Below are 72,089 nucleotides of genomic sequence, written 5' to 3'. Positions count from 1 at the left end.
ATAAAAAAAAATGACAAAAAACATTTTTTTAATACATTTGCCAAAGTGGTTTGAAACCAAAAACATGTATAAATGTATGTGGAAAGAGAGAAAAAAAAAGTCGCCAAAAAGAGGCTTTATGAACAAATAATAAAAAATAAACAAAAACTTCGGACGAGAGTACGAGACGACACAAAATACTATAAGAGAGAGAATAGGAGATGGCGTATTTGGTGTAACGAGAAATAGCAAGTTCTGTGGGCCACTGGTCACTTTTACACATTAATCGCACGTAAAAACGTAAAAAAAAAATGGATGCCATCACGAACATCGTCAACTAGCCGTTGTTAGACGACGCAGCAGCGGATCTAATAATATGCGAAACGATCGACCATATAATAACAACTATTGAAGAAGCTGAAAAAACCGAAACCGCCGAGATTCAAAGCGTAGTCGAGGACGTGATGGACCATCTTTTGTTGTTGGTGTGCGAATCACCGTCGCCCGCTGGCGGAGGAGACGCGCTTGATGACGAATGTGCAGTCGTCATCGGCGACGAACGGAATTGCGACGGCGGTGATCTCGTAGTACACACCACCTCGCCGGCCAAGGGAGCGGAAGTCAGGAACAGCTTGGGCGATCTGGTCGGATGGCTAGATCCGGGCGCAACAACACAACATTCCCCGGAAAACGCGTCGGAAGCTCCGCCACGCTAGTTGGAATCGTCTTCGTCGTGGACGGGGAGCGCGTTCTTCTTGTAATGTGTAATGTGGCCGGCGAGGTGGTGTGTACTACGAGATCACCGCCGTCGCAATTCCGTTCGTCGCCGATGACGACTCGTCAGCCGGGCCTTCAGAAACTCGACGTTTCAGGGTTTGGCGCCTCGTGACTTCATCACAGGTGACCTTTGAGTGAATACGGTGCCGGCGAGATGCCACAAGGGGCGAATCTGCGGAGAGCATTGCAGCACTGCGACGCGTTGTGCCTCCGTCCACTAACGACGCTCTCTTTTTCGTCTTGCGGAAATCCCGCCGACCGAGTCTATTATTATTCGCTCGTTCCGTGTTTCATTTTTTCGCTTTCCTTCGCCAAAATCGTCGTTTACACACCGTCAAAGCGCAAAACATCGCACACTAGCACCATCGCCGTCGACCGTTGGACCCGCGGCCCAAGAAGTCGAGCCTCACCTTCGGTCGTGACGGTCGGACGCGTCGCGTGTCCTGGTAAACGCATCCGCGACACTCGTTCGCCCGCAGGACCGATCGTGAAAATGTGTAAAAGTGACCAGTGGCCCACAGAACTTGCTATTTCTCGTTACACCAAATACGCCATCTCCTATTCTCTCTCTTATAGTATTTTGTGTCGTCTCGTACTCTCGTCCGAAGTTTTTGTTTATTTTTTATTATTTGTTCATAAAGCCTCTTTTTGGCGACTTTTTTTTTCTCTTTCACATACATTTTATACATGTTTTTGGTTTCAAACCACTTTGGCAAATGTATTAAAAAATGTTTTTTGTCATTTTTTTTTATTTATTTAATATTGTATCACATTGAACTTTTCATGTTACCTAGTTAAAAATGCTAATAAAATTTATTTGTACAAAAAATTATTATTTATTTATTTTTTATATTATCAAGGACATAACAACAAAATTTACATTCATTAATTAACAAAATAATGACTAATAAAATCGCTAATATATAATATTTATATTTAATAGAAGATTCGTTTGTATATTATAGAGTACAGATATTTACCGTAGTAATAAGAAACGTTTTTAAATATTATTTGAAATAATATTTATTAACAACAAATAATAGTAAATATCTATATAAAAAAAAAATATTTTACTAAATTATTGTGTTGTTTTATAACTTAAAAAATTATTTCGGTTTATGTGAAAATGTTTAAAAAGTTTATGATGTACATAAGTTTATTAATGTGTTTATGGTAAAATAAATCATATGTTATGTTCTAAAATGTGCACTCTTTACATGAGATTTAATAAGAAATTGTAACTTATAATTGTTGAATCAACACTCAATTATAAATTTATAACTCTTTATCATATAAGTTTAAAACGTTTTAATGATTTCATTAAAATGTATGTGATACAATACTTCACGTCACTTGAAAAAAATATACCATTAAACCTTAACAATGAGATTGGAAATTGTAATGTGTTATATAATTAACTAGCTGACCCCGTGCACTTTGTTGCTCCTTAAAAATACCAACTCTATAATTTATGATTCAAACTTTGTTCAATTTTTTATTTAATATTAGGTTTTATGGTGTTGAAAACTTAAATATTTTCATTGACCATTTTGAATCTAAAAAATATTGTGCAAGCTCCACTTTAAAATATGAATTTTATAAAATGTTTTCTTATTGCATACTGACTTTGTGGTACGAATGTACCGTGTAAATTGCAAGCCTCGTAAATCATTGTTCAGTCTCTACGTTCATTAATCAGTGAGTTAGTCAGGTTTTATAATAGCTATTCCACTTGGTGTTGCCCATGAGACTCTTATGATTAAGCGAGCAGTATATTATCAGGTAGAAAATCCTCAAAAAAAAAAAAAAAATGTGTTTTTCACACTGTTTATACATGTATATTAATATACATAGATAATAATATAGGTATATGTAGGTACAATGTGAGCTATATTATTGATTATTAATAATATATTATTCATATAATATAAATATATAGATATTATATACAGACATACAGTATACATATATTTATAATCAACGATTAAACAAATAGTTACTAGTCGAAAGTAATATTCGTACACCATTGACTAGGTCACTGTAATGTCTCAGTTGCATTATCCCCCACCCCAAAATTAGTTCCGTTATCAAAAGAAAAAAATAGGTCACTCTTACGAATGTGTTAAATTTAAATTCAATGATAATATTTGTTTACGTAAGACAATGAAAAACAATACTGAGCAGACAGAGCTGTATGTCTACAAAATAATTCACAATTTTTTAAGGCTTTATCAACATTTTAAATTCGAACCCTTTTTAAAAAAAAATGATATGACTTTATGCGTGAAATATTTTTATTGATGTACTTAAAACTTATGGCAAGTATTTTACTACGTCATCTTAACTTTAAGTATAAAACCTGCAGAATAAATTACGAATTTTCGCAATTTTGAAAATTTTCATCAAAATTTGCACTTAAAATTGGTTGTGAAAATCTTGTTAGGAACCTTAGTTATAATTTTTAAATATGTTTACTTACAAAAAATATGTTGTCATACATAACTCAATTAAAATTTATTAAAAGTAAAATATTTTAAATAACTATACAAATAGCTTTAAAAAAGTCAAACTGTATTTTTGAATTATTTCATATTTAGTAAATATTAAAATAAAATAAAATTCAAATTATATTGTAAATATTTGATAAAAATGCCAAGTATTATTATGGTTATTGGTTTTTAATTACATCAATAAAACAAAATTTCATGTGTACCTAATATACACCATGTTTCTACCAACAAGTAGATAATTATATTACTTGTCAGCATAATTTTAATTAATTAATTTATGACTAAGACTTGAACAAATAGGGATAGAGCACATATATTCTCCTAATTCAACCTACTTACTAGTAGTCTTCAAAAAATAGTCACAAGCACAACTTCTCACAAATAAGTCAAAACTCATTGTTTTAGACTGACTGGTAGTAAGGATTAGTATCGTAAACACCTACAAAATTATAAAATTTATCTACTACACTTGATAAAGTGTTAACACCTAGACGTGATAGCGTTAACTCCAACATGCATAAATATGGTTAAGAATCTAAAAGGGATGCTAGAAATATCAATTAACAAAGTATTATCATGATTTCCTATATTGACGAGGTTGAGTTACAAAATATTTGAAAGAGGACTAAACCTTCTCCTTAAATAAACGGATATGATCATTATATAAGATTTTATAGAAAAGAAGTTAGAAAAAAAATAATTTCTATAAGACAATTTTATTATTTTTATAAAAATATCGATCTTATAATATTCTGATCAAAAATCAAATTAGTTCTATATACAAAAAAATAAGCAATAATAACTCATTATTTATGCAACGCTATGTTTTATGACCAATTCGTACTGTATGAATAAAAAATTTATATTTATTGACTATAAAAAACCAAAAATATGTGAACAGATGTGCTATCAGACTCTGACGATAACTGACTACACTATCGGGTGCCGACAATCCAGCCAATATTAATTATGATCGATCGTAGGTTTTTATTATTGAGACCAAAGAAGAAGAAGAAGAGAGATCTTAACGTATGTTCTAAAATTGTCCACACCATCATCGTATTTTTATACAAGGCACATGTAAGAATTTCTTATAGATAATTTATTTCGCAGTACGCTACATAACTGAGGCGTATTCACATGGAGGAGGCTAGGCTATAGAGGTTAAGCACTTTAAAAAAAAAAAAAAAATTATAATATGAGGTACTTTACTTTGTCACAAACATAATAATGATAAATTATGTTTTTGGAAAAAAAAATATTAATAACAATGATTAGGAATAATTGTTTAATTCTGTTTTTAATTGTATTATTTAAAATATAATAATTATTAATTAATTATACTTATACTAAGATTATACTAATATTGAAGAAAAAAATTTAAACTATATAAGTATAAAGTGAATATCATATTTGTGTTGTACTAACATTTTATTTATTCTTTTTTAAGCTAATGCCTAAACAGTAATCACAGAGCCGATAAAAATAAGTTTTATACTATTAAACCCTAAACGGATTACGGAAATAAATTAATCGGTGGATTTTCGTGTGCATTTAAAATGCATATAATACTGTATATATTATACATATATATAGTCGTTGTCGAAACGCAGTGTAAAAAAAGTCTTTTGCCCCTCGTATTTGAACGAACGAACGTCAATTCGAAAAGAGATTATTTTAATTAATGTTGTCCATAAACTATTTACGCGTATACGTGTATACGAACCGTCAATGTAAAGAATAATTTAATTTAAAAGCGAAAAAATCTTTATGCATTAATAGCAGTTTATAATATGTATTACATATAGTGTATAGTGTACATAATATTATTATCTCTGTCATATTTATAGGTATATTACTTTATAAATTAACTCATAATTAGGTACTGTAAACACGATTGCGTAAGTATAATTATTATATTAACTAGTATTAACTCTGGGGTCTGAATTGAATAAAATATTCATAGTTTGGGCGATGACAGCGATCAAAAAAAAAAAAAACGAAAAATCTATATCGATGACTAATGTCGAACGCACACACGCATACGGGAAAAATCGCAAAAATCGTCTTATTATTGCCGAGCAATAATAACACATATTATAATATATATATAATATATAAATGGTCGATGAGCGGTGTCGGCGGCCCGTTTGGACCGTTAAACGCACCCGGCGGACGCAGTGATAACTCAATTCGACCGCGACAAAGACGTATATTATATATTGTAAAAAGTCGGTATACGTTCGAAAAGACGACCGGGTCCGCAAACACGTGTCATCTATACACACATAATAAAATGTACAACACACAGTGCAATATACATTATGTGGGCCGAAAACGTACGACGTCGTTATACCGATGCAGAATACATGTACAGCGCACGATTATGGCCAATATATATAGTATATATATCGTATAATACGCGTATATAGATATGTGTATAATACGACTAGCGCGTGCAGCTGAGTTATATTGCCTCGGCGAAGTATAGTGTGCGCTAAGTATTTTTCATTCATAGACGGCCGTAGAAATATAATAATACTGTTCGCGCACATACACGCAGTAATAACAATATATTTCGTCCTGCCGACGACGATATTGCCGAATCGGCAAACTTCCGCATCCTCCTTCCGTCCGTCCCGCGTCCTATACCGTTCGCCGTTTCCTCGTCGTCGCGGTATAATATATATATACGCAGCACATATTATTATAAATACACAAGTCAGTATACAGTCACAGCTTTTGCGTGTAATTAATTTACGGGTCCATTGCGCACCCCGTTTCCGAACATGCATAATATATGTTATGCGTGTGTGTAGTATGCACGCGCGCGTGGGCGTACATATTATAATAATATAACAAGCGACGAACACACATATTTCAATCAACCGCACCGGAAACTGCAACAACCCGGCGCATACCGGTTTGAAATTTTGGACCGAAATATATTATTATAATATCATGTTATGTCGAAAATTATAATATTATTTTAATTAAAATTATATTGCACACAGCTTAGTCTTAAAAACACGTAATGTCGGTGGAAGAACACGTTTCCCAGAATATTAAATTTGTTGAGCATTTTTTCATTTTTCTTGATTTGATTATGCAGTTGAATTTTTATTTTCCCGAATTTCTACCATTGTTCAAAAATAAATTATTTTATTCGGCTATATATCATAGATAAGGTCTTGATTTCAAAAAAAAACGATTTAATCATTTTAGGTACCACTTTTGTTAACCAAATTTTAGTTTCTAAGTCTTATTAAAATATTTGTTTTCCCTATATATGATCATTACATAAATAAATCACATATACATACGTAATACATAATTTATACCGATATAAACAATACACATATAAAATAATAATATAATATAATTAAATAATTAATTATTATCAATTTAATATTAGTTTCACATTAACGAAAAAATTTAAAGTAATAAATTCTAAACTTTTTTGTATAACATTGCACAATTATAATGAAATATATTTCGTAATTATATAAGTATTTCTACCTTACTATCTCATCACATATAGTACTCATCTTTATACTGCTATTTGGGAAATTTCAAATTAAATTTATAAGGATTCTTAACGCCCTCTTAAGTCCTAACGCCCGTTGTTCTTATTTCTTCTGTTCGTCCACCTATCCTCAATAACCAGGTTACCATTGAACTCGTCGACATATTTACCATTCATTTTGTTTCTTCATTTAATTGTTGTTAATTAAGCAATATTTTTGAATAAAGATTTTAATTTTTATTAAAATTCATTAATATTCATAAATTCTATACCAATAGTATAATAATATAACTTATCCATTTATTTATAATTAAATGGTCGAATGAAAATCAAAAATTAGTAATAGATATAATAGGTATATAAATAATAAATATAAAACTATAATACTTAATACATACTTATAAAGTTAAAAGTATGTATTACTATTATTAATACGAAAATGCAATGCAAAATTTTATATTGTATCTTACTATTACATTAAAATTTTAATTGAAAATAGGATAAAAAGAAAAGTTAATTTGTATTAACATATTATCTATATAATAGATTTATTTCATTATTAGTGGGGGTATCCTGCATAAGGCATGCAAAAACATTTATTAAAGGGACCCAAAATTTAATGTAAAGGGCTGGTATTTTACCTATAAGTAAAAATTATTTTACGAATGTTATTTGGTTAATTATCTATAATAGTCTATATATATATATATATAATATATGAGAAAATAATAATAAAAGAAAAATAATACTATTATAATAAAAAATAATATTTTATTTACTACACCATATTTAAAAAATTAGATGAATCATATATTATAATCCAATAGCCAACTTACATTTTATAAATATTTTTTAAATATTATTACAATCAAAAATACGAGGAAAAATGTATATAAAATAAATTCGTTATAAAAATATACGTAGGTAATATTTTATAAATTTATATAAAATATATTTTTCTATCCTAAAAGATACTATTTTATCGTACAACTTATCGGAAAATATGATCAAAATACGTTACACATATATATTTAGTACATACTCGTAGAATAACAGTATAGCGAAATAAGGGTTATTTCAACTTTTAATACGGTAAAACAAACATAATGCCAACAAACACGCGATAAAAAATTGAATGCAATGACAAAGCTCTCCTTTCTGTGCTTTTAATTAAACCTCGTACAAAGACTGCTCAATGCCCGCGGTTAAAGAAGCACTGAAATAATAAAAAAAAAAATGAAAAACAATCAAATTAACCTCCCCTTCCATTTTCAACACGCCCATCAGTGCACCAGATCCGACACCCATTGTCCCTGCGTTTAAATAATGATAACTCGTGATGATGTCCCGACCTCATTATAATTAAATACTATCTTCATTCCACCTTTCGGGTAATTATAAACAATTTATGGCACCTCGAGTGCCGATAACATAGGGTTTTTTTTTATTCCACTGGGTTTTGTAATATAGTCCTTAAGTAAATCCATGTTTAAGTACCCACCGTGACGGTGTAGTGTGAAATGCAAGCTGTAATATACCTGTTATCCGTCAATTTCGTCAAATAATGCATATCATTATATACTGATTGGTTGATCATACAAACGTGAGTGAAAAAATTAACGAGAAACCTTTGAATTTTGTTGTATGCTTTATATCAAACATCATGTTATAAGGACTGCGAGTTTCCAAAATCCTACATCCTTACTACGAATAAGGAATTGTCTAGATTAGTTCTAATTATGTTGTTAAAACCGTTTTTCTAAATATGTTGTTACATTTGTTGTTAAACTTCTCTATCTGTCTCTCATTATTAATCGGTATAAATGCGCTGTAATTTTCTAACATTTTACTCTCTCCAGACCTCTCTTCTGTTATCAGCCTGGAACTTAATATTTTCATGGTTATCAGTTTTAATTTTCACGAATGCACTTGTGGACGTCACCGCATTTCTATAAAACCGTTTTATCCTTATTATCATCATCATCATCATCACCATCATCATCATCATGGTTATATCCTTATAACAATATTAATATGTTGAGCGAACATAACAATAATATTAGTGAATACGATCGTCGTCTACGAAATGCGGTCGTAAACGGTTTTTGGCCGACTTTTACTATCAGACCGAGTTAATTTCGAGCGTATTTATATACGTGTAGTTATTATATTGTGTATTAACGAGTGGCCGTCGTCGATTAAGAGGCGATATAGTTCCGTATTATGCGGTATATATACAGCTATATAATTATACTCAGGCAGTGTGGGGCCTCGTGACATTAAAATGTTTTAGTAGTTTTACACACCGTTTATTGTATGTGTACGATGCGTGTACTAAACCGCGTAAAAACTCGGGTACCGAACCTCCAGCGCGACTATATACAGTATTATACGTATATAAGTCACACGTTCGCACTCGTATAAAGCTATTACAAAATATCGCGCGAATTTATATTATTATTATTATGTGTTTAACGTATATATATGTTTGTGTGTGTGTATGAACGAGATATGCGAAGAATAATAATAACGGTATTATATTATTATATTATCACAGAATTTGTGTGTGTGTGTGTGTGTGTGTGTACCGTTTATGAGTACGACTCACGCGGAGACGCGGCCGCAGTTTAACGACTCAACTTTTTAAGCCCATCGTACATTATTTTCAAAACGGATTTTCACCGCCACCGCCGCCATCGACTACACCACATAACGATATAATGTACGACGACGTAAATTTCGGAAAAATTGAACTTTCCCCTACAGCGTACACCACGCACCCCACCGCCGACCGAATATACGCGCTTATAATATTATTATATTGTGCGCAATATAACGTCGCGGGCGTATACGTATAGCGCGCAAGCCGCACCGAAACGCGCAGCGACGGACAATTAATAGGAATTTATCGGCTACATTTGCATAATTGGATATACTGCTGCAGCTCGGGTATATTATCGTGTTTATATATATTATAACGGCCGTTTGCAGAAATTGGTTTGTCCCTCCGCCCAGGCCATCACGAGGGTGATCGATGTTAATGTGATGCTACTGCCACGGCCGCCGAAGATATCTTCGAAAGTTTCCAATACGAGTCTATTATAATATATACGCTTATATATTGTGTACACGCAGAACGGGCCGCATGATCGGTAATAAAGGGGAAACCGGTGAATTTAAAAACGGAAACAAAAAAAAAAAACACGGTTCCCCGCGTTACTTACAGGCCGGCAATGAGGCGTTCATATAATATATATGTGTGATACAGGGTGATTCACCAAACGTGCTCTGTGCCTCCAACGTAATATTTTAAGATTTTTAAGTTTACTGACGACGCTTTCGAATTCTTGAGATTTCAATATTCAATTAAAGAAATGGCCTGTGGCAACGCAAACTTCTACCTTTCAAAATTCAAATTTTTAATAGTTTTCGAATTGTTCCAAACATATCAAATAATATTAGATCAGCGTGATATTTTGTACTTTTTTTAAAACCATTTTTCAGGACTATTATCCTTAATATAAATATTTTTATAACTGAGATACCACTCAATACCTAAAAGTTGTAAAATTGGCAGTATTAAATAGGTACATCAAATGTATTAAAAAAAGATATATCCATTAAATAATATCACAATAAAGAATGTAAATTCTCGTTGAAAAACAGAAATTTTAATCTCCTTAAATAGCACAAAAAATCAGAAGAGTTTGAAAATATGGTCTCTAAGAATATTTAAAAATTCCAAAAACTAAAATTTGAATAAACCCATTATTAAAAAAAAAAAAAAACAATAGGGGTGGACGAGCTTAGGGATTCACCCTGTACATACGTAATATTTATTTCCTTTCGTTCATCCTTTATATTATACATATATATATATAGCACCACCAAAGTAGAAATTATTCGAAGAGGATTTGTGTCATGCGTACGCGGTGATGGTGTAAATATCGCTTTTTTTTACTCCTCTTCTTGTTTCTCCGGAAATCTCGTTTAAAATCGAACAACGCGCCCATCTCGTTAAACACCGCGGGATTATTATTATTGCAGTCTAATAAAATCTCGCGCCAACGCCGCGCTCGTCTAACCATAATTTATTACTCGTTCTTAGGTTTATTACGACATAATTCTTTCGAGAAAAAACAAACATATTCGATTCGGAAAACAAATAGATTTAAAAACCCATAGCGAGATATACGTCAAGAGAAGTTGTCGAATAAATTGATCCTTGAATCACTTAGACATTTTATTATTGATGATAGTCACACCATACGATACAGGCACGTTTAGTGTAAAATAATATCTTCAGACTTCAATCATAACACTAAAGAAGTATGGGAGATTAATCGTTTGCGATTCTCGAAAGTGTCGGGATAATATTATAGTGATCAAACGATGATTATATATGCCCAAATACCATGGTCACGATGACCTATATAATATCACATTACTTCTGATAAAATTAATAGTATTAAAGAACTAATCTGAATTAGCCGTACAAATATGTTTATAATATAAATACGCGTTTAACACGTCATGATACGTATAAGTAAATAACTTCTCTCGATAATTTATTTTTTTTATTATTAATTATATTTAAACTGCGCTGATTACAATAACTAGCAATAAAAAAGATTGTAATTGATAAAGGTTGAATTTCACAAACGTTTGTGCAATTTATAAACTTATTATCTATGCAAAATATAATATTATAATACAGCCATATAATTACTATTATCATAGATTAAATATACTATGTTTATTTTATGCTAATATTTAATTACGCGTATTATACTATTATTTAATTCGATATAAATTTCACTCGTAATCAGTAACTTTATTCATTTTTCTGAAAAATACGTCGATGAAATTCCAAAAATATGACGTTTTAAAAAATGATTAAGCTTTCTACTACAAATTATATTATAATTATTAAAAGTGTAATTATTATATTTTACCATTAAAAAAAAATAAACGTTTAAAACATACATCGACCAACGTATAATTGTTTTTAAGACTGATTAGAAAATATTAAAATTAAAAATATAATTATTTACTACAACGAGTTAAAATAAGTCAGTATTGGTAAATTATTATCGAAACATAATATTATGAAGGTTATCATTCCTACGTTATATACATATAGAATATTATATTATACAGAATATTTTCAAAATGTAATTTGCCAATTTTACTGAGAAGAATAATACTTCATTTATACTAATTAATTAACGAAATGAAATCCTTTAATTTAAGGGTCTTGCCAAAAGATTATTATATATATGCCTCGTTTAAATCAAAATTTCTAAGAATCAAAACTTTTATTGTAATAAGTAATAAATACTATTATGTGTGGTATTATACGATGTATGACTTGGCATTTTGAAGGCTAATTAAATTATAAATTTGCCATCATAAAACATGTCTCGTTGGAAAATATACCCTGGGGGGTCGATCTCCATAATTACGGCACTGAGTCAGCATATAGCACACGCGCAATTCTTACGATTACTCAAATACACGTAAATATATTTAAATATTTAGTGCATGGCTTGCTGTGTGCCATACTCGTGTGCAAGCATTACGCATTGACCATATTATTATATTCTGTTCAAATGTTGTAAATAAAGAGTAATCCGAAAGGAAAAAATGCCAAGATATACGTATCTATGAGATATATTCTTAAATATACTTTTTTTACAATGAGTATAATTAATTGTACAATACTATATCGTCCAAACAACGATTACGCTACCATCAAATATGTACAATGAATGGTCTAAGTATAGATAATTCATATGCATACATGCAGTAATATGTTATTTTAATGTTATAAAACACAAATAAAAATGAATAATTTTAATAATACTACGAACTGAAAGACATTTATTGCTTTTCTCTCCGTAAGTACTATATTATTATAATTCATTATGAATTATTATTTTAATGATTTAAATCCTTTTACACTTTACTATATCGACATGTATGCGTATTAAAATATAGCTTAATAAGTGTATTCGTTTTTCTTCATTTTTAATATCATAGGCATTTGTCTAAAATAACCATTTCAAGATGTTATACTTTAAGCACAAAGTATTATACTTGAATAACTCACGTAAATATATATATAATATAGTAAATATAACTATATAAACATTTCATAGCCTTGATTTTACAATAAACTTATTTATTAAATAATTCATTTAATAAAAGTACTTTTATAAAGTCGATTATTTTTATTTGTGTATAACATCGTTTTAAAATAAATAATATACATTTATAATTCATAACAAACGATTTTTTTAATTTTTACAGGTTATTATAAAAAAATTACTTTTATGAAGTTTTATGTTTTACAGTTCACATTGTTTGTACTATCAATGTTTGGTCATAGTTTTATTTTTTTTATAATAATGCTGAATTTTTACAAACATTAGTAGAAAATACCTTTATAATTTAAATCAAATTATTAAACTCCAAAGAAGTTATGGTTGTAATTACACATTAGAAATCCTATAACTCAGTAAGCCGATACATTTCTTATCCAATAATAGTCTACTTACTATTTTTTTCATAATAAAATAAAAATATAAAAGTATACACTTATATTATGCTTATATAATGTATAATGTATAATATATATGTTGTTAAAAATAAAACATTATTTGAGATACATTTTAGATAATATAATTTAGAAAAGACAGCCAATAATTTAATAAAATGTAAATTATTTTAGGTTTTTTAGATTCAATTAACTTTGATAAAGATGAAGAATCTGATCCAAAAATGTAACTTCCCTTATAGATGTGTTTTTAGTAGGAAAATCAATTCAATTAGATATACGCCCAAAGCATATAATACAATTTATAGGTAAATACAAGTATATTATTAAATTTTTATGTTTTAGTTTAATTTATTTATTTCAAAAGTTTAGGTAAGGGTAACCTAACCCATGATTTTTTTTTACTTCAATGTTTAACACTAACTTTCACATATTTTATGACAGTATGTAATTTGCGTATTTATGTATAATATACAAAATAATGTACAATTACACACACATTTATAAGTAATAAATACCTCAAAACAATATTATCGGCGCGTGGACGTCAAAAAAATGTTTGTCGTCAGGACGCTTATACGTTTTTTTACATTGATAACTCGCTTGATCCATGTGGGCACGTGGCCGTAAAAAGTTTTATCCCCGGTGGTAGATTTCTGTAAACTATAATATATAATATAATATGAGTATGTCATATTATATGACATAAACGCCACAGGAAAAATGAAAAAAAAAATTGTTAAAAAATGAAACGCTTTCACTATATATAGGTAAAAATATAAAAAATTGTATTTCTGGTGGGTCGTTTTATGCAATATCATACTATTATTATATTTATACACAAGCCGATGCGGGTGCATGTTTTAGACGTGCAACGACGTCACCACTGCAACAATATGTAACATATATAATATATAGGTAGTTTATATTATTATATCATAGAATCATTGTGTGCATACATATAAAAATATATTTAACTGGCCGAACAACTCGTTTACGGTGCACTAGTCTTAAACATGTGCAATATTATTTATTTTGCACACCGTCGAAAGAGAAAGAATTTTTTTATACTTTAATGTCAACTGCAGGTAATCATTATATTTTTTGAAATATTTACTGTGTATAGAGTGTTCTATTTAATATGAGACACAATTATTCTAAACCAAAAAATATTTTTAGGTAGGTATATTTATCGTAATTCATTTAAATGACAACGTGTCAACGTGCATTTTTAATTCCTTATTCGAAAACAAAATAACTTTTGGAATACTTTAACTTATAACATTTTTGACCAGTAAATATGACTTTTTGAGTTATAACTTAAAAGTATATTAAAAGTTTAAATGAGCTTAGTGAAATAGAACAGGGGTGTTCTATTGATTGATTCACTACTCAGGTTATCTGATCTTTAAATACTAATAAGTTATAACTATAATAAACTAGTTAGGTACTTATCAAAAATTGTAATTTTATAAATCAAAATACTCTGGAATACTATTTGTTTCGGAATATGAAATTAAAAATATATCAAGCTACTCAAAAGTATACAATACTTTTAGAAAAATAATAACGATAAAAGTAATAAAAATAGTAAACAATTATACTTTTTTCTAAAAATGTTGTTTTTCTACTACATAAAATTATATTTAAAATATACTAAAACAACTAGTGTTTCTGAAATAATGAATCGTTTATGTTAAATTGATGATCCCGCATGTGTGTATGCATAGTTCTATATTTTTAACAAGACTTTCCGTAAATCCAATGTAGCAATATTGACTTGTAGTATGAGAATTTTAAATTTAATACTTAATTAGAATAAAGTTAAGACTAAGGAGACGTCAGTAATTCTAGAAGCGCCACAAAAGAACCAGAATAAAGTGAAATTATTATGTATACAAATATAATATAGAATATAGAATACCGAGTACTACTTGTCTTGTACTAAACAATGTTTTAGATTGAACAGTGCCTGATTATGATAATGAAACTGTCGACAATTCGATGATAAACTTTAATAATTACATAAGGCGTATTGATTCGGAGACGTCTCTCACGCTAATAATCCGTTATTACGCTCGCAAAATCCACAATCCAAAGATATAGAATATTAAATTGTACGATTTCAATAGCCTTAACGATATTCACTGATTGACGGGGACAATTGGATTCTCAGAACCAACCACCTGATGGCTCTTGTAAGACTCAACACCAAACTAAATCAAAATCGCCAAGGGTCGTGCAGACCACCGCAATACACGTTAACACTTTAACAGTAATAGGGTAAACGTGTCTTTTCGTCATTGGTCAATACAATTGGAGCTTCAAAGAGAAAGCTGAAGCTTTAAGCGTTAATATTGTTACTATTGCTGTGCATAGTATTAATCATTATTAAAATGTTGCACATGAAATATTATAGTTGATTTATATAGTCCATGGTAATAATATTTTCTTTTAGTATAAATCATTAAACCGCACGTGAAACGTAATAACTTTTTTTTTAAATACTTAATAGTATATTTATAGTAAATTATCAGAAAAAACTTAATAATCAAAAATATTGTATAGATGCTGGTGTATTATAATTTGTCTTAAATAAGAATAAACATAAGTGACGAGAGATTATCTGTTCTGTCAGATCACATCACTCTATTATAAATCGGTTTTTATCGTCAACTTTCATTTCTAATAATCGGAGTGGCTGAAAATTACTTTAAAGTGTTTAAAGTGCTATCAGCTATATAGTCTTAGACCGAGACATTTTTTTAGATAAACTAATTTCAATATGAAAAGTTTCGATATATTAAAAAAAAGTATATTTACTATTACATAAAAAAAGAATTGTGAACTGATATCAGAAGCTTACGACAAGATTTTATATTTTAAGAATTTTAATAACACGGCGTATTGAATATGCAATTTAGGTACACTAAATTATATATAAATTATAATGTTGCCATTCTTATTCCCATGTCAATAAATATTTTAATTTAATGTTGTTAATAATATTATAATTTACGGGTAAAAATAATAAATATATTTAAACCAGTAAAATAAAAATAGATAAAAAAAAACATAATATTGGTTAATAAACTAATTATTATTTATAATAATATGGTATAATTTTTTACCTTTGATAAGATATATTATCTACTAAATCGAAATTACACCAAAATTTATTATACTACTAAAAATATTATTCCTATAATATAAAACATATTATGGTTACAGCCACATAAATAAAATTTGATTACTACTATTTTAATGCAATACCAAATGTTGCATTTTAATAATAACAATACAAACAAATTGAAGTATAATCCGTTAAATTGAAGAAAAAAAAATGTTTTGGATAAATGAATTCTTACCGTGCATAGAATAGTAACATAACATCAGATTTCATTTGTGATGACTTTAACGAACGATAGTCACAGACTGATGGATGGTCAACTTCTTAGGTTTGGTCACCAGATTTGACGAAGTGGCTCTCGTTAATGTAAATATATAGAATTAACAGCTGAAAGAGAAAACTGATGGGTTACAAATGAAATTATCGATTTTTTTGTCAAAACACTGTATATAAATAATTAAATATTATAATATTGTTTATTCATGGATAATATTTTTATAGCCTTTTAATAATATAGAAACATACTATTATATTAGCACAAAACCAACTATATACCTAATAATATAATATTAAAGATTAACTTCATTAATATACATATTTTTTTTTCTATTGAAAAGTTTTTTGTAAAAAAAAATAGGAAATATATTTAGTAATTAAATTATTTATTTATTCGTATGGAGAGTAAATAATAATATGTTATAATTCTAAAAATTTCACTAACCAATCATAAAACGTATTTTAAATGAATTGCATGAATAACCAGTTAAAGAATACCACTCAAGAGTTTTTTTTTTAACCCGTGGTCGTCACCATTAACCATCATATTAATAAATCATAGTTATTGGAATACCGATGCCTATTTTATGAAAACCAACAAAATTGTATTATATTCGAGCTGCACTTAAAAACCTAAAAAAATGTATTATTTATTCACAAATAGTTTATAAAATTGAATTTTATTTATTAAATATAATATACTCACAACTAATATGTAGTTCTTTGTTTCTAAAAATAAAGTTTTTTTACCATTTTAAATGAAAAACGTAACTAACATTTACGAATTCTTTCGTTTAGTCTATATCTAAATAATTGTTTTACTATTATTGTTCAATAATTAATATTTAATAATAATCTTATTATTTATATAACTTAAAAAAGTACTTTTATGCATCAACACTTTTAAAATGTCTACACAGTGGGTAAGGTACATTCCTAATTAAGTTTATGAAGCTTAAAATAATTTTTTAAAGCGTATAGTTAAAAAATCGCTCACGACTTACCTTAAAATTTGTATATAGAATCGACGATGAACCAATATTCTTGTTGTCGACGTATATGAGATGTAACAGCGGCTCGATGTTTTGAACGGTCCTGCGAGGTTGAAGATCACTGCTGTATTCCAACTACGACTGACGAACTTAATCTTGAGACTCGAGAAGTTGATATAGATTAAAAAACATCCAATAATAATAATAACCAATAGAAAAGTAGTATAGTAAGTCAGTAGCGCGCTGATTGGCTGTATGATGCGAAACCCCACAGAATGCTCAATGTTGCTGTTTAATAATCATTATTATTGTTATTCATTTTTTTTTTTATTACCTAATATGTTTTATTTTTAACCACGTATTTTTATATTTTTTAAATTAAATTAATAAAAAAAAATCTCTAATTAAGAGATTAAAAAAAATGAATTGTATTATTCAAAAATCATTTAGAATCGTATTTTAATTTAACACGTTAACGTACATACATTGTATTTTTAAATTTTTTTTAATACATATTTTTTTGTATATTATACTACATATTTTGGTCGTTTTAATTACATATATATATATATATATATATGACATTTGTATATATTTTTGGTTTTTTATTACATATAAATTCCAGCTTACTTGTTACCATTACTCGAATATTAAGTTCTCAGCGCTATAAACATCGTTAAGATGATTTTGTTTTCAAGTGCCTATTATTATACTATAAATAAATCAATATATTAGATTAAACCAAGGTTCGATGAAAGCTAATGAGAAAATTCGAGGTGTACACAAGCGAAAAGGTTTAAGTGCAGACAATGCTGGTCAAGCAGTTGGAATTATTTAACGCTAAATTTAACCTCAAAGAAAACGTTTATGGCCGAATGGTTGGAAAAAAACAGAATACCCTCTCAATTTCTTAGCGCACGCATATCAACATGGAAAAAGTGGACATATGGCTAAATTAATGAGAAAATTTCTAAGTTGCCGCGAATAATTGATCGGCGGTTTTTAATTCGCCTAATTTCCAAAACAAAATCAGTTCCTATCACCCATTGTACGCGGTAAACTACAACCCATGTTACATACTTATAGTGCAGTTTACGGGAATCAACCCTGTACACGACTACTGATGTCTGATTGATTATAGTGAATACGGAATAGTGGTTGGATTTTATTCATATAAATAAAATCATAAAAACTATGAATTTGAAGAATTGATGAGATTTTAAATTATTGAAAAAATATAAGCACAGCACTCAAGTACCTATACTTTTTTTTGAAATTTTCCTCTTTGATTCTCATGGCTACAACCTAAGGATAATGTTCTAATAAAATGTGTATAATGATTTATTTTGTTTCTATAAAAATTTTTTTTAGCAATATTTTAATCTATTCATCTATATGTACAGGTTATCTTTAGCCTTCGTTAATCGTCTGAAACCTCTCTCCCTCCCCTGAACAAAAATCCTATGCTGGTACTTATGATTTGTTTCTAATAAACCATAAAATGATTTTTAATACTACTTGTGTAAAAAAAAAAAAACGATTAAGTTATGGTTTTAATTTTGGTGAATAAATTATTTTGCCAGCTCTCTCCCTTTTTTACACAGTTACTGCACCACTGTTTTATCGTATATACATTCTCTTCGACGACGTGTCGTTGGTGTAATAATTTTAAAACTCGTGAAAAAAGGCCCAAAATAAACGTGACATTTCAAACGCCGTTTTCCGATAGCGCATTCCGGGTCGGGCGTGGTATAATTAATAATATGATAGTATGATGTAAAAACACGTATTTTATTTTTTTGGAAAATTCAAAAATACGCTGCAATGTGATAAAAAAACAACGACTGATATATACTGCGGGTTATATATATACATAATATATGTATACAAATACTTCAAGCGCATTTCGTGTATAATTTCGACTCGACTTGGGGGAGGAAATTTATGGATTTCCCGGCGCCCACCGATAAATTAAAACTGACGTAGACGGTCCAGGAGACTGGAGAGAAACTATGGTATGGGGTCTGACGTTTAATTTTTCCGGGTGGCAAGAAATCAGCCGTGAAAACGGTCGTCGTGTTATTTCCGTCGATGCGTTCCTCTTATTCGTAAATTATCAAACAAATGACTTTTTTTGAACATTTTGATGCAACAAAATCGAAATTCATATATTATAATATTAGAAATATCCGTAGAATATAGTTTCTGAATTATTAGACTTTGACAATTAAAAGGATAGTACAACGCAAAGCTCTAATAAATTATTACTAACAACCTACATCAAACATAAAATACATATAAATACCTACTTATTACACATATTATAGGTAAACTTGCACTCATGATGGTTATGTTTCCTAATTAAATTACCTATACGGCTAGTGGCAATACACACCTATTTGTAGTGAATATATTTTAAATTACTACATAGTACACGATTTAAAATATCACCACGTGAACTCATATATACCTACCATACAACTACTATAAAGACTTAATGAAATTCGGTGGTTTTTTTTACGTTTTTTTCGGGTTCAATCTTCTTATCTTAAAACAATTGAATAATATTTATTTTGCTCATAGATGTAATTACGATTAATACGTATAATTATTATTAACGTTATGGTATTAAATACATATTATGTATATTAATCATATTAGGCTTATTAACAATAAAAAAATTCACTGTGTTCTATAACTGCAGTATAAGTAGGTATAGTTTTAGCCCACGAGCAAGAATCGGGTGTACCAATAGTTATTGAGTACCTATATTTTACTAAAATATATTGCTATAAATATAATAATATGCTGGTATTTTTAATGTGATAAAAAATCAAAAAATATGTAAATATACGTCCAAAATGTCCAAGATATTTAATTAAGAATATAAATATATAATACAAAACTTAAAATTTGTTTTACAATAATTGTTTTAATACATTACTTACCGTAAAATTGAGTGACTTCGAACACATGGATACAAAGTAAACAATGGCAAACCAATAAACCATACTAGTGTTTTCAATATTTAAAAATAAGATTGCCTTGACGATGACTTGACAGTAACAAATATTTACTAAATTTACGTTCTACGCATTCTCTCACATAAGATTTTATGGGACGATGCATACTTCATGGATGTAACCTATATAATATGAATAATATGATTATTGATGACAATCGAGCTCCGTCGTGTCTTCATTCTTATTACCACAAAATATAATGTTACCCACTTATAGATTTTGCCTTCAGTCTCGAATTTTCGTTTATGTTATCCAAGATAAATTTGTTAAATATCAATAAACACTAAATTTACGAAATATAATGTATATTGTATAACAAAAGCGGACATTTTACAAACACATAGAAATACCTAAGTATACGTATTTGTGACGAATAATATGAAAATATGTAAATAAAATATACCTTAGTTTATTGTCTATCACGTAAAGTGGATTTATCATGTATTAGTAAAAATAATAATATGGTTTTACAACCAAATCTCATTCCCTAAGCACAGTAAGATAATATTTTGAGATTTACTTTTAAAAATAATAAACAATAATGTCCGGTTCATCGAACCAAGCGTATCCTTCAAATAAACGACCAACATTATCGATGGAAAAGGACACACCGATTATCATTATTATTCGGTCGAGTAATCACTTTTTATGGTTTCATGTGGTCACACAATGACACATGTGTTGCTGCAGCCTGTCCTCTCTTCTCAAAAGACGGTAGTTGTGAAGGGCGGGGGGATGAATCGTAGCCGAAGAAAAAGATAGTCCTTGGAATCGCAAATCCCTTCAATTACGTAACCCGTAGTCCTTTGGCCAAGTAGACAGTATCATCTTTTTGTCAGTGCGTGCTGCGTTAATACCCTATAATACTAGTAACCATAAGTACCAGATCCTACGAACAGTAAGTATCGTGTATTTTCGTCTTGCGACCATTCCTATATCATTATCAAGGCACACGGTTCAATCGATGAGTTAAAGTATCCAGTAATACTACAGGTAAGGTTTTTATATTTTTTACGAAAATGATTAAGTATATGATGTAGGAATTTGTTCGATTTTCGATTACATGACCTCAGTCCGAAAGAACACCTAACATCCAAAGAAAAGTATAATAAAGTTGAGTAATATTTCATCAGATTAAACTCTCTATAGCACTCATCCTATAACTAGCCTTCAATTTTTCATTTATGAATTATAGTTTAAAAAATAAATAAATATTATCGAAAGACAAAAGTTTTGCGTACCTATACGTAACTAGATATTCGTTTTTCTTATCTTTTTCCACGATTATTTTGAAAAGTACTGACAAATGTTAACTTTTGTATTTTTAATTTTACACATTATTAGGTACTATAATAAAAATAATATTGTTTAAAAATATTTGAATTGACATAATAACTCAACTATTATACACATGACCAATAAATCATTCAATAAAAAAACTATAAATATTTTACTTGAATTTAAGTATTAAACGTATTATTTAAATTATTTAGGATTTAAGTAGGTACATTATATTGCAGTTTAGTCGGACGATGTTCAAGTGAAAAAAACAATGGTAAATAAAACAAACAAAAACAATTTTTTCATATACATGTTCAAATAATATAATATATTATATTTTTAATATAACAACTAATATAATATATATATATATTTATATATAAATATTAAATATAATATAATATGTACATGTGTACATGCGATTTACATTGTAATAATAATTCTTTTTACAGGTACGAATAGGTACAATAGTTATCATATTTAATGTTATAGGCCTATAGGTATGTCAAAAAACAAAAACTGCATATAAAATATATACATAAGAATAATAATTATTCACATATAATATAAACGCGTTACCTATCCGTAGTACAACAACGATCGTCAAAAATAGTACCTACACCTTACACAAAATATAAATCGTTGACAAAATGTATTTGACACGATTCGTTTGATTAGCACGTACATATATAATAATAAATAATAAATAATATTATGAATTGGGGATGACAGTTAAAAACAATTATATTTAATTCTTGGAATTAAATAATAATAAAATGCATCTCGTCCTGACGTAGGTATATATTTATAAAATATATGTAAACATATTTGAGCTTCGTCGATTGTACTGACGATCTATCCTCTTCGATCGGGACACGAAGTATACGACATACATGTGAAATAGATACACTTTAATACGCCCAACAACACACTATATTTATAATATATAACGTACAGACAATATAAGTATTTCCTTTGCAACAATAATAATGTAAATAAATTTTTGATTCTCATCGTATTAGAAAATATTAAGACCGCATTATTTACCTACGTCTAGTGCAAACGATAAAAATTATTTATTGGGTTGAGGGAGGGATGATGGTAAAATTTTTATAGGACATAAGGGTGGTCTTTTTCCACGGCCGCGGTCAATAACGACCCTGGAAGGGATGATTTTACGAAGTAGGACGTCTTTGGATTTTTTTATTTTGGATAGTTGAGCAGACTCTTTAAACACCATATTGAGATCATTTTATTAGAGTAGGTGCACATGATTGCTGACGCAGTGAACGAATGAATAATCTATACACATATTATTTATGAAAACATACGGATACGATTATTACCTATTGTGTATATACAAACAGCGTATTAAATCGCAAAGGCGCAGAAATGTACGCTAAAGCGATTTAAATAACATCGCCATTCATGTATGGGAGTACGAAAATGTGAATCGGGACTCAACCTAGATATTTATCGCGGCAATTTTTTTTTTTTTTTGTGGGGGGGAGAGAATTGATTTCAACCGATTTATTATCGTATAGCAGTAGTTTAAAACCTGAGTTTTCAAAAATAATAAACAAACCAACAGTATTTCACATATTGGTCTCACGTTTTTACAAATATTTGAAAATTTATTATAATTATCTATGAAATATTATAGGTATATTATTCAACTTAAAAACAGAAGTATAACGTAGATACAGTACATAGAATTTAAAAAATATATTCATATTTAATAATTCACTTTTTGAACAGGTTACGTTCTACCTAAAAATAAGAAAAATAGCCGCGATTACGATTCATAAAAAGTTGAAAACCACTGCTCTACTAATATACTACAGACATAATCCTTCGATCTTGCCGTAGTCAACAATTAAAAAACTTAACGGTATTGTCAAATAGTGTGGTGCCATTTGTGATATCAAATCACTGAGGCGGACAGTGAATGTACTCGATAAAAAAAAATAGCTAATGTAAACACATAAAAATAATAATAATAATAATAATAATATACTAGTAGGTATACACAATTCAAGAAAAAACGAAAATATTACAACGCTAATCAATATTATTTTTAACAGTTTAACACAATTTTAATCAAAATAAATTATTTGGATAATTAAAAATTTAAGGCAATAATAATATATAGTAATTATTGTTGTTGAATATTCTTTGTACAGAAAATAATGGTTAGAAACAAAGGTTAAAATGTAATTAAAATTTAAAAAAAAAAATGAAGAATAAAACTATATAAACACATAATCTTTATTTCAGATTTTAATCGTTTGTTCATTTAAGAAGCTGAAACATGTGAACTTTAATAATTGACGGCTTAACAAATGGCACAGGGTGAACACATTTTCTTTTAAACAATTGTGAATACCGAAGCCTAACAATAATTTTTAAAATTATAAAATAATATCAATTTTAGTTTTAAATTTAAAATTAAACACTCATTTCATTTTCAAAGAGCCAAGTTAAGCATTATTTGTTTCTATTCGTTCACATATTTAAATCACCAAATTAAAGAATAATACATTTTTTATTATGTTAACACTAAACAAAACAAATAAACTAGTATATAAGTCAGAACTATAAGGAAATATAAATATATATGTATGTATAAATTTATATATACACAATACACATATATGATTATGTATAGTATATACAAAGGCATGCGTAGATTTTTACCAACAAATTCAATGACAAACATCAATACTTGAAGTAATATTAAACAGGCCGATTTTTTACAAAATATACACAACTCTATGTCCAAAGTATAACTAGGAAATTATCCTTAAATAAATAAATTCAGGAGCTTGGATTTAATTCATTGGAAAGTACTACCTCCTCAGTAACAGATTCTGATATAAAATCATTTACCGTCATATCTAAGTCTACATACATTTTGGATTTTTTTTGTTGATTACAGTCACCATTGCGGCCATCCACATCATCGGGTTTGAATCCAAAGTGGTCGAGGCCAACATGAGAATTGGAATTTTCTGCTCCTGTGCACATGAGGACATTGGACAGTATCATTTTCTCATTGTCGTTTTGATCATTTGAGAAAACCTCTTCACTACTGTGCATCTGATAGTCACCGTCTTCAGCAGAAAATTCAATAGTATTATTCATCATTGCTTCTAGAACACTCATATCTTCTTCTGCAACATCATCTAATTTCATAGTATTGCTTGTTTTTAATGAATCGTTTTTATTACTAATACTAGAAGAACCCATCATATCCATTTGTACACTGTCTTCTCCAACAACAACGTATTCTACATCAGTATCTACAGTACCAACAGACTGTGTACATACATTATTCATTTGTTGTAACAAATCAGTATCAGTATTGGTGCTATTTAATTTGAATGTCCCTCTTTTTCTAAGAGGTAATTTGCCTAATAGAGCCTCTGAAAACCTTTCATTACCACAGTCTACAATTTTAGTGATCAGCGGTAATGATTTATTTTCAATCGGCACATTTATTTCGGAAACACTTAATCGTGGTGAATCTTTTTTCCTTTCAGGATTTGAATCCATGGACTCTTTGAATGCTTTTATGTCTTCTGTGGTCAACACATATTTTTCTATGTTTCCATTGTCAGCTACTTTATACAGAACAACATCGTCTGGATTGTCTGGTGGCATGTGACTTTTAATATTCCTCAATATTGGATCTTCTATATTGGTGTCTATTATTGGTACATTAGACTGCGCTACTTCTTGCACATTACTAACCATTTCTTCTGGTTGCTTAAGATTAGCAAGGTTCATATTATCAGTTAGCTGGAAATGAAGAGCGTCTTCTTTGGCTAATATGTCGTACACATTCTCAGTTAATGTGATGTAATTACCATCGCCATTCTCAATTAATATTGGAATATCCGTTGGGAGACCGGCTCTTTTTAATGCATTTGTGTATCTTTCAGAATTCTGAGTTTGTGTTTCTTGAGGTTTTTGTACTTTAAGTTTATCATCAGATTTATCATTTTTGGTTAGTAAACTAGCTAATAATGGTGACCGATTGACATCTTCATCTGTTTTGGTATCATTAGGCATTGACTTTTTTACATCATATCTATTTTCATCAACCGAATCTGCAGGTCTTTTTCTACTACGCTTATACTTTAGATCTATGTCATCACTGAACTTGGGATTGTTATTATCTAGACCATTACTCATAGGCGATTCTTGATGATTTACTGTCGCTATACTACTATCATTGGTTCTGTGTTTTGAAGGCGATATGTATGATTGATTAGATCCTGCAAGTGATAGTAGTATTTGGGCGGACTCTGTCTGTGGTGGAGTTATAGGAGCCGGTTTGCTTACCAATGGTTCACAACATGGGCTCTGAAGATGAGCTTTAGGCCGACCCCTGCCAGCACAAGGCCGCCTTTCATTGGTATTATTATTTTGGCCAAGCCGCGCAATAACAGCTAAAAAATTATTACAGATAAATTATCTAATTTCTTCAATTTGTTATATTTCATAAATACTTACAAACGGACGAAGGATAATTTCCGTTTTCTGTAACTTTAGTTGCAATAGATGTAACTGGAATTGGTGAAGATGAAACTTGACAGATTCTAGTTTGGGCTGTTGTAGTACAAACAAGGGAAGGTGGTTTTATAGACTTAGAATCTTGTAAGCTTTCATGAGCTAGTGATGATAAGCCTTTAACCTGAAAAAAAGTTAATTTTTAAATCAAGAACTTAAACTTTATATCATAAAAAAGGATATCAGCATACTTTTGCTTCCTCCCTCTAAATTACAAAACATGGTAAATTTAAGATAAGCAAACCAAAACTTGTGTTGTTAGCATTAGTATGATAACTATTAAGTAGAATGACTAAATTTATAAAAAAAAAAAAAAAAAATAGGAAAAAACACTTATAGCTCAATTCTAAAATTCTAAACCTTCAAATACTTAAACTTATAATACAGAAAACAAATAATATTCCCCGATATCTTCTTAAAAAATCTTAAAATACAATAAAAGATTTTTAATAAAACTTAAATCATATAACAATTATCAATCAATTTTTTACTTATTTCAAAAATGAATAAATATTAACTCAAATTAAAAATAATTACTATTTAACATTTTATTAAAATATTGACAAAATTATATTTTTTATTAATAAATAAAAAACAAAAAAAAACCTTATATTTTAAAAAATTTTATTTACTTATTATCTTTTTTAATTGTTTCTACTCATACACTAAAAATTGTACGCCCTAAGAGAAAACTTATCATATATATATATAATATACTAATAAAAACAATAAACTGTTTATCTCATAAATAATAAATAACCTTATAACCAGCTTAATTGTAACCGATGTCTACAAATTGTACTACGAAACAATATCACTTTAAAAAATCAACTTAAGTTAGCAAAATAATAAAACCGTATTAATACCAAGTTGAATGAACAATAATTAAATATTTAATGAATCAATAGTGCACCTAACCTAACATAATCCCTAAAACATGATATTGCTCGTGATTAATCCAATAAATGTTATTGAACAATTAATCAATTTTTCATGCAACCCAGCATAAATGTATACATATTTTATTCATCAAATATTACATAATAGTTACTGAATAACTAATTCAATAAATTAATAAAGATATGATAGTAAAATAAAATGTAAGTTTTCTATTCTATTGGGACTAAAATATTGTTTGATTTCAATTAACTTAGCGTTTCTTTTTCTTTTTTAAAAAAAATTGTTTACATTATGCATTTATAACATTTTTCTTGCTATAACACAACAAGAACAAAAAATTACAGTTATAATTAAATAAAACATTTTACACTTCCAAGCCAAAAGTGTAAGTGATATTATGATGTATGATTTTAACATTTTTATTTTCAAAATGTAGTAATGTCTTGATATTATAATCCTTGATAGCTTAAAATTCTCAACATTTAGATAAAAAAAAAACCTTTCTAAACTTCTACTTTTCATTATCTTGAAATTAATAATTATTCATACTTCAAACTGTTTTCATTTCCTTTTAACTTTTGAGTTCCCAATATCAACTGTATAAATATCAAAGTATTTATTATAAATACAACATTAATAATTGCATTTCTTTATAACTAATTTATTTTAATTAATATTTTCTTTGTAAATACTTTATACTTCTGAAATTATTCATCATAACATTATTTTATGAGATTGTGTTTAATATTTAAATTTTAAATTGATTTAAATTTATATCACTATCAATTATAATTATACATTTTACAACTAATTTTATAATATAAATTCAACTAATAGATGGAAATATGAACAAATATAACAAAAACATCAATTTTCCATTATGTATAAAAATATGCAGTTTATACATACAAATATTTTGTGCCAAACAAAGATATAACATACAGGAATAGGTTAGGTTAACACTAGCATAATAATAAGTTTAATATGAATTATTAATAACTATTATAAATTATAACTCGCACAGTAATTTGTATAATGGTAGTATCTTAATAGTTAACAACAATAATATAACAAACTACAAAGTGGATTCTATAATTAACAGATGATTTATGCTTACAAGGATTATATCTAAAATTTAAAACAAATATATAGTAGAGGTCGCTTATTAGATCCACTTTAGGAACAAAGTGGGACCAAAACATTTGAGACCCATTAATCTAATGAGTCAAGAGACAAAATTTCCAAGAATAAAAAATAAACATACACATTTTAATAAAATAAAAAATGTAATTTGCTATATACTAATAAATACTCATTATTATTATATATTAGATATTATGTACCTAATCATTCATAAAGGTAAAAAAATAAAACAATTGAAAACGTATCAGCTTATCATATTTTTTTTTCAACACTGAAAGTATATGACTCATTATATTATATATTAAAATACTTCCCTAAACAAAAAAAAAGTTTGTGTATTTGGAAATTATTATAATTTATTTCAAACAATAATTAAAATTTTTATCTATTAGAATGAATGTAATTAATAATAATTAATAGATGTCACATTGCTTGAACATGCACAATTTCAAATACTGTCCTGGACGTGCCATTTGTAAAAGAAATTATGGATTATTTTTATATTTCACTTTTAAAAAAGAAAATACAATTAAATATATTATACAATATTGGTAAGAGCTGCGTATTTTATCATTTTATAATGACAAAGTCATTACAGAATAACAATAATATGGTAATATTTATTTAATTATAAATTAATATTATTTTTCCAGAGGACAAGTGCTCAGTCTTACCCACCCTCCCACACATACACATACTAATGGGTGCCAATGGATATTATTATAAAATATCAGAAATACATTCAGAAAATAAGTTTTGTTGGACAATAAAAAAAAGTAAAATATATATTATCAGAACATGAAGTAGGTACAAACCTTACATTACTTTGTCAATATAATTTCTACCATTATTTAGACTTAAAAACTGTTACTTCATCATAAAAAAATGTGGGGGGAATTATCAACTTGTTTATCCATTTTTATTAAATACCACATGGCATACATGATACTCATTGATTTTAAAATGGTTTAGCACTTTCTCAACAAGTCAAAAAAATAATTGTCTGTGAACCCATATTTTATCTCATATTTTATTAGTTTTTAATGCCAATCAAAACTTACTTTCTAGACATATCTCATTGATAAAATAAAAATATAGTGATATCCATTTATTTTAAACAAATCAAGCAAAGGTTTTTTCCAGATTAAACAAAATTAAACAAAATGAATTTAACAATTATGTTTGATTCAGGCCTAAGAATTTTATCTCTAATACACAGTAACATTAAGCGAAGGAAATAAATTAAATTATACAATTTATTATCAAATAAAAAAAATTACAGATAAAAATAAAATTAGGTATAAATGGTATTTAATACAAAATTTGTTAAAATGAGTTCCTGATAAAAATACTATAATTAAACAAACTTCTTTTTTTTTTAATAATTATTTATTAAGCGTTACACTCCTGTGAAATCCATGTAAATATTATACAATTAGATACTTTTTTTAAAAAAAAATTATGAGTACCTATATAATTTTAGAAAAAGGAAAATACTAAATATTTTGATTAAGAATTTCTTACTTAATTTCTTATTTATTATAACTTAAAATGATCAGAATAACTAATGTAAAATAATAAATAAAAAGTAATAATTTTTTTTTCAGTTATAAAACTAAAAACTCCCTAAAACATTTTACATTTCAACCGTTAATTTTTATTACTGTCCGACTACCTTATCGTATGCGTTTTACTCCAGATTGCGGTCTACCAACAATTATGGGATGCTTGTCGTAAGCGCTCTACTACCCAATTCTGACTTAATTGTAAGTATAGTGACTCCCTTCGCCTACCAACTCTGGTCTCAAAACTCGAGGTCTAGAGAAGTTAAATGAGGGGCTTTGACCCCAAACCCTCCGGAGCTAAATTAGCCAACCTGTGGTGGAGGTTTGGTCTCAATCCGTGCTATTTTTGAAACTCGGAACACTACTGGAATTAGGTAAGGTATGATAACTCACCAGACTCGTTAGTCAGTTAAAGTAACATAAGTATATTATAGTGGCCTTCTTCGCCTATGTACCAGCTCTGATTGCCAAACTTGAGGTTTTCCATATGACTTTAAAGTAGTGTTCCGTGCATATGTAAAAACATTAAAATCGTAAAATTTGGAAAAATATAATGATTTGAGCAATTTTTTTTTTTTTTGGCACCATGGTTCTTAACTTGTTTAAATCCATATTCACGTGGTAGCATCTATACCTTAATTTTTTATAATTATTTTTATATAATGAGACAAAGACGAAAGGTGATTTGATAATGTTAAATAATTATTTTAAATGACTTATTTATAAGGATTGTTGTTTTGTCCACTTGTTATGAGAATATAATATTATATGATATTGAATTATTGTTATTATAGTTACAGAGTGGTAAAAACGGTAGGATGTAATCAAATGGTAGAGCGCATACTACAATCGTAATGTTGCCGGTAGAGTGCATACAACAAAATAGCCTACTGTCCAATAAATTATTTTTAAAGACAAATTTTATCTATATTTTTAATGGTCACCATTTTGAAATTGTCTTGTGTATTATTTGTTACACCTATCATCAATCAACATTGCAGTAATAATTCCAAACCACTACACAAGACAGTACAAGAGTAACCTACCTATCTATTGGTATTCGATATACTAAATGATGTATAACGATACAATATCAGGTTTGGATTATAAAAAATAATTTTCCAACGCTTCAACTGGCATCAAAAATTTAAACTTTCAGTGTAGGCGTGAAAAAAAATACATAATATTTTATATAAAGTTTCTTCTAAAATCACTACCTATAATCTATGTATTGAAAATAAATATTGCGCAATAATATAATTTAATATATAATGACTGATGTATAATACTGATAAGTAACTTTTAATACATAATTTTTATACTTTATATTTAAAATTTATAAAATAAAATAAAAAGTTGTACATGAGAAATTAATAGAATTAAAATAGCATGCATGTAAAACCTATAGAACGGGAGTGGCCAACTTGTGGCTCGTGTGCCGCATGTGGCTCTCGTCAGTCAGATATGGCTTGTGTCTTATTTATAAAATCAAAATTTACTTATTTTTGTTATGAATTTAAATTTTTTTGGTAAACATTTATAAAAATTTATCAAATTATATAAAATGTATTTATAAACATTTTGGCTCTTAGCATAATTGTATTTTTCCATGTGGCTCACAAACATGTTCATGTTGGCCATCCCAGCTATAGAAGCATTTATACAAATATATTATTAAGAAAAATAATTATAAATAACATGAAATAGTTATCGGTTGAATATATTTACCTTAATTCTAATCATGATTGATAATTCATACTAATCATTGTTTAAACATTTTCTAAATCTAGGTAGTGTAAAATAATTTATTGAATTAAGATATATATACTATAATAATGTTAAATACCTACTAAAACTATTTATATTGAATATATTTTAGGTTCTATCTTTTTAAGCATATTAAAATTCAACCCTAAATTTAATATAAAACTGTTTTCATTATAGATGTTCATTTCAAATATATTTTAAATAGGAAGTGGAATATATTTATTAACTATTTATAAATTAATAAATAAATTACCTCAAAAAATTTGGCTGCTTCCACAAGAGCATGTAAATTATCTTCTGTGACATTTGTTTCGCCACAATACATGAACTCAATTAACGATTTGAGTACACTAAATTTCATATCTTTGAGAACAATCATGGGATGATTACCTAATTCACGCTGAAATTAAAAACAACATTACTGTATTTAACATCAATATGTATTAAGTAATTCGATTTAAAAATAAATTAACATTAAAAACATGAAATGATACTAACGATCATCAAGTTTTAAAATGTTTCTAAATTTTGGAGAGATTTAGGTGAATTTAAAACAATAAAATTACCTCAAAGTATGGGCTGCAAGCTGCAAGAACTGATCTATGAACTTTGAGACTGTGTGTATTACACATCAAAGTAACATCAACCAACTGTTGACGTTCCAAAAGATATCCCAAACGTGCGACTAAATGAGTAGAATGATCATCCCATGAAACCATAAAACGTGTTGGATTCCCCATCTAAAATTTTAAAACATCCATTACTATACTATAATAGAGAAAAAATAAAGGCAATGCAATCATCTTACTGATAAGAGTTGATAGCCTAGTAAATAATAACTGTATCTAAACAAAAAAAAAAATAATGCTCAACATAAAAAAACCACCAAGATAACTATTATAATATATCTGAATACAATTTGCGTTTACATTAATAACTATTTAGAAAACACATTACACATGCCACTCTATGGTAAAACATGAAAAGTGTCATTAGAATTTAAAAACGGTCTTAATGACATAACCATAAACGTCAGAAATGGTATATAACTATTAAAACAATAAAATACCTACTTATCCAATGCTGCTAACAAATTGTCCTATAATTATTGCATGCTAAAAGTTACAACAAAACTAATCACTTGGTAATCAAGTTTACAATGTTTATATCAGCCACTAGTGTAATGTGCAGTAGAACAACTAACCACTAACTGGGTATTGGGTATCACAGTGATAGATACAATGTAAGCTTGGAAAATATATTAACACTTTCTCCGCTAAGCAGTATTGCACTATTGCAGTAAGCACTTTACTACTTTAGTGCTATATAGGTGTTTGCTGCTCTATAGAATTATAGTGATGTTGCCAATAATTCATTGCTACCACATTTTAATTAAATGACAACTGACTCGACAAAAATGAGAATAACGTTTGTACAGACATCTCTGACTATGTAAACGCAAATCGTAATTAATTAACAATTATTATCAGCGTTGTACTAGAACTTTAACCTTACAATGTTGTAAGAAAACAATTGGAACCCAACACACCCAATATAATATCGTTTTTCAAGTGCCCGAGACGTTATCGTTACTGTTTGCAAATCGTTTCAAATCCGGAACAATCGTTGACTGACAGGCGGTACGCCGCCGTGCAAATGCAAATAATCACACGTCACGACTTTCGCTCGAAAAACCCGAAAACTGGTGGAAAACCGAGCGTCGCAAGAACGGTCACAAAACCATAGACTACGTTCGCGTGACGAGTTAAGAACGGTTAGGGCAGATGGATCGGATGCGACTCGTCGGCGGTCATCTTGGTGTGTCGGCAATAGGGACGACAGTCGACAGTTAAGTCCAAAAAAAGGACCGCGTGGGGGGTCCCCCCTCGACAAAAAAAAAACAACAACACAGCGTACGCGACAGCAACCCATGCAGGGGGGAAAATCGCAGCTGCGGGAAAACATATGACGAACGGCGAGGTCTGATATATTCAGCCTCCAAGGCTAACAGTTTTTCACGTGACAGCGACGGTGTTTACCCGGTTATCCGCCAAAAAACAAAATCGCGCCAGAACATCGGTCTACGAGACCGAAAAAGACGCGAAACGTCACGACGCTCAACGGCGTTAAAACGTACCCATCTCCCCCCCGAGTTAGATCTTCTGTTCTTCTTACCTTTGCGGTGCGGTGACACTACGAGAACACTGCAGACGACATAGGTCACAGGGCTATATGGGCATTGCGGTCTCCCCGCCCAGCGGCAAAGGCGACTCGGACTTGCACTCGACGAACTTGGACCGCGACGACGGCGACGGACGGCCGCAATGACGAGACTGACGGCGACACCGTCGGGACTGCGACTCGGCACAAGACGACGACGACGACGACGGCGGTCGCACGGACATCATAACAACCGACCCGACCGGACGACGATTACTCCGACGGCGATCTCGTCGTCGTCGTCGCCGCAGTCACCGAATCCGCTCCCGATGCCTTCCACCGATTGACCGAGACGTCGTTCGTCGTCACGAATTCGCGTCACCGCCGTTACGACAACGGCTAGCTTGGTCGTCGTCGTCGATTGCTCGCTTATATTATGCAGCTGCGGGACGGGCCGCCGAAACGGATCGTGTGCGGACGACAGCGGACGCGGAGTTGTCGTTTGGTCCAATTCGCACCTGTAATAGGCGATACAACCGAATCGCATACGATATCGACCGACGTAAAACTAATATTTTATTCGTTAGACCGTGTTAAGAGTGTGTATATACTGTATGTGTGTGTGTGTGTGTGTGTATGTGTGTGAATGTGTACGAGTGTAAAAAGTCAAAATAATATTATTGTGCCACCGAGTACGCGGACAGTGTGTATAATTATAATAACAATAATAATAATAATAATAACACAAATGTTTGGAAACGAATCGTGATTGTGCGCTTGTACCGAGCGGGGATCCGCGGTCGGGGCGGGGAGCGGGACGCGGCGGTCTCGAGACCGCAGGTACGTCGAACGCCGCTGTCGGCGTGACGTCACGTTCGCCGTTCGGTCGGACGGGACGGGGGCCCCGCGGGAGCCCGATCGTTACTTTTCCTTTGTCCGCGCGCTGGCGAACCGTCACCGCTCACCTACGTCCCGGCGACCGCGGGACACGGGCCGCTGGCTCGAGTGGTCGACCCGCGTGCGCGTGCGCGTCCGGCGCAGTGTCGCCCGCTGCGCGACGACGACCCGTCCGTCCGAAAATTACCGTGCTCGGCCTCGGGTGACCGCGGAGTACCGTTTTCCGCGATGCGTGTAAAATATACGTAATATATATATATATACAGACACAGACGATTTGTGTACAAATAATAATGTTGATGATAATATTGTTATTATAAGCGCGCGCGTGTGTACAATAACAATATTATCGTACCAGAGAAAATGTATGTAGGTTAACGTCGAGGTCGCCACTGCCGCCGCTGCTCATTAGCCAATAGCCATTAATCCGGTTCGATTTCCGACCGCGGTTGCGTGCATACGCCACTCGGCTCTTCCGACTGTTAATTTTTTCGTTCTCTCTTTCTTTTTTTTTTTTTTTTACTATTTGGATTATATTTATATTTGACGTTTGTGTCGACCGGGTGAATGGGACGTCGATCGCTCCCCCCCCCTCACCGTTGACCTATTGTTTTTGATCTGTGCGCCTCGTCGGTGCCACTTACTTACGCTGTAGTGTAGTTGTACAAACGGTCGTACAATAATAGATTTTTGATACCCGACAAAATATTACATTACTGCGTTATCCGCAGTTAGTTGAACCGCCAAACTGTAGAAATAAAAAAAAATCCAAATATTAATATAGGTATAGGCAACGAGAACTCGGAATGTTTTCTCCATACCGATTAGGTTACATACCTAGATAGCTGCTGAATAATATGCGCCAAGAAAAGTACATAAATCTATTATTACACTTCGTATACGCGCACGTGTTGAAATATTACTTTGCAATATTATTTAAAACGTTTTTCGCTCTAAAACGTAGTTGAGCGAAATAATATTTACTAACACAAAAACTGCAGAACGATTATGAAACGTACGATATTCAGTATGGGTATATTATGCTAAATCGTTTATCGAGATAAACCAGCCCCCCACGAGTCCACGACCCCGTGACCTAAGCCGGGTAGCCCTAATTACACCGTACCTACCTAAATAATAATAATAATAATAACGATCTATCCGCCTCTGCGATGTATACGGCGGTATTTACGTTGATTTTTAACCGGCGGCGGCCATTTTTGCCGTCTGTACGCATTACATTAATGTGTATATAGAATAATATAACGTTCGTATGGTGTCAAATTATATTTCCTGTATGATGTACCTAACTACTGTATTTGTTTTCGCTTCTCATTTATACACATAATATAACGTATATAGAACACCGGGAGCAATATAAACACGACGCGTGCGTGAGCGAGCACAATATAATTCGTATTCGTCGCACACACATAGGTTGCAATGTTGCATAACCTTATATTATATTATGTGTGTGTACCCGGGTGACAGATGTGTAATAATTGTAATATCGGGTTAAAATTCACGAGTATGGATTCGGCGACAAATCGAATGAAACGAATCGAAAGAAATATTCCCGATTTCACAGTGGTCGCGATGACGAATAAATCTCGCGTATGGGGGACTGCTGCGTATTGTTGCAGGCCGTAAACGACTGCAGCAGCTATAGGTGGTAGTAGTTCGTTTTTTTATTGAAAAAAATAAAATAAAAATCGTTGTACTAACGATCAACGTATACGTAGGTACTCGAACGATTTGTTATTACATTATTATTTTTATAATAATTGGATTTTATATATGTACGCGGCTTAGCTTATAGATTTATATAAGTGGGCAATTACTACACGATTTATAACCAAAGATGAAGGACAATATTATATTTTATATCCTATACGTTTAATTTGAATTTCAAAATAGAACATCGTAAATCATTTTTCATATTCTATAATTTTATTTGCTTTATTATACTACAAAAATCTAGGTGTATACCGTTATTAAACCAAGTGATTATATAGTAACAACTGACATTACTAACCTACTGACACGCACTGAATTAACTCTGAATTAACTGAATTAATGTTTTAAAATCCGTATGTTTATACATCGTTTAAATGTATTGAATTTTTTTTGATTTATAAATTTATTAAATTTCGTTTAATAATTACAATATTTAACAAGTATTTATTAACTGTTATTTTATGCATTGAGTAAACGTAGTATAAACACTCAGTCAGGCAATATAAAATAAATTATAGGACATAATAAAAAATCTATTATAAATTCGGCCCTGATAATTGCTGCTAACACAATTACACGTATATATACACTTGTAATAAACTCGATATGATGTTACTCGAAGGCAACAACAAGTGTTCGCTTAATCGTGTGTATAAAGTCAAAAATTACAGGAAAATATAAAATAGTAAATACAAAAATAGCGAAATGTGTAGGTACATAATTTATGCAAATTTATATAAAAACATGGCATCTTATTTTAAAAATAAGTCAAAAGTTGTTATTTTGAAAAGAAAATTGTGTATATAATTATTTTATATAACTGAGGTCAAAGAATATTCGTATAAATTATATCACAACGAAATGATAAAATAGAACATTTTTATAAAGTTGTGGGATATCTTGTATATCTCCGTTATGCCGCTGTTTGTCCTCACTCGCCTCACCCCATCTCACCACACTCGTTTACCTATATATATCTGAGAATCTGAGATAGAGATTTTTTTTTTTTTTTAATAAAACGATATCGACCTTGGGCCCGGTTCGTATTATGTACATCAAAGTTTTACCGCTCATAAATCGTTTCTATATAGTTTCTATACCTATACCTATATGTCGAACACCTGCAGTACTGCAAATAAGCCACAGTGAGCTTTTTATAGTTTTAAAATTTATAAAGAGTCCCAACGCCGCCGTTTCTATATATATATATATACAGCTACGGGCTACAGCGTAGGTATAATGCATAATAAATTGCATTATATAATATTATAGTTTAACGTCAAAATTGTAAAAAAAAAAAATAATGAAAAAGTCTCGAAATATTATTATTATTTATTACGGATAATGGCATGATTATTACATTTTTTCCGAATAATAACGCGATATTTCAGCACTCCGAGCGAATTCGGTTTAAACATCGTTGTTGTCGAATCGTTATATACCATCGCGCCAAATGGTTGTTCGACGAACCCCGCGAACGGTAAACAATACAAGTCGTGTGTGCCTACACACACCTATCGTATAGCATTCCCATACCTATATTACAATGCAGGTACACACTACATAATACATTATCTGTATACACACCACGGGCACAATCGTACTGTGTACAGACTCGAGTGGAGTAATAATCGAAAAAAAAAATGTTTTAATTATAATATATATATTATTTTTTTTTCCTCATAAAAAACCGTTTTCATTATACATACAAAACAAACCGGTTTCGAACGCATGCGGGCACGTGTCTTATCCTGTTCCTTACTGCACCGTTTTAATATATTATAATTTTTTTTTATATACAAGTATATAATAGCGTCGTAGGTACTACCTACCATCTAACCCATCTCATATCAACATCATTACAATATAATAATAATAATAATAATAATACGAAATAACGCACTCTGCACTGCAGCACGCATGACTCACAGACCCAAACGATCCTGTTTTTACGATATTTACAGTTTTGTATTATAATATATTATGTAATTGGACGAAAAACGTCCGTTTGATTTTTTCACGTCAGCGTCGTCTGACGAGATTTTAAGCCGTGGCCAGCGACGACGTGTCAAATAATAATAACAATATTAGATAGGTTTATTATTGTCTGTATAGCGGACACGTTTACGATTAAAGTCCGTTTCAGATTATAGAACAACTTTCAGATTTCATAATCGAACGCGGTGCAGGTATAATATAATAATAATATGAAGGTAGATGCACTGCCGAGTGCACGCGCGCGTGTAGGGCACGAGATGTGACTGGCCGAGGTCATTTCGCATGGGAAATTTTTCCAACTTTCTTCTCCGCGACGTTGCGTAGGTAGGTGTACGCAGTAAACTTTACACGTATTTGATGTATATGAACGTGGCACGTTCGAACACGCTCGTATTTGACCATCGTTATACCGTGTTTTTATAACGATGGCGTTATTCAGGAATTTTTTTTTTTCGAAGCTACGTCGTCGGAATCGAACAGATGCTCTGTTGTCGAATTAATATTCGTTTTATTTAGGCCCACTGCACTACAATAGTAAATGTATAACAGTATAATTATACTACATACAGGGTGATACTCCAAACACTCTCACGCTTGTTTTTTCGTTTGTTCAAATCCTGGATATTTTTTTGTACCACTTGAGGATGTCCCGTGTTGATACACATGCAGACTTGTGCTTTTCAAAATGAATATGAAAACACCCCATTTTTACAGTTATTTATTAATTAGGTATTTTATATGTATATATACCTACATAGTACATATAAATTTTTGATGATTTATTATATTTAGTAATTACGAATGTGCGATTGCGACATTTTCAATAAAATTTCAAATTAAGCACTTGCTACAAATTTATAAAGTTCTATACTCTCGAAAAGTCGGCCATTTGGTCACTTTTTGGGTCAGTAGCGTAGCTGAAGCTCAGTATAGAGGGGAGGGGACGATTTGTAATTAAATACTTTTTCCAGAGTATACTATGGATACTTTTTTTTGGTTTACAGTTATATATTCCAATGCCCATTGCTATCGTATTTAATATTTAGTTTCAAAAATAATATTGATAAGTACCTAATAATGGTCTATAAATTTTTTATTAGATTTCATTAAATAAAATCCTGATAATCTAGAATATTGTTGTACCTACCTATTTAGTTGTATGTATATCGTTTTTAAAAATGTTTAAATAAGTTTTATTAGGTACTTAAATATATTTGTGAACGTACAAATAATTCAATATCAAATGTATTGAACGAAAAAAAAGTACCTATTTTAAATATTTTAAATACCTAATTATTTATAACATTCAAATGTTTTTGAAAGAAAATATTCAAATACCTACGCGTTTTAAATATAAATGATTACAAGTGCTTAAAATAAGTATTCTGAATACTTATTTTTGAAAAGTATTTTTAATTATAGACTGTTTACTAGTTCAGGACAAAACGCATTTAAGGGCTGGTAAAATAGTTTTCATGGACAGAATTTTTTTCATAGCCTGCCACAACAGGTATATATATGTAGTATGTACACGTGTGTATAGTAGACCGGCCTAAATATATATATAAATACTTATATGTGTAACACGCTGTAGCAGTTCGGTCGGTCGGTTTTTGAATAAGTGATTTTTTTTAAGTTATTCTAATATTTCCAGTTTTTGTGTCCAGATAAAATATATAGTCGATAAAGGTACCTCTTCTTCTTTACATAATATGCACTGCACCTATTATTATATTATATATATTATGTATATTGTACATGCATGTAAGTAGGTAGGTATATTAAATTTCTTAAACCTTTATTTAAACCTCACGGACCTTGGTTTCCTTCCAGAGTCATATGTGGTTACAGCTTACGCCTATCAAGGTACTATATAGGTAGTATTAGAATAGTATAATATTATAATATATTATTTTTAATTACTATCTTTACTCAATGGTATTAGTCTGACTGTTGAATAATTTTTTTTATTTAAAATCGAAAAATTAAATTAACATAACTAGAAATTATTCATAATTTTCATCTATTTATCTATCTATTTTAAGCATGCTTGTGGTGGAGATATAGTTAATAAGATACAAAAACGTATTTAATAAATATTTATATTTTAGATACCTATTATGTATTCATGAATTTAGTTTTACATGATTTTTGCACATTTAGAGAGAAAAAATAAAATAGAAAAATAGATAATAATGAAATACCCCTATGTAAACTGTACATTACTTATAAATGAAATTTGCTATGCTAATAGATAATATATATAAATGTTAAATACAAGATCAGATTAATAGGAGTGGCATGATCCTGATTCCCAGGGCCCCCCTTTTCCAAATAATTTTTCTTAACATAAAAATTCAAAAGAAATTTTAAGAACTAAAATAAAAATCATGGTTTTAATAATGAGCTATAAAAATGATTAATTCATAAAAAATCAATAGTTGCTGACACTATAGTATATGGTAAAATTCGTAAACTATATAGGTAGTAGTGATGAGAGTTTTAACCAAGTGTTAAAAATACATTTTTAATTTAATATGAGTTGTCTGTTATTATTGGTACCTTAGATATCTACTTTTATTTTATTTGTAAATAATACAATACAATTGTTTATTAATATTAAGTTATAACTTACGAGTATAACCGTGAAAATAATGACAGTCAAAACATTTGGAGTAAAGAGAAGTGTATTAAAGTTAGAGAGGAAAGAGTAGGTAGGTAGCCTAATAGAGAGACTTGTGTTTTGGGGCTTAAGACCCAATGGATTTAAACTGGATTTGATTAGTTGGTTAAATAGATTGCTTGGTCAATTGAATGTATTTTTACAGATACAATTTCAAATAACCTATTAAAAAAAACATACACTGACACCAGTCTATAATATAACTGTTCATTCATATTGATAAGATAAAAAAAAAACAAAAACAATGCATACCAGTAAAGGACAATTAAATTAAACAAAATAGTTGGCAATTCCTTTATTTATTGTTGATACAACTTTATCAAACAAACATTTAACAAATGGAACACCTAGTTATTCATATGATATACATTTGATATTATTTTATTTATATAATAATATTAATAAGATCTAATTAGTAATAAATAATAAATAGTTTGCTCTTATTCAGTAGCGTTGTTAATAATATACCTTAAATGATAAATGTGTTTCATTTTGTAATTATAAATATTTTAAATAAAAAAAAAAATGGACTAGATACTTTTAAAATTCCAAAATAAAATAAAATAGTTTACAAAGCCATATTTAAGTCAAATTGCTTCAATATGAACACAACTCGTGGAATAAATAATTTAATCATAAAATAATAACTACAGAATTTGTTCAAAGCAAACAAAATAAACTCTTTCTTTTTAAAAAAAAAAAATAAATAATTATTGCACATTCAATTATTTAAACATATATATTATGTAAATAAAAAAAAAAGAGTTGTATCTATTAATACTGAAAATATTTCAAAATGCAGAGATTTAAACGTTTTAGTAATGTAGTTAAAACATAATTTTGGTTTTGATTTTATTTACATTTTTTTTTATCTATTATAGTTTTAATAAATTAAAAAAATCATTCGTGGTTGGTGTACAATAATTGTATAACAGCTTAATTATGTTCACAAAAAAAAAAAAATAATAACAATAAGTATTTAGTAACACCGTATAACAATTTTCACGTGTTTGTTTAACACATTGATTTAATAACAAAGAAAAGTTTTATTTGGTATATCATAATATTGATGATAATAAATAGTGATGATTTGGTTATTGACAAGGAAGTGAACTGAATTACAAAATGATATATTACTATGTGTAAAATCACACACATAACAATTAAAGATCAATAATTCCTTATGAACAATAAAAAAAACTTACATTACTTTGAAACAAATTTACAATTAAATAAATACAATTGTACAAGACTATTAGTCTGGATATAAGTATTCCTTAAAAATGATGTAAACAATACATTATAAATTATAGATAATTATGTCGTACGTAGAAGTAATAGTTATTCCAATGGTAGTTTAAATACGTCAAAATTAAATAATGGGTTTTGCATATCAAAAAATAATTTGGCACATTAAAGAATATTTTATAAAATAAAGCTTAAATGAGGAAAGAAATTAAAATCTTCACTATTCATCATTTCTATGATGGAAGAGTGTATGTATTCTGTACATACAAATATTTTATAAAAGTATCATTAATTACTATACTTTATGTTTGTTTACTTCATTAGGCATTAATATATAAACTTAATTTTTCAATAAGTAAAAAATATGTTCTGTTTAATTATAATGTTTAAGTATTCAAAGGTGAGTAACTCATTTAAGACTAATTTAATAAATTACATGTAAGATGGAACAAAAATAATATTAAATATTTATGAAATAAATGGATTATAAAATGTGAAATATTTTTCGTCAAAATGTACTTCTTCATAAACAGTATTATATTAATAAAATATAATACCATTATTTTTATTATGCAAACATTATTTTAGTTATACACAAAATAGAGATGTCAAAATAAAATAAATTAAAATAATGTTTACATAAAGGTAAATATATATATATGTATATTGTTCAGAATTCATTTGCATAGGTACTTTTGATTAGGGGTCAATAAAATTATCACGTGTTAAGAAAAAAAATAATAATAATAGAAAAAAAAAACAAAAAAGATTAACTACACAGCCAGGTGACAATGTCTTGGAAGTCCAGTGGCATATTTTGCAGCTTCAAGCATCGATACTCCTTTACCATGCATAAACACAAAACATTCTCATGATAAAATAGAAATAATAATAGTTATAATAATATAATTCTCGCGCAAAATGTTAATGTGTTGCATGAGTCAAACAGAAATTTCTGTGCAAATTTCTTGTGATTATCAATCAGTACAGTGTAGTGTGGTATAGTATAATAGTGTTATATTTTATATCAATCAAAGCAGTTATCTATAAGTTTTATTTTTTTGTGATTATATCTTGTAAAAAATAATCTAAGAATTGTTAATCATAAATACCTACAATTTTTAAAAAAATATATAAGTTTATTAGCAGAATTGCAAACAAATAAATGATACATGCTATATAACATTTTTTTAATAAAATTGAAAGTATCCGATTAATATTTTATACAAAGCTGTCTGTCATTTCTGACAAAATCAAGAAAATTTTTTTTGAAAATTTGTTAGTCATTATAGGTTATTTTTATTTCTAAATATATATGATTTTGAAAAAGCACTACTTAACACTCCTGAAGACATTTAATTTCTTATATTTTTGTTAAATTTAAAAAAGAGTGTATTATTTTAACAAAAATATTTAAATAAATTTAGTATATTTTATGGTCAAATTTAAATAAGCTTTATAAAATGTTAAAATGTATTGGATATTTATTTAGTGTTTATACATTTTTAATAGCACAATAAATCTATTTCAATATTCATTGTTTAATTATTTTTATTGATTTAAAATATTATTAAAAAAAGAAGATAAAGTTGGTTTAATACTACATAAATCAGATATTATTTGTTTTCATTTAAAGTTTAATACATAGTATAATTAATAATATTTGTTTATTTATTCATCAATTAAAATATTAATTAATTATTTATTTCTGTTTCAAACATTTAAAATCAGTTTTTTTTTTTGTTATGTCATTGCATTTCTAAAACTGAAGCATTTGATTAGAAAATAAATAAAGCAAAAGCTAATATTAGTTTGAACTCAAAATTATTTCAATCATGGCAAATGTCATATTTGTTAATAATATAAGTGTTATGCAATATCAGAAATTATGTACCAAACTTGCATATACAGAGCCTAATGTAAATTGATCCCTGCAATTTTCTAAAATAAAATATTGTATCCCTGCACCTGGCAATTCTATCCAAAACCAAAAGTTATTAAAATAAATAATCACAGAATTGAGAATACTCATAAGATTTTTAAATTGTATACATTAATAATGTGTTGCCATTGAAGAATAAATAGCTGCATTGTAACTATACCTGTTTGAAGTAGGTAATAAATTGTTTTGTTCATTAACAGATACTACTTCTGTTTCATCATCAGTCTCCAATAATGCAGTACTTGAGTCATACTCAGGGTGTTGAATCATTTTAGATCTTAGCAAGTAGACATATGTTCTATAACGTTTTAACTAAAAAAATAAATATAAATATATACATTATATGTACAGTTAATAAAAGCACAATAATTAATAAGTACATTTGACATGGGATAATTTAAACATGTGGCATCATTTCCTGATTACGAAAGAAAAAAACTTTTTTTTCTAAAAAGGCTAATTTATTTTTTAATGATAAATTAGATGCAAAGTATGTGAAAAGGATATATATATATTAGTTTATGATTAAATTAACATTTTTTTCAACTAATTATTGAAGAATTAATAGTTATTTACATTTACTAGAATTAGAATGGAAAACAAACAGCATTTTTATGGTTACAAATAATATTATTCTGTATCTAATCTTACTTCTTATAAATTTTATTATTTAAGTTAAGGTCTATAATAAACCATCCAATAGCAACTTAAATAAGTACTTACAATTAAGCATATTGCAACTCTTAAAAACTTAACACAATTTATAGAGATTTTTACCCTATTTTTTAATGAGGCAATTTTTTTCAAAACACCGATATGGACTGGTTTGGTTACTAAATGATAACAATTAAATATAATTGTGAATTATACATTTCTTTTTATTGTCAAGACTTATAATTCTTTATGAGCAAAAGTAACTTAAATCAATTATGAAAAAAATAGTAAAAACTAAAAATTACTTTTATTGTAAGAGGAGGTCAATAGTTTCAGTTTTAATGGCAGATATATTTGTTTTGTAGACTTTTCACCAAATTTTTGAATATTAATAAATAAAACTTACTTCTTCTAGTAAATGTGATTCTTTTTCTTTATAAAATTGTAATGTGATGTTTTTAGTTCCACGTTCTGGAGGTTTCTTTTTGTGGATGTCAAGCTCAACTTCGAGTTGTCGCAAAGTATCTTCATGTTCACGAAGTTGTTCTCGCTTTAAAAAATAATTAAAACATTTTATATCTGTAGAAATAAAATATTGTAAATAATCAAACCAAATTTAATTTTGTAGGAGCTGATGGTAATAATGGCCTTTGGAATTTTTTCTGATTTCCAACAGCACTTGGCAACCGTGGTGCAGAAAAACTAGCACACACAAAATTAATTGTATTTATCCATGAATCCAATTCTTTAGAATCACTAATAATAAAAATAAACAATAATAAATAAATAGAAATTAAAAGCAGTAAATAGGAGTTTTATAAAAAATTTTACCTAGTTTGAAACAAATATTCCGCTTGATCTGCAGTAACTAATCTAAACACATGTTGTTTTTTTGTATAATCCGTAGCTTTAGTAGCTAAGCCATGATGTATGTGTATTGCATTATGAATACTATCACTAATTTGAGATTTTCTAAATCCAGAATCATCTTTATGTAAATAAAGAATTAGATCACGTAATGTGCAATAGTACATTTTCCAACTACGTTTCCCTCTAGCAGCTGTAAAATTAAAAGGGCACAATATTATCATTAAAAAATATACAATTATTTTATTCTTACTTTTTTTTCCATTGGCTTCCATACAACATTTTCTCATCACATATCCTTTTTTATACTCTAAAGCTTGAGTCATGACATTTTCATCATAATTTCCTCCACTTTTGCCTATCTGACCAGGGATTTTATTTCCAAGACCATCAATTGGTTGATTGGCAATTGCGTTTTTTAATTGATTTTCATCCAAATCATCATCACTAAAACATGTTAAAAATTTATAATTTTTTAATTTAAATTTTTTATGCTTAAAACTTTAGTCTTACCTTGCCCACTCAAGAGGATTAGATTTGATAGCCATGTATAACGATTTAAGAACGTCACGTGGAAAATGTTCATTATCATTTAAACCAGCTAGGTTTTCGATAAATTCATTACATGTCATTTTACGTCCAATCATTTGGCCATGTAAATCAGTATTTAATAGCATAATGGCACAAGTTAATGTATGAACAGCATCTAGAAATAAAATAATTTATATGAATATTTTATACGATTAAAAATTGCAAAAATTTAAAAAAAATTAAACAAAATAAAATGCAAATTAGAAACTTAAGCAATTTGCTATAAGGTATCAAGGTAACAACTGAATAAATGAAATTGTTGACATATCTACTTAATGACAAAAAAAAAAAAAACAGACTATTTGTATTACATCATAAGCAAAAGGGTTGTATAAATCTACTTACACGCATTCATATATTGTGTGCCTAACTATTCATTTTATTTTAATAAAGGATTAGAGAGCAAATGTAAAAATTAATTAAAAGAATAGTATACGCAAGAAAAATAAACTGACAACATAACTATTTGTTAAAATAAAAACAAGACAAAAAAAGATTGTTTGGTTTTCACAAAAAAGTGAAAACTATATATTTAAATAATAATGGGTATTATAATATTAATAATATTACCTTGAGAGTTGAAACATTGGGGATTGCAGTCCAAGAACCGTTTTGAAAAATGAACTAACACCCTTTCTCTTTCTTGAGTTTCTCCAGTCAAACTGAATTGTTTCAAAAAATGTCTTAATGCCAAATCTAACGAATTTCCTTTAAAATCAAAATATTTCAAATATTCTTCAGCGACTGCTCTACTGAACTCGTTACTGAAATCATTTGATTATTAATATTTATTATTTTTTCAAAAGAATTATAGATATTTTTATTACTTTTTGCTTAAATGTCGCGATACATCACTTTTTTTGAATCCTTCTAAATAAAATAAGCGTTTTGCTAGTCTTACTGCCGAGGGCATATCTACAGCTTTAGGTGAATAATGAAAACTATGTAAGCTATCAGAATCAAAATCTTCGTTTTGTGTCCAGTGCTCATCATTATTGGTAACAGAATTAGCCAACTGAGCTGCACCTTCCATTAATGCTAATAAATGTTGAACTTCTTCTTCATCCTAAATTAAAATATAATTTTTTTTTAAAGTAATTAATTTTAAATATAAAATGCTATATATATACTTTAAAATCTTGATGTTCATTGTTACTCATATTTTCCTTATCATTGTAATATCTGTTGTTATTTTCACTGTCTTTAACTAAATTTGTTTTTTCTGGACCTTTAACCTGAATGACAATTCGATGGTCAGTATGATTATCATAATATGAGTACTGCCCTTTTGTAGATCGCTTTCTAATCTTTGGTTCACTTGCTACAATAGTTGAATCGCTGTCACTTGGATCTGACACCTCTAATTCACGCGAGTTAATCAAGAAATCTGAATCTGCAGTGTCTTGGAAATCAGGACTTGATATATTTGAATGACTGCTAGTTGGATGACTGTTTCCACGGAATGATCCTTTAGCTGGCCGTCGCCGGTCAGATGGCGATGACATTATTGATGAGGATATGGATGTCGGTGATGTAGGTGATAGAACTTTTTGGAGGGAATTGCAAGAAGCTGATGTTTCATCAGGAACATGACCAGCGTTATATGTCCACAAGACTCTTTTGTCTTCCATTTCAAGTGGTTTTATATTAGTATTTAATAAGGTGTTACAAGAAGATGTAATATCTTCGTCTTCAGTATCAATACTGGTAGTTGAAGACATTGGATACTCAGAATTTGAACGTAAAGGATCTTCAGAACGAGAGCCACGTTTATAGTTGGACATATTTGTATGAGGAGGAGAAACTGGAGATGTATTTCCAGAATTAGGTTTTGCAATGTTTGGTCGATCATTTTCAACAGGACTACTAGGAACAGAATTTGAATTTACTTTTTGGAATTTTTTTGGGCCACCATTTTTTACCAAACAATCAACTTTACGATCCCTCTTTGGTAATAAAGAGACCTAAAAATAATGTAAAATACATAGTAGATTAAAGTGGAAAAAAATGAAGAACAAAAAACATCATACCTGACTATTTTTAGACATTTTGATAACTCTCTCGCCAGTCATCATAAATGCTTCATATTTAGGAGCTTCAACTTTATTTGTATTTGTTCTAGTAACCATTTCTAACGGTGGAGGATGATGTTGTGGTGGAGGAGGTGGGGAATCTATATCACGGAATAGTAATTGAGGGGAGTTTCCATTTTCAGCCAGTTTATCATGCACTTTACTTTTAATGGCAGGATCTAAAAAAAACGATCAATTTATCAATTTAATAATAAATTACTTAAATAGTATAAATATATACTAACCTCTGACTAGTTTCAAAATAATAGGGTTTTGTGCTAATCTTAAGCATTTCAATACTAAAACAAAAAAATATAAATTAATGTTAAATATAATATTATGATTGAAAAAAATAAAATAAACAATGGTATCTACCTGCCCCTTGAAAAAAAATAAATTCAAGCATACCTAAGTATTTACTTTATAAGTATTCAATTTAAGTTTTCTCACATTTAATAGTTTAATAATAGGATCAAACACATGATAAGTATTTAATGTTGTAATTTTCAAGTAATAATTTTAGTAATTTTACCTTCTTTAATTGTACATGTTTGCACATCTTCATTATTTATCTTTATGATAACATCGCCAACCTCAATCTAGAAAAAAATTAAAAAATACTAAATTTTAATACAAAATATATAGGTAATATGAGAAAGAAATCAAGATTTTCAAGAAATTAAAGTGTATTGATTAGGACTTTGAGAAGAATTGGCATAAAACTATGTTGTATCAAATTTTTTTTCTTAGAAATCTTAATGAACAATTAACAAATACACTTTAGACTAATTGTAAGCGTTTAAATTATTAATTAGTCATGTCATAAAATACACTTGTTTATCGGCTATCTAAATCGTACAGAATCAAATATGAAAACAATCATATCACACTTATTTCTTAACAGATAAATACAATCTGTAAAATAAAAATCCTGACAAGCATTGAAAATAGATAAGTGTATTATTAATTAGCTCATACGAATAGGTATATACTTTGAACACAAGTTTATACTTATGTAAAGTGACCTACCTACTGTTTTTATGTAGGTAATTTGACATTGTCATTTCAATCCATCAATTAATTTAATTACAAGGACATTTTACAAAGAGACGCTAAACATTAAATCACATTAAATTATAATCGAGAGTGTTTTAAAGTGCATAAAATTAACATGAATGTAGGATATTTCACTTAATAACCAATAACAATTCAGGGCCATATCACTTTCCAGATTTAGAAATGTGTGTAGGTAGGCACAAATTCTACAGAGAATAAAAATATGTGTGTTTTCTCTAAATGGGTTATGCGTAATGATTAGATAATATCTGCATAAACATAAACTAGAAAAGGTAATGTTATCGGTAAGACAGTAGTAGGCAGTCGGTTAAATCTCTCCAGTCCAACGGACACGCAAACGAACAAACGTCGAGAGACGGATAACGGACGGTTCGGACAGGTGTCGACGGCTAGACCGAGGGTCGTCGCAACATTACCTGAGCGCATTCGGCAGCTGGCGTGTTCTCGATGATGTCGTAGATGACCGGCGGGCAGTCGGCGATGCCGAGCAACGAAAATCCCAGGCCCGAAGGCATTTCCGGTCGGCACAGGGTGACCGAAATCTCGACGGCCATGGCGGTCGCTGGGGGGGCTCCTCTCGTCAGTCGCCCCACGACGGTGCACTCCGCCGGACCCGGAGCTGACCGGTGGTCACTGATTGTCGTCGGGGCACACGAGAGCGTAACACACACACCGACACCGGTGACCGCCTAAGTCATGACGTCCGACACACGCGGGTGTATGTGTGTGCGGTCGGCGGGTGGACGAGTGGGTGCGCGCGCGAGTTTCCAGATCACAGACACCGTTCACGGGCGGCCGAGGCTGCCGCTGCTACGGAGGCGGCAAAAAGCTGACGGCGAACGGTCGGCGGAGAACATGACGAGCAACGACGGCGGCGGCGACTTTATAACTATAATACGGAACGTACGCGACAGTACGACCAGCACGGGCACATGATACGGCAGGACGGCGCGGCGTGACGGGGGGGAAACGGTCTCGCGTACTACAGTGATATCGGCGACCCCGCGATGACGTCACGGCCGTCCCGTCTTCCCCCACCGTGGCGCCAACGACGGTTATCAGTTATCACACACACGGCGGCGGCGGCGGCGGCGCACGTCTGTCCGCGCGCGCATTGCATTTTCGCCATAAACAGTGTACGTAAAAATATAAATATTATTATTATTTAAAATCTACATAATATTATATACATACGTATATTGATAATAATCGTACGTCTAACGTCAGAGGTGGTTTATAATATTGTCGATGTCGTAATCGATGTCGAAACGCGGATTTATAAAAAATTTAAACCCACGCGCCTGTTATGGGTATTATAGTGTAATAATTATTGGTGATCCGTTAAACGGTCAGTAATCGTGCGGACGTGCAGTCCTGCCTTACGATCCTTACGCAGGATATCGCGCGCTATAAATATTTATCGGACGATGTTTAGGTACTTTACGACTTTGACAGACACGTTAGGAAGGTACATAACGCTACGTATTTTGTACAAGAAAAAAATCCATTTTTTCACTGTTCAATTATTATAACATCGCAGACGTGGTGATTTTTTGGTTTCAGTAAACGACAAACTAAGGGCATCTTATTCAAAAAGCTTTGATGTAGTTAATAATAATGTTATCGATATTAATACAATGAATAACTTTGAAAAAGAGGAACGGCAAGGCATATACTTCAGAATAATACTCTGTCTCTCGGGTTGTCATTAAAAACATGAAAAGTCAATAAAATAATAGAATATCATAGGTAGACATACCTAATTGGGCCGTTCTTCGGTATACGCACTTTGCTCGAGGTAGAATATTTTTATTTTTTTTTTTTATAAAACCACAAAAAATGACCATAAAAATGGTGTAGCATGGCCCAATATTGATCGTCTGTTACAGTGTTGTGTACAGTTTGTATATAAGTTATGTACACGTATATATATATCAATATAATAATATAATATATAGATTATGCTGCCAAGTGCCAACTTTGACAAACCCGTGCTGTGTGGCGTGTGCGCGATTATTGTGCAAATGTGCAATACTGCAATCTATCGTTTCGAACGCAGAAAATTCTCTCTCGGAAATTATACTTAGGTAGGTAGTAGGGGTAGGTACCCGCAGCCCACCGTAGTATACCCATTATACTAAATTGCACGCATCGGCTGTGATGGGTATTATTATTTTTATAAGACTCGAAATTTACCTTTTCCGCGTGCGATATTACATACGTATACGGTATACCCACTTAATTAGTCCGCTCGCGGATAATACGTCTAGTTATTATTCAACGTCGGGTTTACCGTCTAAATACGTATTTAATTGGCTTTCACGTGTTGTTCTCGTTCGTAAAGGTAGGTAGGTCTGTTGAGGTATATACCTCTCTCGATCGCATCGGTGGTCGGTCGGTCGGTCGTTAGTCGTTGCACACACACAACACACACACACTATGTGTAATACGATTTATATTATATTATTATAATTTTATAAAAACACACAATATATCGCATCAATGCGCGTGTTTGTCGATGTCGTCGGAACAAGGTCGACTTTGAAACCATAAACGCGTCATTATAATATATATGTATAATATATTATATCAATATTTACGCGCTTGTAAATGTATAATAATAATAATAATAATATACAAATGCCAATGTCGACATGAATATATATACATAAATATCAATACATGTTTGTGCTCCCAGTCGTGGATCTATGTGTAATGCTCGCGTGTGCCGTTTATGAGTGTTTATAGACGAGGAGTGGAGCCAGCGGAGGCTATCGCGAAATTGTTTTTCAAATCTAAATTCATATATTTAATATATGTATATTAATAGCTTGATAAAAAACACAAACATATTTTAATAAATAAACAAACACTTCAGTAATTAATAATACTAATTAGTCTAACGGGTGCAAATTGACTTCATCTATTATACCTACTGCATATTTATTCTCTTTTATTTAGGTAGGTACTTATTATAAAATTAAAAATAAATATTAACGTATTATATTATAATATATTATATTATATTTTTTTTCTAGCAAAGTGCAGAATTCTAATAATTTTAAAGGTATTGCATAGAAGTGTGTCATATTATACTATACATACCGTGGTAAAAAGTAATATTTATTCTAAATATCTTAATTTACTCTGTGGAATTTTAATTATTTTGTTCTATTTAAGAAAGAAATTTGTTTTTATTTTTGACCTATTATGAAACTTAAAGGTAACAACATCTATTATGTGTTGTCGGTTTTTTACGATGTTTTTTCTTTGTAAACAAGTTATGAAAAATAACTAATGTTAATACCTAGGTACTTGTATTGTAAATTGTAATACCTTCTTAAGTATAAAAATGTTCATAACTTGCTTAAAAATGAAAATACTGTGAAAAACTGTCGAGAGATAACAGATAATGTCCTTATTCTCAGTTTGATAATAGATCAAAATTAAAAACAATAATATACTCTAGGTTCTATTGAAAGCAAATTTACCGTGTACGTTTTGTCGTATACTATCTACAGTTTGTAAGACAAACTACACATGCGATTGTAACATCATCTTAATGACTTAATATTATAAGTTGTATCAATTATGATATTTTCACTTAACATAACTTACTATTACTCGTTTCAACGTAAACTTGAGTGGACTTAAAATTTTTAATTAAGTGTTTTTATTTGAATAACACTAATTTAACCTATTCTATAAAATTATGAGTTAATTTTATTTTATATATTAGATCGGGGCGATCAGGGTAAGAGGCTTTAAAGTTATGTCAAAACTGCTCCTGGAGTTATGAACATATGGATATTTCTTCTTGGTTGTTTCATGTTTGTCTTCATTCATAAAATGGTAAGATCATCTGTACCGTGGCTTAATTTTTTTTTATCTTAGTAATTACAATATTTTATGTAAGTCTATATACATTTCAATGTTTTTAATTTAAGTGCAAAAGTAAATATAAAGTTATATTTCTGAGGGCGTATGAAGGAATTTATAATCCAAACAAACAATATTAATATAAACAGACCTGAGAGTAATCTTCCTATTCAAGATATATTATTCATTGTGATTAATAATTCAGCTAAATATTTAATTTATAAAACTTTAAAACGCATTATGTTTATGAGTTATGACTTTAACACATTAAGCGCAATACCTATAGGCTATAGTATCTACAGATAATATTATACCTATATTATAATTATATATTTTACCCCTCTCAAAATATATCATTGAGACTTCATAATTAAGAATGTGACATGTATTTAAAAATGAATGATTTATGTTAAAATAATACTTACTTAAATTAGTTAAATTATGCTGTAACAAAATTGCACAGGGTATATTCCTTTGAACAATTAAATATCACTAAAACATATTATATACACATAATAATATACCTATATTAGTTATTAAAATCTCCAAAATTCCTAAATGAACGGATGATTACAGACTATGGCGTAAATATTACATAATACTACTGTGTTTAAAGTTAAAAGTGACACCAAATATTTTTGTGGAGTGATCTTTATTTTTTATGTGGTAAGGTATACTGTAATAGATAACTTAAAGGCATAGTTGTAAACTGGGGGAGGGGGTGAGAGGGGGCAACTTCCCTCTTCTAAAAATTTAACGGGGCAATGTCCCCTTGATATTTTATAAATTTATTTTAAAAATATTATCAAAAAGGCATTTTAGATTTTTAAGAATTATTTTTTCAAAAAACTGAAAAATATAATATTTAAAAAAAGATTAACTATAGAAATAAAAATGAATTGATTAATCAAAATGTACTTATTAGGACATATATTTAGTCTTTAATTATCTTTAAGTGTACGAGATATCGGCATAAAATAAAGTTTGCCCCTCTCCCCCTCCCATAAAAATTGCCTAAGTTACCCCCATTGCCTTTAAGTTAAAGGAATGTAGACATTAAATGGATAAATAATCGTAACATCAAATCATAATTAAAAGTGATGTGTAGTACAATTATAGGAACCAAAGGAAATTAATATTATTGTTTTCTTGTTTTCTTTCTATAATACAAATAAATAATAAACAAATGAATTACAACTGTTTAATAATAACAATTATGTGTCAATTAAAGTTTTCGATTAAAAAAAGTTTAGGACATCTGCTCTTAAGTATCAGATTTAACATTTTTTAACTCAATGATTCATAAATAAGTGTAGATTTGAATGCTATAAATAGTAAAGTTTACGGTATCTATTTAATATTAAAATTAATGAATATAGCCAATATAGGTAAGTTGATTTTTAAAACTTATTTTATGGTTTTACGTAGTATAAGAAATAACTAATAAGTATTACTAATATTATATTATTAACTATAAACACTATACACTATACAAAATATAATCTCACATATAAATATAGCTTGTAATTATTACTAATTAACCTATAAGAAATGAATATAATATGATGGCTTACTTTAGTTTTTATTTTTATGCTAGTTTATAATTTAAGTTACGTCTGTTTTAAACTTTAAATTTGTAGGTGAATTTTTTTTTCTAAATCAATAGGTCTAAAAATAAATAATTATTTAGCAGGTATATTAGTATAGTATAAATACATAATTATAAAGTCCAACAAAAACGCGCGTTAGTTATGTAAGACGAAGGTCAAATCTTTAACAGTTTAACATGATTTTTCGTTCGATCATTACATTTTAAACTTGACAATATTTAAATTGATTAAAAAATTTATTCTTATTCAATTTCACAGTAAAATAATTTCTATTCGTATAAAAATAAACAAAAAATTATACAGTATATAGGTACAATTTACATACCGCGTACATATACCTATTAAAAATATGAATTATCCGCACTAAATACTGTACATATTATATAAAGCTATGTACAGTGAAGTTTATAATACATTCTATTGACTCACCTCATAAAAAAACCTTATTTAGATAATTTTGCATAAATGTTGTAAAGCGTATGTATATAATATACGTATATATAGTGTATATAATATACATGTATATAGTGATTATACTTTTATAACTTTTCCCTTTGCAGGACGCCAGGACACACGCTGTAATATCTCTACAGTATACACACTTATACACTTATATACAATGCGGTCAGCACATATTGTAATGAATGAAAACCCGTGTGGGTACAGTACGGCAATGTTTGTTGTAAAATAATTCAAGCCGCAAACATCAATGAGTGAGACTGAACAGGTAAGTGCGCATGCCACGCTGCCAGTAAAATGGTGATGAAACGCAGACCCGACACTTCGACTCTCTTTGAAGTCGAAAACACATATCATTATAATATATTATACATTACACTGGGTATAATATAATGCATAATTTAATATTATATCATGCAAATAAAATATGAGTATAAATATCACTGGACGTTGCAAGATAAACCCAGAAAAAAAATTAATTTCTAGTAAATATGTTTCAAGTAAAACGCACACAATAATATTATATACTTATACTTCGTTATACAAAGACAAATTACGATTTTTTTTGTAATTTATACTTAGCAGTAGCGTGTGCCTATTGCCTATATACTATACCGGTACCGGTACATTAACTGACGGTCTGCCTACGGCCTACGGCCCCGCTTCGCCGCACCACGCAGCGATGAATGAACAATATTTTTACATAAATGGTCAATGGAAGAACGTCGTATTGACGCGTTTCGTGAAATACTATAAAAAATAGTTATTTATTTTTTTAAAGTGTTTAACTCAATTAGTTAGTTCATTTTCTAATTAATTTAACTAGGTAGTTGAAGTAAGTGCTATTATTAAGCTGTAACAATTTAACTTTTTCCAGTTTAAAAAATAATGCCTAAACAGTTCAAATCATATGCATACATACCATAACCGTATAAAGTGTAATATTAAAATTAATTCGTAATTTTAGGTAAAATAATGTAGTACTCAAGGATTTTAATTTTAAACTTTTAGGGTTAAGTATATTATTCTGCCAACAATTAACTAATAAGAAATAACTTAAATAATGTACCTATATTAATTGTTTATAATAACTTGCCAGAAAAAACAAACTGTTTTGTATAAGTGAAAGTACATATTTATAATGAATGAAAATAAAATTAACATAAAAAACTATAATAAGTAAGTTGCATAGTCATAGGAGTATAGTGTGTCATCATACCACTGTAAAATCAGAGGCGAATGATATATGAGACTGGGTTATGTCATTATATTTATTTATATGTAGCTGTAAAGAAGGCTTGAGTGATCATTGGTAGGTATCTACAATTTTGCATAGTCTCGAAAAACATCAATTTCTATTATCAGTTTGAAGAATTTATATAATTATTGTTAAAAGTTAATTCTATTGTCGGACAAGAAAAACTGTAGATATGATATAATATTATATGTATATGTATAATATAATATTAATGTAACACATATTTTAAAGTCCATATAACGGCAAAAAAAAAACTATTGATCTTGTCCTATATGCATTACTTTGATGTGTAACAAATATAATATGTTATGTAAACTAAACCAACTACAAAATGTGTAAAATACAGATGTATTATTGATAGATCAAAAAACAAAAATACCTGCACGAAACGTGAAATAATAATATATGTCCTCAAATTCTATTCAGAATAATAAAGCATATCGATTATAATGTCTCAGTGCTTATATGTAATCATACAGAACTAGAATGCACGGATCAATAATGCGTATTTGATGGATGGAACTATCTATTTTTAAAATTTCTAAATAAAAATATTCGTATTTCAAGTGTTCGACGATTTATTTTGCGAATTTTTTCCCTAATACGTTGTTGGTTCGTGTTCTGATGCATAAATTGCTTCATTTTTAAATGTAAATGAGTATCTGCATAAAAAAACTTACTATGAATGTTAGTATTTTATAAAGTTTACTAGGCCATTCAGCCGTTTACGGAACGATGACGACGATAACGAAGACAACGACGTGTCGGCGGTTATACCGTAAACTTCTAAAAGAAAATAATTGGCAATTAAGAACAATAATTTACTTATTCAGCTTTGCATTTTCTGCACGGTGGATTCTACCCCACGATAAACACGTTGAACAGTTCAAACGAATAGAAAAATCGTTCTACTGCTGACACTACCGAAAACAAAAAACCTTTTATGTGCTCCTTACATAGATAGGTATATAACTTTAAAATAAAATATATTATAACATTTTCAATAATAAATTAATATTCAAAATTCAGAAAATAATTAGATACCTATTTTGATCACAGAGAGATAGACATTTCTGTATTTATCTTCGAGATTGCATTATTTGCTTATAAATACATTTTTCTATAATATGTATTCCGTAATATTGCATATCCAAATCTAAATGGAGTATATTAATCATTGTATCTCCATAAAATATAATGAATTTTTAAATGTAATATTTTTTTAAACATGATAAAAAGTACTTTTACTGTTTAAAATAGCATTACATAATTTACAGACACCTAACATAATTTTTAAGGACAAATAAAATAATATACGTAGGTACATCTGAAATCTAAAACTTGAATAATTTCTATACGAAATTGAAAACCGTATTATTGGTTACTATAAACGTATATGGTGTATTAGAGTTATAGTATATAAGTTAGAACATTAGGTCCGAAATAACTATTGTTCGAATAATTGATGACCTTGCTACCTTGCTGAATAATATTGATATGTTGTTCACTGCTGTATTCCATATTAGGGAAACTATTCACTATTCCATACTTGGTGCTTATCCTCTAGATTCAATATTTGCGTGTGTTTAGAACTCTTAAAAATTATAGTTTATTATTAATACAAAATATTTGTTTATCATCTAACTATAGGAATGAATTATGAGTAATTAGTGAAGATGAGTAGGTACCTATATTATTTTATATGATTCTGATAAAAATTAATAGAGTTACATATTATATCGTATATGTGCATTAATAAATGCATACCTACTTTCACAAATAATACTTTCATTTTTGTGTTTTAAATAATACTGATTTAAAAGATTGATATGAAAAAAGGCGTTTAAATGGAAATCATTTTGCTATGCATTAGGTGTTAACAGTGGTTACTGATATGATTGTGTTAAATTTAAATTTCATTAATTTTCATTGTATACGAAAAATGATTTTGATCAGAAGGGGTCTGTCAGCCTAATCACTATAAGTAACTTTCATGATATGTTTGTTGATAAAATTTAATAGTTTTAAATAATATTTTACTATTATTATTACGGTAATATGATTTTTCTTTACCAAAAACATTGCATTCGTGATATTATTAATATTTTTATTATAATATCAATAGAATAATATATATATATTTTCATTATTAACTCTTAAATTAATACCACCTTACCGTCAAACAGTGTATAGGTACATGTCAGTGGCGAACCCAGGGGGGTGGACCCCGGGTCCGGACCCCCCCCTTGGCTCATGCCATAGTATTTTTTTATATTTTATATTTTTAAAGTTACCCAGAAGTTTCATCAAAATTTATTGATTATAATTATTGTTAGAGTTGGTATATTGTTAATAACACAAAGAATCTGATGTATAGATAAAATCAACGATTGTCAATAACCTATGATATCATAATATATTAATATACGTATATAGTTGCAACGACAATGTAAGATAAAATATATGTTCATCATATACGTGATACGTATGTCGTATATCTTAATCCGTGGGTTTTTCTATGAGTTTTACTGACTGACCAATAATATATAAATATCAGCGATAAAACGGGCAGTGTTGAGTGTAGTGATGTATAGTCTGTACAGTCTGCGATATTTGCTACTACAATACTAATTTTTTTCCATAAATGTTGTGTGTATAGTGGATACTTGTGCTTATAATTTTCTATATTCGTATTTAAAGTTAACGTTAAAAATATTATATTAGTTCAGCCATGAAACGAAGTATAAATGACTATTTTGTATCAAAAGTGAGGTGTGTAAAGAATAGTTCTAATGTAACAAATAATAGAGATGTTTCGGTTTCAAATTTAACACAAGTTCCAGACAAAGACGAACAAAATGTTATTTTGAGTACTCCGGTGCCTAAAAATTCTAGTATATTTGATATAAAACTATTCATTGATAAAAAATTGACGAAAACCGAAAAAACGGAAGCATTAAATACAATTTGGACGCCAGGTAAAAATTATGATTTTCCTATTACGCTTTATGGTAGTAAAAATTTAAAATTTCAAATGTCGTGGTTTGATAAATGGAGTTGGATTGCATATAGTGGTTTAGATGATGGCATTTATTGCAAATATTGTGTATTGTTTTGCGTCAAACAAGGTGGGAAAGGAGGCCAATCGCTTGGGCAGCTTTGCACTCAACCATTAAAAAATTGGAAACACGCAATTCAAAAGCTTAAATCGCACGAAGCTAGTAATTATCATATTAATTGTGTTTTAAATTTTCAACATTTGTCTGCGGTAATTTCAGGGGAAGAGTCTTCTGTGTATGACCAAATTAATAAAGTAGCAAAAAAACAAAAAGACGATAATAGGAAAATTATTAGCCCTGTAATTCAATCAGTTATACTCTGTGGTCGTCAGGGAATTGCCTTAAGAGGCCACCAAGATTGTGGTCCATTAAAATTAACTGAACCAAGTGAAAATGATGGCAATTTTCGTGCTTTACTTCGATTTTATTTAAATGCAACTCAAGTTTCGGGAGACAATACTCATGTTTTATTGCGGGAAAATTGTAAAAAAAACGCGCAGTACATAAGTTGGAAGATACAGAACCAGATAGTCGATGCTTGTTTTAAAATAATTACACAAAAAGTAGCTAAAAAAATCAATGATTGTAAGTATTTTTCTATTATTGCCGACGAAACTGCCGATATCTCTGGTATTGAACAATTATCTTTGTGTGCCAGGTATTATAATTCTGATGATGGGAAAATGCACGAAGACTTCTTAAAATTTGTACCTATTTATGAAGTTAATGGTAGGAATTTAGCAAATATTATAGTGGAAGAATTAAAAAATATGAATATTGAAGTAAATAATTTGCGGGGCCAGGGATACGATGGCGCTGCTGTTATGAGTGGTAAAATGAATGGCGTTGCCGTACTGGTTAAAAAAGAATATCCTACAGCACTTTATATACACTGTAGTTCTCACAACTTAAACTTATCAATATCGTATTCTTGTAATATACCTGAAATAAGAAATACCATGGGTACAATTGAAAGTGGATATTTATTTTTAAACACTCCAAAAAGACAAATAGTTTTCAGTGAAAAATTGAATTTATTTAAAGAAGAAGAAAAGTTGAAAGATGATGGGTGTCAATCAAAAAAACTAAAACTGAAACGCCTTTGTCCAACGCGATGGGTGGAACGACATAATTCGGTGGAAATATTTTATGATTTTTTACCTGTTATTTTGAGTAGCTTAGAAGAAATGATCACGTGGTCCGATAAGGATACGGCCACGAAAGCTAATCAACTACTTTTAGCTTTACAGGCTTCTGAATTTAATATTAGTCTGGCTATAATTAATAAAATGTTCAAATATACCAAGCCTCTTAGTATTTACTTACAGAAGCAAAATATTGATTTATGCGAAGCCATTAACCATATTAATATTATAATAAAAGAGTTAATGACTATCCGAGAAAATGCTGAAACTGTCTTCAGTGATTTATTCAAAATAATTGTAACACAATCAAAAGAAATGGATATAGAAATTAAAATTCCAAGACTTGCCAAAAGACAAAAACACCGATGCAATATAATGATGAACACACCTGAAGAATATTATAGAGTAAGCATTTTTATTCCATTCATTGAGTCTATTATTGAACAGTTAAACGACCGATTTAATAATCACAGAGAAATAATATCTGGGTTTCAAGCGTTAATTGATTATAATATTAAAACTGATCTTCAGCAACTTGTACATTTTTATCAAAATGATATCGAATGCTATGATAAAGTAGTTATAGAAATTAATTTATGGCATAGGTTTTTAAGAGAAAATAATATTAAACCCACGAGTGCATTAGACGCACTATCAAAATGTAATCCTGATTTTTATAAAAATGTATATACCTTATTGCACATCCTTGTTGTTCTACCTGTTACATCGTGTGAAGCGGAACGAACATTCTCATCACTCAAGAGAATTAAAAACTATTTAAGAAACACTAATTCTGAAAATAGGTTGAATGGTTTGGCTAATCTTAATATTCACCGAGAAGTCCCAGTAACAGTGGAAGAAGTTATAAATATATTATCTGAAGAAAACCGGCGCTTAGATTTTACACTATAGATAATAATAGGTAATAAATAATGACTTTACCATAATTTAATTGGCATAATAATAATAATAATAATTAATTGAAATACTTTCATTGTAAATATAAATTTAAAAATGTAAATAATATGTGTATTAAATAATATAGGTAATTGTATTTATCAAAAAATGAAATGTATTTATAATGTATAATGTATATAGTATATACTCAGGAAGAAAACAGAAAAACAATATATAATAAATAAAAAATTTTCCTGGACCCCCCCCTTGAATAAATCCTGGTTGCGCCACTGGTACATGTTGATGGCATTGGTAATTGGTAAGTAATGAGTAGTAACTCAAGATAAATCTATATATTTTGAAAATACCATTGCGTGTAGAAAAATTAATAGTCATGATATACGTACAATTTTTTGAATTATAACAAAATATTTCTCATCGTTATGAATCGTTATTAATCATTAAAATAAGTAACTTCGAGTATATGTTTGAACATTAAATATCTATAAAAAATAATTATGATCTTATATATTTTAGATTTTTTAATTCCAATAAAATAAACTAAGTATCTCCGTATAACTTATAAATATAGAGAGTTTTGTATTACATTCTCAGGTCTTGCTTATAAAATGTGTATATCCTATAAATTTCCACTGCAAAATAGTTTGCAAATGTACGTGTTTTTGATGAACTTTCTTAACATTTGAACTTCAAATTCATAAAAAAAAATAATTGTGTCTAAATGTATTTTTAATATTTTTATATAGATATAATAATAGCTAATTGGATATTGTATTAAATCATCATTTATAGAAAACATAATTTTAATTTCAAATGTAAAAAAATGCATTCAATTCAAAAAGAGACAAAATATTTAAAGAATTATAGTATGTATAGGTAATGCAAACATGATCATTTGTTAAAATTGTCCATTATCTAAGGTTATTAATTTAAAAATTAAGTTAAAAAACAAAACAAATTTTTCGAAAACCGAAATTCCCGTTTTTCCTTAATTTTTTGTTTGTTTTTCCTGACTATTTCGGAAAATACGGCAATAGTAGTAAATTATGATCTTTTTAAAGTAGCTGCTTATCGTGTATAGTTAATACAAACACAAGCATAAAAAAAAGAAAAATACATCATTGTAAAATCAATGAATTAATCTTTCTGATTATAATTCAAAATAAATAATATTAAATATACAAATGGTTAATTATAACTGCATTCAAATATGTAAATGCAATTTTAATCGTACTAATAGGTAATCATGAGAACTTAATCATAAAAAAACATGGAAATCACTAGTAAGTTATCCTCTTTTAAGGGGTTTTAAATAGGCAATTTCAATGAAATCCAAAATAAATTAAATTTTATTACTTAAAATATACTTAAAAATAAAGTAAAATTATCCTAATGGTCAGTAAAATTAGTTATTATTATTTTATGCACAATTTCTTAAAATTATACTATTATTATTAAGTTGTTTTACATGGGAAAAATCTAAATGACAAATTTATCAGTAAAATATCAGATATTACTTATGCTACCGACTCAAATACTTATAACATTTTATCAGTTGTCGAAAAAAATTTAAATAATACTATATTTTAAATAACTAATAGAAAATCAGAAAATAGCTCTGTTATGGGTACAATATATCGACAGTTTTTTCTTGTATGAAAATTTTACGTCTTAAATATGTCTGTAAAGTGTAAAATTAACTTTATAGTATCTGATAAAAGTAGTAAGTGTGTAGCGCTTTTATACTAGGTATATTAATTAATCTATACATCGACAATACGTGAGTTTACTTTGCATACAAAATTAGGTACCTAAAAACTATGAAAATTATAATCTTTAATTAAATAATAAAATATTATTAATTTATATTATACACTTATATAGTTTTTAATTTAATCTAATTTTTAAATTTAAATATTTATAATTATTTATGCATATAGATAATGTATATCATTACAGATTTACATTATACAAATAATCATGGGTTTGTTAATCATTTCTACATTACCTAGTACCATACATAAACGTTAGTCTGTTCTTTAGATTTTACAGATACCTATTAATAAAACATAGAGTAGTTTTCAGCGTCAAATTTAAAATTCTAGAAAACATTTTTTACCAATGATAAAAAAATATAATAGAAATATTTAATTTATTATTTAAATTAACTTTTTAACGAACGAATCTGAAAACAGACAACACTCATATTGTATTGTTAATAATAATTGTCAGTTCTCACCTCATCCAGTATTTTTATAAGTATTTATTAGCTAGCTATTAATATATTAGCAAAGAACCTAAATAAACATCTTTAAATTTATGTTTACAGAGTATAGAATGTCATACTTGTAACACCCGAACCACTTCTTATAAATATAAAAACCAACGATAAAATAATTTATGAACGATAAAATTGAAGAATATATAGTCTACTTTATATTTTGTTTTTCTATATAATCGGTGTAGCAAATCAAAATATTAAATATCTACAATATTATCCGCATTAAATATTGTGTGTTATCCATTTTAACTTAATTATTAGGGAAGTGGGTTACTGGGTTAATAGTTGTTTTTAATCGAAACCCTATTTATAGTGGTAAAAAAAAATATTTCATCTTTAGTAAATAGTTTTATTTTGAAAGATTATTATTGGTAATAATCATATACAGCTTAACCGATACCAATCCAGTTATGCCGTAGAAGACGAATAAGCAAAAGTCATCGTTTTAAAGCAGCAAAAGTCATAATAGTTAAAAATATACTGTCAATAAGGACAATGAAGATTTGATAAATGTCTATTTGTAAAATAAAATGTCACTTTTTTTACTCAAATGATATTATATATTTATGCTCGACTATCTATAGTTTTCTGATTGAATACCAACCCCGTCAGCAATTTTTAATATATATTTTCACATTGATATTTTATTTACTGAAAAATCTAATGTAGCTGAAAAAAAATATTATTTTAAATTATTAACTTATAATTAATGATACAACAACTCATCGCTAATAATATATATTCAAAACAAAATAATATGATCTTAGTACATAATGTGATAAAATAAGCTGTACCTAAAACCAAATCATTAATAATATTAACAGTTAATGTTAAATGAAATGTACCTAAATATAATTAAAAATACTATTCCATATTTGTTACAAAAAATGTACAATATATTTTTACCAAGTTTAAAAAGAAATTCCTCAATAACTGCCAAGTAGTGAAGCTATAATAATAATAATAAAAAAAAAATGCCAAGTATAAAACAAGAAATATTCGTTATAACTCGTCACTGACAATGGATATCAACTTTTAGAAAGTTGATCAAAGTATACTAAAGGTTACACGTTTTTGGTAGTTAAATTTCTTATCGAGGCTCTAATCTCGGAAGGTTTTTTGTTTTATTTTAAGTACCTTTATTATTTTCAACGGAAGAGTACTGAAATCATATTAAATAACTGGTACATTGGTAACTATATTCATTAACATTATTCGTTTACTTGAAAAATGTGATGGCATAACTGAAAAATAATAATATAATAAGCATTAACAATTTTTTTTTAGGCGTAACGTTAAGTTGATTGAGATTTATACAAAATATGTGGAAACAACACAAAATCAAATAACTTTTAATTACATTTTAAATATATTATATACTTACAAGTCCATAAGCAATTATGTTTCAAGTACATTTTGAATTGTTAAACATAACTGCATTTGTTTATTTATATTCATTAATTAAAAAGTTTGTTTTTATATTCAAGTTCTGTTGAATAAAAAATATTTAACTTCGAGTTATTTTTAGTATCCTTGTTCAGACCTAAAACCAATGGGTTGTAGGATGGTTATGGGTAATTAGCGACAAACATGTTGCAGTTAAATGTTTAATGTGGTCTTGTCCAGTTACGACGGAAATAATATGAAGAAAACCATTCATTGTTACTCTACATAAATACGTAGATCAGTAAAGGTTCCACTCCGATTTCAATATCACGATGTCCATCGCGAGAAACAATTTCGTCCTCTTCAAAACTGTTAATTGTTTCTGTCTTTAAAAATACCATAACAATAAAATAAATTAGTTTCTAAACAATTAAATAATAGAAACTCACGAATGTTTAAAATTACAAAAAGTTTACAGAGCATTTAGATCTTAACGGTAATTAACCAACAGACAAAATTAAGAAGAAAAAAATTAACTTAAAGTTTAAAATAGAACAATAATGGTGTCTCTACATTTAACATATAGGTAAAAACTTGAATAATTAATATTAAATAAATAAATGAACTATCGAACATTAAGGTAGGTATATGTATATTGTATAATGTATAATGTATTATATATTATACTATTATACAACCTATTTATATACATGTGTATTGTGTATACTGATAAGTACATAAAGTTTTTAACAAAAAAAAATAAATAAACAAACAAACAAACAAACAAACTGCAGTTGTTGAACTGAGCCTTATTTGAATGTTTTCGTGACCAAAAACAGTTTATGTAATACTTAAGTAAAACAAATTAGTTGAATTAATTATGAATTGTTTAAAAAGAGAGATTGTTTAACAAATCTTTGCAATTTGTGTATTAATGTGTATCTTTATATAGACTACAACAATAACAAAAACACAAACCTGGGGCGAAGGTCTCGTTTACCTTGTTTAATATAGAACATTCCATTGTTAAGTTTTTAAAACAATGTATAGGCTGACGCTCTATTATACTATACAGTTTATTTATAGTTTATTTTTAGTTCAATACTAATATTTTATATTTTATATTTATTCAAAAATAATAATAGGTTAGAAATTGTTTATTGGAAAACGGTAAATATCTAATTTGCTAACATTTCTTTACTTTTGTTGTAATTTCTCTTATAAAAATCGAATGAGAAATTGAAAAATTTATTGTTCAAGCTACTTCAATTAGGACTAACTAGGTTTAATATAAAAAAAAATGTTCGCTGAAAAATAAAATAGGAAAAACACGACAATAAAATCTAATATACATACATTCATATACATTCATCAATGAATCTAAAATCTAAAATCATTTTGAAATTTAAACTTATATAATATCATATGCTTATAATTACTTAATAATGTTCATTTTCCATTAAAATACCTATAAATATATACTTATTTTTGGTTTTTAAAGTCTGTGATTTATATTAAAGTTGTGTTTGAACGCGTTGAAAGAATGATTTTAATTTGATTTATAATATAAATATAAAGGCCTCTTGTAAGCTTTAATTAAAAGCTCTACGGGGTACCTTAAAAGGGAACTTACATTCCTGTCACGTTACGAGTGCAGGTTAGTACGTGTTACACGTCCAAAACACTCAAAGTAGTGCATTATTGTTGTTATATTAATCGCTATAGTTTCGTAAGAATCGTAAGATAAAATTTAGTAAAAAATATAATATAATGTAGGTACGAATGGTACGATTAGAACCTACGCACGTTCATATTAAAGCAAGTTCAATTATAAATCATAAAATATAACTGAATATAATTTTACATTTATTTTTAAGTATAATATTATATGAAATATTATCATTTAAAATCAAATGGAAGAATAATTGTCAGAAAAATGTTGTTTCGGTAAGAAAAAGAAATTCTCGATCTCCACTTCAAATATTTTGAATAAAACTTAACTTTTTAATTATGAGATATGTCATGAAAATATTCCATTGTGATTTATATATTTTTTTAAATTCTTATAATACTAATATAATAAAAATTTAATGATAAAACAGTTTAAAAAAAATTCTAATATCAACGAATGATAACTATTTTTTTAACTAGTTGAATAAAAGTTAGAGCATTTTTTTTGTATATTATTAAAATATAATTTAAATTTAAAACAAATATTTACCTAACTTATAGTCATATAGGTATAGGGGAATTTCAAATTTTTTTTTTTGTTTAATGTTTGTTTTATTTATTATTATTTTTTCTATTACCTAATCCTATAATCATGTATGTTGTTATATTATATGTTCTTTTTATACTTCTAATTATTATGAAATTATATTAAGTGAAACATAGTTATATTGATATATACTTTAATAATTTAAATAAGTTAGAAGCAATCAATAATTTTAAATGTAATAAATAACATGATCAAAATAATATATTTTTATTATTACTGATAGGTATTTGTATTAACAGCAGATAAACAACACTATTTTTTTGAAATATTAAGTGTTTTTTTTTTTTAATAATAAAAATTTAGATCAGTTAAGCTAATATAAAAATGTTAGATTTGGTGCTGATATCAAAATATAATTTACTAATATATTTACACGTCATGGTAGTTAAAAATTGACCAATATATTTACCGTTACCGTTCAGACATTCAGGTACATACGTCATACACGTCATATAATATATCATATAAATCATATGACGTGTACCACGTGCTTAGATTTTACAATTAGAGCTTAAGAAATTAAATCGTAAAATTCATTCTAAAAAGAGACAACAAAAATTGTATTAAATATTTTTTTCAAATATTGTTTGTACTCGTAAATACTTACATATTCTTAAATATTTTACAAAGAATCATTAATATACATAATTATAAATACTTATTTATAATTATGGTACTTACCATTATTTATTTTAATTCTGACTCAAAATTAAATATTATAATATTGTAAGTAAGTATTAAATTTTGAAATTATGTTTAACGATAATATGTTATAATTATTATATTTACACAATGTCATCTAAAACGTAGTTTGACAATACATTTTCATTTACAGTTATTTCCTTTTAAATGTATTATGAAACTAAAATTATAGTTATCCCTCTTTTAGCAGGGTCTTTAATTTAAACCTATTAAACAGACAATGTCGGGCATGGCTTAATTTGTCCTTCATTGTTAGTTAAGTTTTTGCGACAATGTATAAATAGGTATACGTTTGTTATTTTCACAAAAAAAAACTAGTAATAATTAAAATGTATAATATTATTATTATAGCTAAGAAACTAAAATAATATTTTGAATTAAAATTATTAAAACTAATTGCTAATGAAACATTTGTATGTGGGTAGAAATCCAAATTCCTACGACCAAAATAAAGTATGAGTTTACTCATGATTATTTAATAGTAAAATGAATATAAATTACAAGTATAACTATTAACTTAACATTTTACAAACTTATGTACAATAAAATAATTATATATTTTAAATGTAATTAAATTTAATTTCAAATTTTTAAAACTTTAAAATCAATTAAACGATTGTTGACTAAATCATTGAATATTATATTTTAAATTTAATAATAACAATTAAATTGTATTTCAATATAAATAAATCAATACAAATTGCTTAAATATGATATAAACTAAAAATCCAATGAAGTACGAACAATCGTCTCTATACTTAATAATTACAAGGTATATCATGTTTTTACATCATGTACGATGTATTATAAAATATACATGTACAAATGTTATCACATGGTACCTATATGATTTATACTTGCAAATAATAATAATTTATTCATAAACGCTATAAGATTTGTCATCGTTGAACTATATTCTTAAAATATATATAAAACAAAAATTATTATAATTACGTATTGATTAGTTACGTTCGATTTATTAAATACATGATAATTAAAAAAATATATGTATATAATATGTTTTAATTACTGTTGTCATTCATGTTTATTATTAGTTTAGACCTAAGATTAATATATTTTTAAATCAATAGTAAATCAACTCGAACTATATTGTAAATTCACAATACTTCACGATGTTTTAAATCTATTTTTGATATTATGTAGATATATATTCATTATAATAGAACTTGGGTATATATTTCTATTCGTTTAAGATAAACTATTTTAGCGTGTAGAATCGTGAGACATAGTTAAAGTATACTATTAAAGTAGTATACTAGTATAATATACTAGTATACTAGTAGTATAGTAGTATACTCTTAAAGTCTAGGTTAGATTTATTACCGTTTACTTCGAGGATAATTGTCTCTAGTTCCAATGAGTAAGATCATAGAATTACAGCCAAATTTGGTATCGTGTATAATAATTTCAGATCTTATGAATATCTACTGTGTATTTCACTGTCTTAAGAGCTCTATGAAGTATGATACTATGTAACCTACATGTACGATATACGTATGCACTTAAAAATATTTATACTTATATGTATTATATAACGTAAAGTTTGTGTGCATCGTATAATATATGAGTTCAAAGTTGATAAATGAACTTTTAGAACATAAAAAAATAATATGTGTAAATATATTATAACTTAACATTTTAGAAATAAATACTAAAAGAATTTTATTCTCGTCGTTAGTCCGAATTAAATATACTGTGTAGTGTGACTGTTATTGGTCTGCTATACAGACAGAAGACATTGTGCAAAGCTAGTAAATTATCCGGAAGTTAAATTCTGAGCCAATTATAAAGGGTGTTTCAAATTCCTGTTACAGTCACTGTTTTGACATGAAATTCAAATTTAAAACAATACGAATAAAAAATATAACATGTTATAAGATCGTCGTAACCCGTTAGGTTAGGTTAATAAGCTTAAGTTAGGTTAATGTTTTATAATATAATATTATATAATGAATAAAAAAGAATTTTGGAGTTGGCTTTTTAGAATTAAATCACAAATAAAAGAAGTTGGAAAACTTTCATTTTTTAACTAAAAAAAAAGCTTAAAAATGTGATATAATCAATATATCAATCACATCGTGTAAGAGTCAACGACTTGTTTTCTATTTATCAAGTTTTAAATGAAAACTAATGTCACATACGTTTCGGAAGATCCTGTACATTTTCTTAGATTTTATTTAACGGAATAAAATAAACCAAACGATTACATGGTGAAGTGAATGTACGATAAAGAAAAATTATGAACACACATTACCGAGAATGCGATTTTCTTTGTGCGCTTACATGAGAATATGCTTTTACATGTAACGGGAAACGATTTTCTTAAAAATAGCTCATTTCCGTACGTTATATATTATTATTATTATTATTATTATAATACTTAAAAGTAAATAAACGGGTTTTACGATTTAACGAGAGTTAATATTTTCATTATATATGAGTATAACATATTATAAAAGACTTTAAAAATATGTTTAGACCGGAAAAGCAAAACGCAAAAAAAATAATTTTTAACGAAGATTAATTCAATGATTAATTCGAAATATAACGTATATAAAGTACATAAAATGATTATTATTTATTAAACTATTACGATAACATAATATTATTAAAATGATGCGTTATAAATACACAGATGTCAGATTGATAATATGTATAAATATTATACATACTATTATATTTGCACACGTGCATTATATATGTAATACTATGTACCTACACGTGAATAAATGAGTATTTAGGCATGTCGTAACCATTGTGCAATTAACAGGGCATCGCAATTATTATTTTTATTTATACATATGAAACACAGAATGATATGGACAATTATAAGTGCCCAAAAATCAAGTCAAACATAATTATTATAGTCTCAATCTGTGTTTAATATTTTATCCCAATTATTGGTCCTTCAGACTGAAATTAATTCTATCACCAGTTCTCTAATTTTTCTCTTATCAATAGCTCTAAATACACTTCTTTCCAACGACACTATACTGGCTCTCCTTAATTTATTATAATCTACAAACACTTAAATTATCTACAATCACAATTCATTTTATATTTTATACTATTTAACGTTTTGATTTCGCTTAAAGTAATTAGCTTTAATCATACATAATATTACATAAATCATTAATAATTAATCTGGTTTCATTATATTATTA

The 72,089-nt window shown here is 28.5% G+C and overlaps 3 protein-coding genes across 6 annotated transcripts; 1 reads left to right on the top strand and 2 right to left on the bottom strand.

Moving 5' to 3' along the window:
• Positions 1 to 24,297: 24,297 nt before the first annotated feature.
• On the bottom strand, positions 24,298 to 34,927 carry LOC114127793 (uncharacterized). Of its 4 annotated transcripts, none has more exons than XM_027992116.2 (5): positions 34,179 to 34,927; positions 32,570 to 32,743; positions 32,257 to 32,403; positions 26,572 to 26,752; positions 24,298 to 26,507 (listed from the first exon to the last, which is right to left on the bottom strand). In XM_027992116.2, the coding sequence occupies exons 2-5, from the start codon at positions 32,741 to 32,743 to the stop codon at positions 24,871 to 24,873; spliced, it is 2,139 nt and encodes a 712-aa protein (XP_027847917.1). In that variant the 5' UTR covers positions 34,179 to 34,927; the 3' UTR covers positions 24,298 to 24,870. The 4 variants fall into 4 exon arrangements, with proteins under 4 accessions (XP_027847917.1, XP_050055483.1, XP_050055482.1 ...); XM_050199526.1 differs by lacking the exon at positions 34,179 to 34,927 and adding an exon at positions 33,553 to 33,841; XM_050199525.1 differs by lacking the exon at positions 34,179 to 34,927 and adding an exon at positions 33,077 to 33,099.
• Positions 34,928 to 41,758: 6,831 nt separating this feature from the next.
• Positions 41,759 to 50,981, bottom strand: LOC114127794 (PH and SEC7 domain-containing protein). Its single transcript, XM_027992119.2, has 14 exons — positions 50,346 to 50,981; positions 49,385 to 49,451; positions 49,098 to 49,151; positions 48,811 to 49,031; positions 47,911 to 48,744; positions 47,608 to 47,846; positions 47,351 to 47,544; positions 46,703 to 46,895; positions 46,443 to 46,636; positions 46,154 to 46,382; positions 45,934 to 46,078; positions 45,729 to 45,872; positions 44,829 to 44,980; positions 41,759 to 43,567 (listed from the first exon to the last, which is right to left on the bottom strand). The coding sequence occupies exons 1-14, from the start codon at positions 50,481 to 50,483 to the stop codon at positions 43,552 to 43,554; spliced, it is 2,820 nt and encodes a 939-aa protein (XP_027847920.2). The 5' UTR covers positions 50,484 to 50,981; the 3' UTR covers positions 41,759 to 43,551.
• An 8,885-nt stretch (positions 50,982 to 59,866) lies between these two features.
• On the top strand, positions 59,867 to 62,251 carry LOC126549538 (52 kDa repressor of the inhibitor of the protein kinase-like). Its single transcript, XM_050198976.1, has 4 exons — positions 59,867 to 60,356; positions 60,414 to 60,693; positions 60,853 to 61,468; positions 61,523 to 62,251. Exons 1-4 carry the CDS (start codon positions 59,867 to 59,869, stop codon positions 62,249 to 62,251), a joined length of 2,115 nt encoding a protein of 704 aa, XP_050054933.1.
• Positions 62,252 to 72,089: the final 9,838 nt, after the last annotated feature.

This window comes from Aphis gossypii, chromosome 2 (genome assembly GCF_020184175.1).
Source record: "Aphis gossypii isolate Hap1 chromosome 2, ASM2018417v2, whole genome shotgun sequence".
Lineage (NCBI taxonomy): Eukaryota > Metazoa > Arthropoda > Insecta > Hemiptera > Aphididae > Aphis > Aphis gossypii.
The sequence above is the reverse complement of the archived record's forward strand: the minus strand, read 5'-3'. Positions and strand labels throughout refer to the sequence as shown.

Bases quoted from the DNA above. Each gene is read 5' to 3' on its own strand.
- LOC114127793 (XM_027992116.2), bottom strand. From the start codon at position 32,743: ATGGGGAATCCAACACGTTTTATGGTTTCATGGGATGATCATTCTACT. The intron at 26,753-32,256 runs GTAATTTATTTA...ACTTTTTTTCAG, and splicing joins AAGCAGCCAAATTTTTTGAG to GTTAAAGGCTTATCATCACT. The intron at 26,508-26,571 runs GTAAGTATTTAT...ATAATTTTTTAG, and splicing joins AAATTATCCTTCGTCCGTTT to CTGTTATTGCGCGGCTTGGC.
- LOC114127794 (XM_027992119.2), bottom strand. From the start codon at position 50,483: ATGGCCGTCGAGATTTCGGTCACCCTGTGCCGACCGGAAATGCCTTCG. The intron at 46,637-46,702 runs GTAAGACTAAAG...AACATGTTTTAG, and splicing joins AATCCTCTTGAGTGGGCAAG to TGATGATGATTTGGATGAAA. The intron at 44,981-45,728 runs GTAAGTTTTATT...TTATTTTTTTAG, and splicing joins AATCACATTTACTAGAAGAA to TTAAAACGTTATAGAACATA.
- LOC126549538 (XM_050198976.1), top strand. From the start codon at position 59,867: ATGAAACGAAGTATAAATGACTATTTTGTATCAAAAGTGAGGTGTGTA. The intron at 60,694-60,852 runs GTACATAAGTTG...TTTGTGTGCCAG, and splicing joins AATTGTAAAAAAAACGCGCA to GTATTATAATTCTGATGATG. The intron at 61,469-61,522 runs GCTATAATTAAT...ATTTACTTACAG, and splicing joins CTGAATTTAATATTAGTCTG to AAGCAAAATATTGATTTATG.